Here is a 72,089-nt window from a genome sequence, read left to right as displayed (position 1 = left end):
TTATATGCATGGCTGCCGGAAGTAAACCTGGATGCAAGCGTGGCAGGTGGCGAGCGCCCCCCCGTGAGAAACTCGCCGGTTGCTAGGATACTGTCGCATTGGAATGCGGCTAGGCTGTTGAAGGGGAGAGATCCACTACACTCTCTCCAATATAAAGAAAATAAGATGTTTTTTCTTTTCCTTTACTTCCTCGGTTCTTCAATTCAATTCAATTTCAATTTCAATATTTATTCCTTGATAGAGGAAGTGGGATCCTAGTGCTGTTTTACTGTATGTGGCCAGTTGTCAAGTTATCTTTGTTTGTCTATTTCTCTTTGTATGGGCTCACATACGTACGCACATGTAAAATATCTCACACTCAGGATGGAGGTAAGAATAGAAACTCACAATGCGTTTTCTGAATGTATAAATATTGTATGTACAGTGCAGTGCTGAGGAGTTGCTGTGTGGTGAGAAGCTTGCTCAGAGGTCCCGTTGGGTGAAGAGCTTGCTGAGGGAGCTGGTTGGTGAGGAGATTGTTGGGAGGTCTTGCTGGTTCTGGAGAGTAGAGTAGAATGAGCTCCACATGACATGACATGAAATGCTAGTGACAGGGGGGAAGGAGGTTCAGGGGAAGAATAAAGGGAGGATTGAAGTGAATTTTAGGAGGAGAGAATAGGTGCAGTGGCTAAACACCGCTTGCGTGAGGGAGTATAAGTTGGAGGCAGCAGCAATTCACCCGGACGCGGCCAGGAGGCGACAGGACAGAGTCAGGCTAGCGTCAGGTCAAGCGTCAGGTGCGTGTTGGGTTGGGCCATGGATTCTCGGTGCTTGGTCGGCTTGATTGTGTGTGTTGTTTTCTTGTGTGGAGGAAATGTCTTGGTCTTCTTCTTAGCTTGATGTAGATTTTCTTCTAACTCTCCTCCTCTTCTTGCTCTCTTGAAGTGTCCATTCATTCGTGTTTGGGTCTTGTTGTTTGTCTTCCTCGTGTCTTAAGTCCTCATAGGTGTGGAAGAAGTCGGAGACGGTGAGGTTGACCACGTGGGCTTCAGCTCCACGGGCCACGTGGTGTTCTTGATTCTGTGTGGCAGGTGTCTTTTCTTGAGTTTTCTTTTCTTGGGTTTTCTTTTCTTGGTTTTTCTTTTCTGCAGGTTTTTTCTTGTCTTGGGAGCGTACAGCAAGGAGGGCCTCTTTGTAGCTCAGTTTCTTGTCGAGACGAGCCTTGGCTATCCTGCATTCCTCCTTCCATTTCGGGCAGGTCCGATCGGCGGAGTGTGGGTCACCACAGGCAGCGCATTTTTTTACAGTGTTGGGGCAGACCGTGTAGCGGTGTCCGGGGCTGCTGCACAGGGAGCAGGTGTCCTCCTGCGCCTCACACTTGTTTACAGTGTGTCCGTAGTGCTGGCATTTGTAACACCGTTTCGGTCTGCAGTAGGGCTTGACTGGCACAGTTACCCACGCCAGTTGAGCCTCCTTGGGTAAAGTTGTGTGGTGTCCGATGAGGGCAGTGGTGTCGGACAGCTTCTTCACAACTTTGAGTTGCCCCTTGAGGAGCTCACTCAGCTCTGCTTGGTCCACGTGGGCAATTTCGGCGTGAGAGATTACTCCCAGCTTCAGGTTGTCCCACTTGTAGGCAATCATTTTAAATGGAATCCCGTGGATGTCTGGGATCTCCGCGAGCTGTACGGGCATACCCTTCTCAGCGAAGGTGATTTTGATGTCACCATGGAACTTCAATCGTTCCACCTTGGTGACCCTCACGATCCCATTAGTTTCAAAGAACTTCTTGATAACTAGGTTTAATTTCTTGGGGCAGGTCGGCGTATCCGGACGTATCCGCGCCACGTTATCAAACTCGTAACCGTTCATGGTGAGAGAGGGTTAGAGAGTGTGCTGCTGCTGAGCTCCACAGCTTGTTGTTGTTGTTGTAGAGATTGTCGGACCGTAGTCCGACACGGGCCTTTGCCTGTAGGCGGCCCGTTTGGTGGTTCCGGCTGGAGCTCCAGGAGCAGCCAGACCGGATTTGGGATTGGAGGTGGTCCCACCTGCAGATTGGAGGGATACTGCAGGTTGCAAGTGTGAGCAGACCCCCGATCAGTGGACGCTTACCACCAACCCCCACTCTTGGACGTGGTCAGTTTCGGAGTGGCGCGCCCCCCGAACTGGGGTCCGCACTTGCTGGGAGAGGATGCTTTCTAAGCTATCTGGGTGGTGGGTATCGTGTGATGACCCGGAGTAGGTGGTGAATGTGGTCTGTATGGGCCTTTCGGGTTAGAGTGGCCGCTGGTGTTGTGTGTGTTTCTTGGGAGATTTGAGTTCTGTTTCGGAGGCTTTGTGTGACCTCGCAATCGAGGAGATAGTGTTCAAGTGGGTTGGCTGCTGGCTCCTGACAGTAGGTGCATTCCATGACGTCATTTCCGATCATCTGCCAGGAGCACTTGTACCCTAGTCGTAGTCGATGAAGACTGACTTGGGTTTGTCTTGGAGTTTTCTTGTCAGCGAAAGGTGGTTCCCCTTTTGTGGCCGCCAGGTACCATTTGGCTGATTGGGAACCAGCGTTGAGTGCATGAAGGAAGCTCTTTTTGATGTGGAGCTTGGTAGTCTTTCTGAGGTGATTCTTGATCTGTTGCACACTTGCTGGAACTTGGATGTGTACGCTACTGGAGCGTGTAGCTGCCTTGGCTGCTTCGTCTGCCACGTCGTTTCCTCCGATCCCTACATGACTGGGAATCCAGTGTAAGACGACTGGTCGGTTTTGGCTTTGGAATTTCTGTAGCTGTGCGAGGATCGAGGTGATGATGTGGACGTTGTCTCTTGGTTGACTGTGTTGCAGCGCCTGCATGGCCGATTTCGAGTCCGTGTGAATTATGACGGACTTGTTGTGTTGTGTTGCAGCGTGTTGTAGGGCCTTTGAGACTGCTACCAGTTCTGTTTGTAGGGTGGAGCAGTCGTTGGAAAGTCTCCATTGGAGGGTCTGACCTTGGGTGTAGAAGGCCGCTCCGGATCTATGATGTTTTGGGTCCACCGAGCCGTCTGTGAAGTATGATGCTGCATCAGCCGGTGTCTCGGTGGCTATGGCTTCGAGAGTTATTTTTTTGAGGTCCTCCTTCTGGAGGTTGGCTTTACTATCGCCTAGGTCGGTAAATTTGAGTGTGGCTGGTGGAGGGCTCCATGGTGGAGGAACAGCGTAACCATTGTCTCGTGTGTCTTGGTTGTTCTTGACGAGTGTTTCTGCTTGCAGGTGTCGGATGACCTCGCTTGCCTCGTGCGACCAGGTGGCCCCTCGCACTCTGTGGTCGAGGTGGAGGGAGGCACTGATTCGAATCTTGGCAACTGTGGGCTTGTCTGCTCTACAGATTTTGGCGAGGAGACCGGCTGTCACCTGCTTGACTCGTACTGCCAGGGATGGTAGCTCGGTTTCCATTTGCAGATTGCAAATTCTGGTCCACATGGGTGCTCCGAGCATGGTCCTGAGAGCATTGTTTTGGATGACTTCTAGCTTAGCTATTTGGTCTTCTCTCAGTCCAATGAGTGCTGGAGCACTGTAATCTACCAGCGATCTGATGGCGGCTGTGTAGTAGGCTTTGAGCACATGAAGGTTTGCTCCTGCGGATTTGCTGGTGAGCGACCTCATTATATTGTGTCTGCTCTTCGTCCTGTGCCTGAGATACTCGAGTTGCGGCTTGAAGGTGAGTTTCTGGTCAAACCAGATTCCAAGACACTGGTGGGCGTTGGTCCAGACTACCGGCGTGTTTTGTATGGAGAGCATCTTGTCTGGTGTGTCTGTGCAGATGGCCATCGCTTTCGACTTGGCTGGATTTATCTTGAGTCCAAGTCTGTTGCACTCCTCTTCTATAAGTTGGAGTGCGTGTTGCGTGTTGGCTAGTCTGTTCGATCCTCTTACTATAAGCTGTAAGTCGTCTGCATAGCATAGGAGCTTGGCTGTTTGTCTGAAGGGAAGTTTGACTAGATTTTCCATCAGGACATTGAACAGCATTGGACTGAGGATGCCTCCTTGTGGGGTTCCGTTTTCGTGGACCCTGTAGCTTGAGGTTGCTCCCTGAAAGCGTACTCGTGCTTCTCTCTGTGTGAGGTAGTTCTGGATCCACCCCAGCAACCTTCCTTTGACGCCTTTTTTAGCGAGCGTAGTTGTAATGGCCAATGGATTTGCTAGTTCGAAGGCTTTCTCCAGGTCGAGGAAGACCACCAGAGCTGGTTTGTTGTCCACTGTGCTGAGTATCTCGGCGATGTTGTTGCCTGTGCCGGTGTTCTCGGTGTAAGCAAAGATGTGAGGGTGTGGGCTGCCTACTTTCCACTTGAGTCGGTTGAGAGCCATTCTTTCTCCCGTCTTCGCTATGCAGCTGAGAAGGGAGATGGGCCTCGGTTTGTCTGGTTCTCTGGGCTTCGGAATGGGCTGTATATCTGCCTTCTTCCATTCCGGTGGGAGTCTTTGTGCTGTCCACGAAGCATTGATGGCTTGCAGCAGAGCCTCGTGTCCGGCTGTACCGGCATGAGAAAGCATGGAGTAGGTTATCCTGTCGGCCCCTGGAGCTGTATCCTTGCTTCGTTTTAGCGACTTCTGGAGTTCTTGCTGGTTGAATGGTCTGTCAGTGTCATCTTCACTGTTGCAAGCCTCTTCGATCATCTGGAGTCTGACCTGTCGCAGACGCCGTTGTGTCTCCTCCGCCTGTCTCGGGAGGTTCTTCGTTGCTGCTCGGTCAGAGAACAGTTTTGCAAGTCTCTCGGCTTCCTCTTCTGGGTTGGGATGAGTTGGTGGTGGTGGTGTTGCCTTCCCAGATGCCCTTCGGATCTGGGCCCACATCTTGCCAAGGGAGGTGTGCTCGTTCAGTTCGGAGCACCACTTGAGCCAGCTTACGTTTTTAATTTCTTCCTTCTCTTCCCTGGTATCCTTAACTATGACTTGCAGGAGATGTCTGTTTGTTGCCGTGGGATGTCTCCTGTAGTTTCTTCGGGCCATGTTCACTCTGTGGTTGAGTTCTTTCACCCTGGGACAGTAGTACCAGTAATCATTGTACTGTCTTGATGTGGGTTTTGTTTTTGGGATAGCCTCTTCTGCCGCTAGGTGAAACGCCTCGACCAATTGGTGGTGGAGGGTTGTCTCATCCGCGGGTGCTGCGCCGGCCGGCTGTGATTTTTCGCGCCACTTAGCCAGGTGTTTCTTGAAGAGTCCCCAGTCTGCCTTTTGAGTGTTGTATCTCCATCTCGGGGGGGGTGGAGTGGGGAGTTTGTTCACCTTCAGCGTTGTTAGGGTGGCGAAGTGGTCACTGGTCAGCGTGGGGTGTATCATCCAGGAGGCCGAAGGCTGTAGTGCACTGGAGACGAAGGTTAGATCTCGCCTTCCTCCCCTAGTGTGGGTGGGCTCTCCGGTGTTCAGGAGGCAGATCTCGGGTGTATCTTGAAAGGTGGTGTATAGGTGTAGGCCGTCTTCATTTGTGGGGCTTGCCGAGCTTAGGAAGGGATGATGTGCGTTGAAATCCCCTCCTATGAGTGTGGCGTGGTCAGCGGCCGAAGCAAATAATTGAGTAACCTCCAGTGAGCCCCTTGGGTTCTTGTAGATGTTGTGAACAGTTAATTCCCGTTCTTGGAGGGTTACTTTGACGGCCTGTGTCTCGATGTTTTCCCCACATGGAAATTGCTGCGTGACATCGGCGGAGGGTATGCTTGACTTGACCAAGATCATACATCCTCTTGTTGACGCCTGCGTGAAATGCCTCCTGTATGTCTTGTAACCGCTGAATTTGAAACAGTGGTGTTCTTGTAGAAGTGTTTCTTGTAGGAGTATGATGTCAAGCTTGTCCTTGGCTGCTGCTTCTTGTAGGAGGTGTTTCTTGTTTTTGATGCCCTGAGCATTCCATGTAAGGATGTTCAGGGTGCTGATGTTTTCCACCACTGTTTCATCGGGGACTTCTGGTGGTTCTCGATGGAGATGTCCAAGCTCGATTCTAACTGGATCAGGTTCATATCTTCGTGTTCTGTGGTTTTTGCCTTCTGGGCCGTGGTTCGGTTCAGGGGAGTTGAAACGTCCAGTTTCTTTCTGGGAGCTGTCGGTATCTTGGGTTCTCTGGTGGCCTTCTTCGGTGTAGAGTGTACCTCGGCTGTCACTCGTGTGCGGACCGGCGTGGCTTCCTGCACTGAGGTGGCTGGAGCTGTGGCGACTTGCCCGAGGACGCTCCCCATGAGTATTTGGAGCTGTGTGGGTTGGATCTTGTGGCCCAGTAGTCCGGCTAGGCCCTCCGCGAAGGTTGTCAGTACCTTGGCTAGGTCTGATACGTGTATCATTCCTTCTGGTGCCTTGGTGTGTGCTTCTTTTGTCTTGCTCGTGGTTGTCGTTGTCTGCTGCTTGGGTGGCTGAGGTGTGGCTGTAGTGAGGCCAGGAAACTGGGCTGCACTTTGGGTGTTGACTGGCTGAGGAGGTTGTCTTTGTTGTTTTGGCCTTTGGGTTCCCCACACGAAGGTACTTGGTGGGGCTGGTGTGTAGGCGGTGGGGGCCGGTCTTGCTGCTGGTCGGTTTGCCTGGACCCTCTTTGTTCTCTCGGAGCATCCAGGATTCCAGGCGTGGTGTTTGCCCCCGCAGTTGGCACACTTGGGGGCAATTTTTTCCCCATTTTTCAGCTTGGTGAGGCAGGAGTGTGTGCCGTGCTTCTGTGCGCAGACTGCGCAGATTTCCTTGTACGTGCACCTTGTCTGATGGTGCCCGTATTTCTGGCATCTGAAGCACCGCAGGGGCTCTGGGACGAAGGGCCTCACTTCGTAGATCCCCCAGGTTTTGAGGTCTATGGTGCTGGGGGGTGAGCCGTAGTGCGTTATGAGCACTTGTTTCGTGGTGGCCGTCTTGTCGGACAGGGGAGAGCATCTCTCGGCTTTTAGGATCTTCGGGTGGTTCTCCAGGGGTTCGAGAGGTAGTTCCTTTGGGTACCGGAGGACTACCGACTTCATCAGTTTCTGGGCGGGGTCTAGCTTGGTTGAAGTAATGGTGGTGGTGTTTTGCAGGTAAGTGTCGAGGGTGGTGGCGGAGTTCTTGTCTTTGGGGTGAACGATCATCTCCCCTGTACAATAACACCAGAAGCATCTGGCAAGTGACACAAGTTTATATAAATATTATAAAGGGGCTTACTAAAGCCTAAGGAAGGAAGGATATTTCTTCAACACATCATCAATATTATTTACATAATATCTGGCCAGTATGGGGAGGATCATCGTGTCTCCGTCAGGGGGTCGTGGAGTGGTGGTCCAGCAGGTGTCACGGAAGCGTTGTGTGTGGGAACATCTTAGGAGGTAGTGGCCAATGGTGCGGCTGTCGGGTCTTCTGCATAATGCACAAGAGCGTTGCTTAGGGGATGCGGGGATACCAATCTCCCAAGCAAAGTCATACCCAATGATGATACGGGCAGCAATCACGTCCCTTTTTCGCGACCCTTTCCCATAGACATAGGAGAGGTCAGGAAGTTTACGGAGGACATTGTACCAGATGGGCGGGGATTCCAGGGGATGGCTGCTTCCCGAGCTTCTCTCTGTTTGCGGCGAATTTGGGTCCTAAGCTGTAAAAGTATTCGAGGAACAACGTAGTCAGGTGTGGCCTTGATACAGCCAGTCTTGGCAAGGCCATCAGCTGCCTCATTCCCCAAGATACTGACATGACTGGGTATCCATAGGAATTTCACAGGAAGGGGGAAGGGCTGTAGTGAGCGGGAGGGTTGTCCGCTGCTCGTTTACTTGTTCGCGGCCCCACTGCGGGGGCGGGGGTAGAAAGAGGTGAGAAGGTTGCTGCTGCCTCATTGCACTCCAGACACGATCCAGCCTTCACCACAGCTGCTACTTCACCGAGTTGTTCGATTCCAACTCTGGTTGTGTACTCATCTGAGGTTCCTGGGGCTCGTGGGCTGATCCCCCAGTCCTTCACTATCCGGCTGTCAACTCTGGTCACCTACTCCAGCGACTGCCGTGGCTGCCACGTGATCACCACATCCTCCACGCCTTATCCACCGTCCGTGCCCTGGCGTCTCTCATGTGTGGCAAGACATTGCTCACCAATGCCAAGTGAGGAAGCTGCCCTGGACATTCCCCCTGAGTGCGGATCACCGCGTTACCAGAACATTCCACTGTGCTGGTAAGGAGAAAGATTCATCTGCAGCCGTAGGAAATACCTGTACTCTGTTGTATTGATTGTTTTGTTTCAAGTAATTGTTTGATTCCAGTGCTGTTTATTTAATATTTGTGTGAGTGGTGTCACAGTTAAATTATTGTGATTATTTTCGTAATACAGTAAAAGTCCAAAAATCCGGATGCCAGGAATCCGGACTTTTCGAAAACTCAAACTTTTTAAATTTACCGGGCTTTTGGGGGTTACATGAATGAATGGAGTTGCTTTAAAAAATTAATTTCCATAATTCCAATAATAAAAGTAATTGTAAATTATATGTAGCTAATTTTGTTAGTTTTGTAATTAGCTTGAACTGAAATGTAAAATTTGAGGCACTATAAATCTTTTGTGTGTATGTGCATGCGTGAATGCCACAGCTGCACAGCGACAACAAGCGACCACACGATCGCCACTTTAAAACAAGCAATCAAACTGTGACAACGTATGTAATTTTAAGTCCTACTCTTTCCATGTACAGAGTACAAGCCCATAATAATGGCCCCTAAAGTAGATAAACTTCGTTGTTTGAAGAGAAAGAAGAACACTTTGAAATTGAGTGACAAACTTGAAATAATTAAGAAACTAGAACGTGGTGTGAGCAATGCTGTTCTAATGGAAACATACGACATTGGAAAGTCTACAATTTATGATATAAAAAAGGCAAAGAATAAAATTATAGAATTCACAGCTTTTTTGAGCCTTACATTAAAATTGCTGAAAGAAAAAGTTTACATCCGCCCAAATTAGAATATCTTGATAAAGTGTTGCATGAATGGTTTTTGTTAAAACGATCAGAAGGTATGGCAATTTCTGGGCCGATGCTTATTGCCAAAGCAAAGTCTTTTAAGGAGCAAATGAACATTGAATCAGAGTGTGCATTTAGTGTTGGATGGCTTAGGAATTTCATGACTCATCATGGTATTAGACAGTTTGTTTACATTTTTGTCTAGTGTTGACTTTATTTTTCTTTAAAACTGCTCATTTTGATAAATGAAGCATGCTATATTTGCTAATGAATAAACTATCAAAATGTACCTTTTCATCTCTTCTTTATTCCTCCTTAAATTTTAATTTTAAACGTACTGCCTGAGAATCCCGAAAATCCGAAAATCCGGACCGACCCAATCCCCAAGCAGTCCGGATTTTTGGACTTCTACTGTAAAGAGATGTCATTCTCTAACGGTTGTTTGTTACCCCTTGGAAACCCATAGTTCTTGACTTTCCTTTTTATAAGATCCTGATTTGGCTGGCAAGGGATTTATATCCCAAAGGCCAGGCCTTTTACAGACGGCCTGCCTCCTGAAGTGTTGATGTTAACCCTCGTATTCGGAGGGTGAAGTCCTTATTTTCCAGATCCAAATGCGATCCGGTCGAGAGCAGACCAGGATATCGCAGCAGACAAGCAAGGGGCAAAAACCACTTGCTTCTTCCTCAGGCAAAAGGGCTATCAGTTCAGACTGAGTGGAGAATGCCCCGTCAGAAACACTGGGAGAGAGTTTGATAGGCTCAGGGGCATCAGGACAGGAGATGTAGACACCAGCCCCGGCCCTACCTGTAGCGGGGTCAACAGAGCCATCAGTGTAAGGGACGACCCTACCTGGGGACCAGTGGGCGGGCGATCCTGGAGAGGTGGTATGTGCGGAGAATAACAGGGTTCACGTGGGATTTTGGGAGCGGTCCACCGAGGGCAGTCACTTCAGGTTGAAAATCCAGCCAGGGAGAAGGAGACGAACCAACAGCAGGGGTGACAACAATATCAGGCAGGAGGTCGTGTTCCTGAAGGGCTCGGATGAGTGACCCTCGCCACTGTCTTCTAGATGGAGGTCGGCCTCGGACAGCAGGAGTCAAGGTGGCTTGGATATAGTTGCCCCGAGGATCCCGTAGAATGGAAACGGTAGTTTTTAGGTAAAACTCCTGGACACGATCCTGTAAAGGGGAAAGACCAAAATCAGTATATAGAGAAGTAGAGCGTGTCCACTGAGGAACCCCAAGGAAGATAGGAGCAGCTTTCCTGTGGATAACTTCGAGATGGTTGACAGCAGCCCGATTAATGTTGACGATGGCACGGGCGGCGTAGTCGACACAGGAGCGGACAAAGGACTTACACATGGTGAGAAGTACAGGGATGATGGCACCAAGGGAACCCCTGCACATGGTAGAGAGGGGAGCAAGACCCCGAAAGCATATGTCTCAAAGATAGCGGACTTCAGGGATCTGACAACGTGTGCGAGTTACATACACACTCGGGTATTTTGTCTCAGTAACCCAGTCCAAGGATGTTCCTGATAAGAGAAGGGGGAAAGGTACAACACGACCTTGACACATGGCTTTTGTTTTTGTAGTTGAAAGAAGGAAACCAAGTGAATCACACTCCCTGGAGACCAGATTAAGGGTTTCCTGCATGCTGAGGTAGTCAGAGGCTTGGAGGAGGACATCGTCGGCATATACTGAGTGGACATCTTCTGTCGGCCACGGGCGAGATGCAATGGAGTGCATGAGAGTGTTAAACAAGGTGGGATTCACGACTCCACCTTGAGGGGTGCCGAGGTTCATTTCTTGAACAGGAGATATAGAGCCTTCAATGCGAACCCGGTCCTGACGTCCAGTGAGGTAAGAGGCGATCCATCGAAGAAGTCTCCCTTTAACCCCTAACCGCGCAAGTTCAGCTAAAATGAGGGCAGGCTGAGCCGTATCAAAGGCTCCCTTGATATCAAGGAAAACGGAGATGCGGGCAATAAAAGGAAGTGATGGAGTGTGCTGTGCTGCGATGTTGTATGAAACCATTGAGGGAGTTGTGGAAGCCGCCTATGGTGTGAAGAAGGCGACAAAGGAGTATCTTCTCCATCATCTTGCAAACACAGGAGGTAAGACTAATGGGTCGATATTTCCCAGGGTCTCTCGGCTTAGGGATGGGGATAATAGTGGCATTTTTCCAGTTAGATGGGAGAACCCCATGTTCATAAGACATATTGTAGAGAGTGAGCAAGGGGCCGTTGGGAATATTAGTACAGGCGTTGAAGATGGAGTAGGTTATCTGATCATACCAGGAGATGTGACTTTTCCAGAGCGACGAGCACTGTCAAGCTCGAACTGTGTGATGGGATGATCAGTGAGGGCAGGGGAGGTAAGAGCAGCACGAACAACAGGCTCAGACACATCGATGAAAGCCTGCACTGCCTCCTGCATTGGATCTGTAGGTGCCTCAGGGGAGGAAGCTCGTGTCCAGTCCTCCATTAAAGAGCAGGCAAGGGAGGCGGGGTCAGGGTGGGTAGGAGGCCACCGTCCAGCACCTGTATAGCATTAATCCGATTCCATACATAAGAGGGTGACGACTGGAACAATAGAGACCCCATGAAGGATAGCCAGTCCGCCTCACGAATCCGATGACGCTCCTTAGTTGCAAAGGAGCACCAGTCTTTGAAATCTTCCCAGTCCTCTGGAGAGTTAGACCTCCGTATGACAGAGTGGAGATCACGGGTTACCTGCCGGAGATGTCTCATGCCAGCGATACGATACCAGTAGTTGGTGGTACTTCTGGGGTGATGGGGAGGGCGTGGAGGGGTAGCGCGATTGACAGAGTCATACACGGCATGAACAAAATCAGCGCTGTAAGAGTCAAGGAACTGAGGGACGACATAGGAATCTGCCCAGGTAGAAAGGTATTGAAGGAAGGAAGGAACAGCATCTTATGTGAGACGAAGGCGAGAGGATCGATAAGGAGCTGATGTAGGGGCAGAGAAGGAGAGCCTGAGATGGGTAGTAACGGCAAGATGGTCACTATACAGAGCAGGCTCAGTGCAGACGGTAGGATGAAAGTAGGTATGACCATTCAATAGTAAGCCAACATCAAGGAAACTATGGGGGAGGCGAGTAGGATCATCAGCGCAGAAAAAGCGAACATCATCATCCCCATTAAGAAACTGTGAGAGATGTGATCTGTTAAGGGTACATGGAGTGGGATGATCCGGAGTAAGAGTGGGATGGCGGGCATTAAAGTCGCCAAGAACAAGAGTGGGAACCCCATCATGGAGGTTGTGAAGAACCTGGGGGTCCAGAGAATCACTCTTGAAATGAACATTGACTACACGAAGGGTCCGGTCACCATGAGTAAGGGAGACAGAAAGTAATTCAGACGGGGGGGGGGGGTCCATGTGAGTCAGGTGAAGGGAGACGAACAGATGGAATGGTGTTACGCACAAGGGTGAGGAGGCCACGAGACTGCCCACGGTACCGAGGCAGGGTGTAAACAGTATAGCCAGAGAGGCGGAGTGGAGTAACATCGTCTGTGATGGTTTCCTGAAGTAGAGAGACATGTAATTGATGGGAGAGCACAATCTGGGTGAGTTCTGTCAGGCGAGGTCTAAGTCCCTGGATGTTCCATTGTAAGAAGAGGAGGTTGCGGCCTCCGGTGCGAGATGAAGAGTCGGTGGGGATAGACGGGGCTCCGGGTATTGGGAGGAGTGGGAGAGCGAGGGATGGATCCTCCATCTCGGGAGAAGGAAGGAGGCGGGTCACCAGGGCTTGCAAAGTGCGCCCCTGTTGGGTCAGGGTGTCCAGAATGAGTTGTTGTTGTTGTTGTTGCCTCTGTACAGTCACAATTGACTCCACAAACGGGGTGAGTTGGGCAGAGAAAAGGTTGATTTGCTTGGAGTGGCGGTCCAGACGGAGTGATTGTTTCCACAGAACCAACTTGGTGTACCTGTGCAGGAGCTGGAGGTGGCGGCGAGGATGGCGAGGGCCCTAATGGGCAGGTGGTGGTGGTAGATACGGGGAAGAAAGGTGAGGGCTCAGGTGAGCAAGAGGTGGTGGTGACTGTGGCAGGGCCAGCAACGACCTTGTTCCAAGAACGGTAGGGAGAGGGAAGGAAGGAGGGGAGAAAGGATGGGTGGTAGGGGTGATAGGGGAGATGGTAAAGAAGAGGAGATCAATGGGAAATCCTTGGAGGATGGAAGAGGCAGTGGTGGATAGGAGTGAGGTTTGGTTGATAGGGGCTTCGTCAGAGACGAGGGCGGTGGTACAAGGTAAGTTTTCCCTGGGCGAGTGCCAGGACGCTGTGGGTAGTTGGCATTCCAGGCGTGGTGACTGTCATGGCAGTTGGCAGACTGTGGAACAACTGGGATTTTGTTCTGAATTTTTTATTTGTATTCCACTGTGTCGTGAGGACCTGCACAGAAACCGCAGGCGACCATCCTCGTGCACTCCCAGGTGCGGTGTTTCCACGATTGGCAACGACCACAGATTTTCGGGGCTCCGATAAATCGTTTGAGAGGACAGTAGTGAATAGGTCCTACATTCACCTCCGGGGGAAGGGGGCCCACCCACCAGCCGATGAGTTCGTTGGATGGACGTTTGGAGACCGGGCGCTCCATGTCGAGTAGTTGTGGGAGAAGAGGGCGAAGATCGTCGATAGGGATCTCCCAGGGTACGTGGCGAACCATTACCTTGGTACGACGAGTTTCTGGGGTGATAGTGGTGAATTTCAGCATCACCTCCCCCTGGGGAGCAGGAAAGCCCACTTCAGTGAGCAGGCGTACCGTCTCGTCCATTTGTGTGGTGACTATTACGGCTGTAGGACCTCGGCTGAGGTGGAGAGCAGTGACGGAAGAACCAGGTCGTCCGTGTGCTCAGAGGCAAGTCCCGAGGAAAGGCGAGACGACGAAGGCGTGACAGGGCAGGAGGACGAAGGGAATCCCCAATGTCCATCGTCGGCAGAGGGTCGGTCATTGAGTCACATGTAAGCTCACTTGGGGACCTCGATGACAGAAGGTCACCCTCTACAGCCCCAGACGGGGTGCGAGGGGGAGCCGTAGCCCCTGCTGCAGACCCTGACTTCTGAGGTTTCTGCCTCATTGACTTGTCTTCAAATTGAAAGTCGTCAACATCACTGTCACCTACTGCCGCCGTCTCCAACGAACGGGAGCGTTTAACGGCGGGCATAGGGCATGTTGGCAACACTGCAGTCAGGTAGATAGTTTGGCTTGTTTGAGGTGGAGTGGTAAAGACGTCACTGCTACGTCACACTTAACATGGCGCGTGCGCAAACTTGAAAATCTTGACCAGAGGGACCAGGTGGTAGGACCAGATGTTTTTAACATAACAAAATTGACAAAGTACAAAACTGAAAAAAAAAGATGCCACTGTGTTGATAACTGGGTCTTACTATAGTTCTCTGCACAGACTGGGGTTAGTAGACTCGTTGAATTCTTCAGAAATACAACTTTTAAGGAGCAGTCTCTTACAGCCTTTGTTGACACCCACGGCACGCATGTGCGTTCTTGTTCTTCAATTATCTGATTCATATATCTGGTACAGTACAGCACAGTACTACCTACCTTGATTCCTGAAATTTTCTGAAAAAATCATCAACCACTTTTTCATATACAGTACGACTCTTCAATACTCTACATGTACTATGGACATCAGTCCCTAAGTTCTCTTGAGATTCCAATTTTAAAAGAGTAAAAAAATGGAATATAAATATTCAGTATGTATGTCAAAATTAAATGCTATAATAACAACTAAAAATACAAAGGTAAAATAATGTGCACTTCTGTATGACATTTTATTTTCAAACTGTTAAAAACAGTCATACCAGCAACATACATGTCAGGATATACACACCTTTGCTAACAATTACTATTAAGTTAATGTATGTGGGTATGAAATGACTAGAAACAATTAGCATTTACAACATACAGCTTAATCCCTTTGGAGGAAATACTGTTAAAATAGATGAAATACAATGAAAAAATGGTGTCAATGAATTGAGATGTTAATAAAATGCAGTGTCCATGTACAGGTACTAATATAAATAGTGTCCCAAAAATTGGTATACATTTGGGTGTATTGTTGTACAGTACATGTGTTTGAGTGTGCTTGTATGTTGAAATATGGCTTCTTCAGTTACTTAATGACAAGTTTATATAAATCTTAGCAACAAAAACTCTGTAACAAACATGAAACTATACAAACATCATTTTTGATCGTCAAATTTGGAAAATATTACCGAGGACATTTTATGGTGTACAGTATATGAATGTTCCAAAAGCATGAGACAAACCAAAATTGTAATCTTACGATTACATAACATCCAAAATATGACACTGTTGTAAAATTATTTGTATGGGGTCATAATACAACACATTGAACAAACTGTGGTAACTATAAAAATTAACCTCTTGGTTACATATACAGTAAGCCTGCCCTTATTATTTCCATTAATTCTCATAATTTCTCTCTTCTCTTTCCTTCTTATCCACACATCTTTCCCTCCTTTACTTACCAAATGACTGCACCTCCTCAATCAAACATGCTGCTCTATCTTTTTCACTCATTTTGTTCCTAAATCCCTCCTTTTTCTCACTAATTTTCTTAATTCATTCGTTCACTGTGCCTCTTCTTGCATTCAGCTCTCACTCTGCTTTCTTTCCCCAAATTTTTCTCACTATAACTTTCCCTCCTTTCCAAACTTGTTCACTATAACCAAAATGGCTTTTCCACCTTTCTTATCATACCATTCTTTCCTCCTTCAATTTCCTATTCTCCTTCCTTGCCACCAAATCCTTTCATGCTGTAGGACGACAGTAAGGCAGTTAAAATATAAGCAACCGATCTCCCTCTTTCTCGTTTCTTCATTCTCACTCTATCTCACTTACATCAACTATATAGTACATACACACATACAACTTTTACACCAAACAGTTATTCTTAAATGTAACAACTATTGCGTGACACTGCTGCTGTTGTACAGTAATACACTTACATAAAGACTAGTTGCTGTTTAATGATTCTCAGAGCTAAGAGGTTAACAGCTCACATACAGTTACATATTTATCTATATGGGGTAAACAGGCACTTGTTCCACAATGCTATGTGAGACAGTACAGTATACTGTACTGTACTGGTCAGAAACGGGACAAAATTTAACATCGACTTAGGTTATCCGAATTTATTACTTTTGTCAGTCTTTGTTCTCTCTTGGATTAACTTGCAATGTTTTCATATCTAACTTGTCATTAATTTTGGTTTAATTTTTTTTTTTTTTTTACATCCACATATGTCTGTACAGTATATATTGTATTCAGGGTGTCTCAGAAAATTGCATACATAATGCCTAACAGATATTTGTGGAGGTCAAATAAAAGCTTTATTGTGTCACAACAGCAACACTGCCAAGTCTCCCACAATTGAGGACAATGTTACTGTTGTAATATAAGTATTCATGCGATCTCCAAGAAAATATAATATGAAATGTAAATTTTTTCTTAGATACTCTGTACATTTATGTATGTATGTATGTATGTACAGTACTGTATGTACAATTTGTAAGTACAGTACAGTATGTATATGTATATGTATGTATGGTTGCAGTAGCATGTACAGTATGTATAATTGTTACAACTGTATAATTATATGTTTATACAGTATTCAAATTGCTTGGCCCTAAATATTATTTCACATTATAACTCCATAGTTACAAAGTTTTTATGCAACATATACCCAATAATGATATCATAACGCCCACCGACGCTACAAACAACAGCCATTAAAAATGGTTAGGTTACAGTGACTTGATTACAAATTGTTTGGACATGAGGCACACAGGCAGGTTATAATAGTATTCCTTAAACTATGGTACAGTGTACAGTATGTATATACAGTATATATAATTCTTGTAGATCTACAGTGGTAACGTGAAGATAAATCTTGATAAAAACTTACAGGAATAGGGAAACACTGGAGCACCTTAGCTTGAATAAAGATGAAAACTAAGCAGATCCAGTGTTTCTGTTTTCCTGTGAGTTTTATCAAGATACAATATACAGTACAGTCACTCCTCGACTTATGACCACCCCAGTCGTACCAAAATTTTTTCAAATTACTTATTTTCTTCTCAGCACCACGAGAACTCTCACTTTTACGCTTGCCAGCCATTTTAAAGGAAATTACAAATGAAAATTTTGTCAGTACAGAGCGCGATCACTAACGTTGGGACTCGAAAATACTTAATGTGAAAAATATTTTATAAAACCATAGTCGTCGTATGTCCGGGTTGTCGTAAGTCAAGGAGAGACTGTGTATATATATATATTTGTTTTGGGTAATTTTTGTTGACATATGGAAGAGGAGATCCATATAAAAAATGAACTTTGCTGAGTGATAAACTTTAAACAGTCAAGCATAGTAAATTATTTTTTAATGCATTTGTGCATGTTTATCTGTAACTGCCACACTGTATACTCCTGCATATTACTCCAGAATAGATTCCAATAATAAAACTGCCTCTAAAAAGCATGAAAATATCACCTGTATCTGGTGAAATTATCAGATGATAAATATATATTATGCCAGACTGTGACTACAGTACTGTAGCTATTTTATGACATGAATAAATCTCCACAATAGACCTTGATCATGATTACCATTCATAGATACTATTAACATGACTAATTACTTCTGTTGATCACTGTCAGTGACAATAATATTGATTTCAATCATTCATGAATAATGAAATGCATCAGAGTATATCCAATTAAATGATATTACTGGAATGTTAACTCTCAGCATAAAGTGGCATATTTAGGGAAATATTATAGACTAACTTCTAGCACTTCTCTAACTTCATAATAAACAAGTTTATTTTCATCAAGATCTCACAGAACTTCAACGTTCACCTACAGTATGATATGAGCTGTTTTTCTTGATAATTTTTTATAAAAAATATGAGGCACATGTTTTTTCTCCCTTTCATCAGTATAATCTGTCTTGAAAAAACATGATTTTTCTTTCCTAAATCTATGCATCCACGGCTAACTGTTAGTGTTTTGCACATCCGTTTTTCCATGCTGTACTGTACAGTATTTGGATCAAGTCTCTAAATTCACATTCTCTTGACATTAATTATATGAACCACTTTTGACTATAGAAAATGGAGATTATGCCAATTTACAACTGCAGTTTATCTCAAACTTCTATATGTCTGAGTATAGTATTCTGAAAATATTGTTTTTATATTTCCAGAACAGTTTTCATTTCTAGACTAGACAGCACTTTACTGACAAATGAAAAATTAATATAGAATGTATTTCCAGCTTGTAAGTTTGCAATATAGTACAGTACTTGTAAAACATCTATGTTGCATTACATCAATACTCATGGGGTTCCTACAAGATTGTTATATAAAATATTTGTAACACAGTAAGCTCAATATTCTGTAGTATTTACTTTCTGACTCCTCTCAAATTACTGTAATCGCCTACAAATGTTTTTCACATTAGCTACTTGGTCGTGAACTTAAGAAGTACTCGGTTCTACAAACAATACCTCCAGAGTAGAGCTTTCTTTATGTATAGACTATACTCTGGCTCTATTGTCCACACAATATGTGACCATGATATCCAACTAAAGCTGATGAGACCTCCTACAGACAAGGACAGGTCACCTTCTGAAAAAGCCTCTGTATGATGAATGACCAGCTATTCAAATACCATGGTGACAACACTATGCTATATTCACTTCGCACCCATGATCCAATTTTGCTACCCCATCATCCAATCTGGGGAAACGCCATGAATGCAGCATGCTACGAGTACCTCTTACACCAAGGCAACTATTTTATACAAAGCAATTCTCCTTGTGTCAATATAACACTGGTTCTACTACCGTATCTACTGGCAGAGGCAAAACTTGTATGCCAGTCGGAGTACACATTCTTCTTCTATCTATTACTGCTACATTTTAATCCATTTATCTAATTGAAAATTCTACAAATGTATCAAAATCTTCATGGTGTGGCCTACTGTAATATATACAGCTTTTCAAGGCTTTAAATATAAGCAAATCTCCAAGAAAGTCATATCACAGAGAATGGGACACTTTGCAAATTTGAAAATCACCAAAATAAAAGGAAAAGCAAACTACCATTACTGAGGCACAGAGGTAATTCTAAATAAAATGAAACCAATTATAAATCTGAAAATAAAATTTACCGGTATTACTATCAACTACATACTGTAATAATGAAGACTCTCTACACCAGCCTACCTATTCAAAGCAACTATACTGTATAGTTAGATGTGTCAATTATAAAATAGATACTATAATTTCACAGATTTACAAAACCTGCCTAAGGCAAGTAGTGGATTATGAAATGAGTTTACAAACACTACAAACTAGCAAAGTTTACAAAAGGCATTACCATCCATTTGGTCTGCAAAGCTCTGTTCCATCTTGCACAATGTCCTATTCCCAGAGAAGTACCTTGACACAAGTTTTTCAAACAATTCAGCTGAGGCTGATGTGGTAATAAACACAACTTCTAGTAAGTGATACCAAAGATAAGCCCGATCCAAACTGGACGATTATTCTCAAAACTACCACATACATACCCTGAACATAATGTATGAGGTTCATGCCTTAATGTGACCTAGCATAACAACTATATTACCCAAATATTAGATCTAAGCATTTAGATAACCAAATTATATATTACATTTCCCATTTGTTAGATCTATGATCATAGTCACTAAATCGAACAAACCATAACAACAATTTAAACAAAAATATGTATCAATGTAAGACTTTTCACCAGGAAAACATATTACAGTACAGTATAGTATGGTACTTAGTGAATGAATTATGGTTCATCAATAATTTAACTCAAGAATATCATTAACAGATTTTCATGTCTTATCTTAAAACACCTGCTAGATGGTTTACCTTGGTTATACAATACAGTATACACATAGAGATCTTAATTACATTGGACCCGGCTACTCATACACTGTCCAAGATCCTGCATTTTGATACTCAATGCTCAGTGATAAATCATGAGGATAAAAATGTGATAAAAAAATAGCAACTAAGAATTTATCTGAGCAGTAATAATGCTGGACAATGCAATTAGTGATCAAACATTTATTCAAGTAGTAAAAGGGGTAAAGGTTGAGTGGTTATCAATGAGTTTTACAAAAATGTTTAATATAAATGATATGCTGCAAGTACCCAAGTGATTCTTCAAGTCAAAGTTATTTCCACATGGTAACTGAAAGCCAAAATAGTCAATGTAATGACTCTACTTTTTTGTAACGTACCTTGACATTACTCGACAGGACACATTGAGACAGTAGTCAGATTTTGTTACATGCAATCATCTTCCAAAACATAGCTGGGTCCTGAAGATTGTTCACGGACATCACAGTTGTCATAAGGACCAAGGAATATATGGTATCAGTCAATGGAGATTCCAGCTATTCAACTTCTTTGGCAGTTCTGTACCACCAACAACTGTTAGCAATTCAATTCTGCCTAAACTAGATTTTGACCGACTGATTTTTGAGATGCTATGTGTGATTATTGTGTATGATTTATATAAAGATTATTTTTATTCTGGTAGCAGCCACACTATCTGTGTTTCTCTACAAAGGTCAGGTTATCAAACTATAGTTCAGACATTGTCATGGAGCATAGAATACCTCATATTTGTGGCTATCCCAAATGAAAGTCCTTTAGCTGTCAGGTACACTACAGTATATGGATCAGTGCCTACACCTTGAATCAAGCTTATATAAGCTAAGATGGTGACATCACGGAAAACTAACAGACACTCAGGGCAAAGTCTTGCATATAAAATATATACTTTTGGAAGGTTATGTGTTCTTTTTTGTTTTAATTTAAGAAACTTCAAAAAAAATTTGAGGAGTGAGTTTGTTTATAGATTATAATCTGATGGAAGCTAAGAGAAGATTTACAACCTAAAGTTTGCTTACCAAGTCAAATTCTTTAATGATCACAACAAACTTGTAACTGTTGAATATAGTGACCCAATATGGTCAATACCGAATAATTCATGCTAAGATTAATCTGGGAACACTCCTGTCTGATCATGGTTAATCAAATTGTAGGACAGCTAAAGAGACAATCAGTGCTCTTGGGTATGAGCTGGGTGGTATCTCCTACACCGGCAACAGAGTAGGAGTCACAATGTTGAACAACTTATATGGGAGCATCAGCACAGAAAAATCTAGGAATGACATTTCAGACTAAGAATAAGTCCCAAGTGCGAGCATCCTGCGGCAACAAGTGTCCACGCGACTAAATGCACCACCTTGGTGTAGCGGACAAACTTATGTTTTCTTTGATGTGTCCCACATAAATGCATGAAGCACTCGCGAGCGACCAGGAAGAGGGAACTAGACACGCGACCTGGAAGCAGCAATCAAATATTTTTATTGTTGCTTCCTCAGTTGCACGAATCCTCACGTCAGGAGCAAACAGCCATCCACCCACGGTCATGGATTTCCTTTTATCTTTGATTGCTGAAGTCTTTCAGAGGCCTGTTTTATGGGACCCCTGGAAAAAGGAATACCAAAATCGATAAACCTTTGACAAAACAATGGGAGAATGTTGCCACTGCTTTGAAAATTAACAGTAAGTAAAAAAATTTCATACACCAATTCTTTCACAAAAATATGTACAGTACAGTAAGTCTTCATATAACGTCGGCCCGCTTAACGTTGTTTCGGTACTACGTTGCTAATCTTTAGATACCAAAATTTCGTTTAACGTCCCGGTGACTCAGTACAACGACGTTTTGCGTCGTCACAGACTACTTTTTACGGCGCATCACCCTCTCTCGTCTGGCCGTGCTACGCCCTCCTCCTCCTCTCCCGCCATACTCCTCCCCTCTCGCCATCCGCCTCACTACCCACCACACACTCGCTCTACCACCTCTGCCCATCGGTGAGTACCAATACAAACTTTGTAGTTGTGTATGTATGCACTATTTTCTATAGAAATGGCAATGATTTTCCGTATATGTAATGTATTTTATGGGACAAAGGGAGGCTCAGGAACGTAACTCCCATATTTTATCTATTTCTTTTGGGGAAAATTGATCCGCTTAACGCTGTTTCGTATAACATCGCGATTTTAGGAACGTAACCCCGACATTAAACGAGGACTTACTATACTGTATTAGGTCAGGGTCAAGTTATAAGATAATATCCCACTATAATCTTAGGCCTGTTACCAAAAATATCAAGGTGCTCATAACTATTGAATAAAATTAGGCAGAGAAATGTTTAGTACCCCTGGTGTGTATGTACACAAATAATATTCAATATTCCCGATTTTTTGCCCTTGACTAAAATTCAAGTTACTGTACTGTGAAAACCAAGAGGATGTATGGTACTACAGGTATTTTAAAATTAGGTAGTGTCACAATAGAGTACCTTACTATAAATAATATTAGGCTTTTTACACATTCCAAAGCAAAATTTAGGTAGGTTTCAAACCTTTATTGTATATAAAAAAAATAATAATAATAAAAATTTCCTATAATAGTTTTGGTATTAAACTATTTTACACATTCCACAAGAAAATTAAAGAAGGCAATATAACTTTACTGTCTAAGGTATATTGTCAAATGTAGTAGGATACATTCTAGTGTGCTCGTGAAACTTCTTTGGATCTTGGCTAAGTTCCTTGTAGAGATGGTGAAATTTGCCTACTTCCATTGTCCTTTGATACAGTACTATATATGGGATGTTTTTTCCTGGGTACTTCTGCAGTTACCACTTGTTGAAAAGCATTACTATATTTTCTAAAAGTACCAGAAAACGTCTGCGCTGCATAGACGCCAAGTTTACGTTGGTAAGACGCTGGCATGTGGGACACAGGTTGTTTTGGAAAGTAGGTCGCGCATCCACGTCCTGGTCGCTCGATGCCGCAGGATGCTCGCAGCCTTACATATCTCCCATTTTCACATCCCACACCCCCTAAAAAGTATAATTGGGACATATCTTTTCAGAGAATTTTAATTGAATACATAAGCTACAATGGATTCAATAAAATAAACATTTTATTCGTGAATTAAGTAATTTTCTTGTCCTATCCAAAAAGTAGGGTATCCTCCAACATTCTGCTTGGGATTAGTCCCAATCACTGGGTTATACAGTACATCAGAAGACCTTAACCTAATAATTCTAAGTCACTCTGCACAGACTTATAAAGTTCAAGTTATACAGTTTTTTGTATCGAAAGTTTTCTGTGTAATTTATGTAAATATTTAGTTTTCAATTAATGTTTTTGGCATCCCATAAAGCGTCAATTTTCTAACTCAAAATGACTGTAATAAAAATCATTTGACTGCTACCTCAAGGTGTCAAAGCTAAGCTTTATCATAAAGAATGTGTACTTTTAGATCACATTCACTTAATTTCAGTCGACTTCAAATGGGATTTTGGAATTCAACCTCCCATTTATTGACCAAGTACATCAATTATCATAATCAATACTCATTATAATTCATGTACAGTAGTTGTCTTCTTTACTTTTTCAGCATGAATTTAAAAGGGAGAGAGGTAGACTGGATAAGATATGGTATAGAATTAGGTGTATGGAGCACACCATTAATGTGTTGCTCCTGTATCCATTACATCATGTTAGACTAACCCAATTATGTTCTGTATAATATACAGTACCCTGTATAATGATTATTTTGAATATTAATTCAAAATCTGATTAGTCAAAATGATGTATTCTTCAATTATTCCTAAATATATTAGTGGTTCTACACAACTTTATGAATGATCCTGAATGTTGATTTTATATATATATATATATATATACAGTGACCCCTCCGTTAACGAACTCAATCCGTTCCAGAAGGTCGTTCGTTAACCGAAAAGTTCGTAAACCGAAACCATTGTTTCAATGGGTTTTTGGGTAATTGGTTCCAGCTCACCGAAAATTTCCTAAATTCAACAAAAATGGTAGAAAAGTTCACTTACTTTGAGGTGTGTATGTAGAAGGCTCCTGGATGATGATGATGATGATGATGATGGGATTTAGAATGGGGGTGGAGGAGAAGGAAAAAGAGAAGGCATTGGGGTGGAAGAGAAGTCACCCCATGGCGCCATTTCACCCATAAAATTTTAGCTCTCTTGGTGTAATTCAAGATTATTTTCTTTAAATCAACACTGCACTGCATTATATATTGTCAATATGTAAAATATATTTCAAAATGACCAATAATTTGCTTGGAAACACAGAAAAAAAGCGTTTAGTTGAAGAGAGTCTCAAGCAAGATGTTACCTCCAGTGAAAACAGAGAGAGACTAACTCCTGTTTGCTGTGTTAAGAGGCTGGATGCCGCGCATTAAACTAGTCACTTTACCTTCAGTTATGTTCAATAATTGTTAAAATGACTAAAAAATTGAATATTAAACTTTTAAAATTATTGAATAGTATAAACTTCTTGATATTTACTAAAATAGTAAGGAATTTAAGCCCTAGAACCGATTAATGTATTGGCAGACTGATACTAAAGCTGGTTGCCCGGTCAGTGCAAGCGAAAACATGTTGAGGTCGGTTCGTAAGAACTTCGTTAACCGAATTTTTTTTCGTTAACCGAATAGAAGATCCTTATGGAAGGCAGTTCGTTAATCGAAATTACGTTAACCGAGGTGTTCGTTAAACGAGGGGTCACTGTATATATATATATATATATATATATATATATATATATATATATATATATATATATATATATATATATATATATATATATATATATATATATATATATATATATATATATATATATATATATATATATATATATATATATATATATATATATGTGTGTGTGTGTGTGTGTGTGTGTGTGTGTGTGTGTGTACTATAGGCAGTTTAGCCAGGTAAGCTCGTCATCTTAAATTCATAAAAGTCATTTCAAAAAAAATTAACAAAAAATAATTTCTTACACTAGTATTTTCACTGTCTTCTTCTACTAATTAACCCACAACTGCACCCAAATTCCTGTTTATCAATTTTATTCCTTATTTTTTTGTGCAATTATCAATTAATTTGTACTATAGCTTAAGTATCAACCAATCAACCAAAGAGTTTTTCATTTTAGAAAACATAAAAAAAAAATTAATGTACTGTACTGTATCAAAAAATCAGATCTAAACATACTCTTACAATTACTTGTCACTCTTCCGGGAGGACTTGAAAAAACTGACTATTTGGTCATGGAAATGCACTACTGTCCACTATCATATACAACCTGGACTCATTTACAATTTCCCAGTCTTTCTGCACATTATTAATAAATAATAATGTCATTGTATCACACTCATAATGCACTTCATGATATATATGCACTCAAGATTCTTGGACAATCTTCTAATGCCCATGACTTATAAATTAGTGGCAGACATTTATAATTAGTGCTAATCTATGTGTTTTACTGATAATTATTTACCCAGTTTATCTAACTTCTTCAAGCTCGTGTATTGGGAGGAGATCCTTCGGGGGTCTCTTCCTCACAACCTTCTGCTAAATCTTGATAATTGGAAAGCATGGATGGGTCGTGAAGTCAAACTGGGGTCGAGTGGGGTCATCAGCCTTGTGTCCACCCTCCAGGAGTTTCATAACAACAAAGTTGGTTTTAACAACTTTTAACAGCTGCTGAACCTGTTTCAAAGATATCAATAGTTTTTATATGATATAATATTTCAGTGTCATCCGACAAATTTAAAGAACTACAACTTTGAAGCACTCAATATATTTTATGTTGAAATAATTGAAAAAAAAAAATATGACTCCAGTACAGTATTATTAGTCAAGAAGAGTGAGAAATTAGCAATGTAACTCCACAATGTAATTTTATTTTACTCTCAAAAGCCTCTTTCTGCTTCAGCAACTGGTGGCCAAAGTCAAGAACAACAGTCTTCCTCAGTCACAGTCATTTATTCTTTCAAACAATGAGGAACTTGGGCCCAAGAGATCAGATTGATAAGCTGTCAACACACCTGGGGGACCCTTTGAGCTGGTCACTTTCTACACAGAAAAATGGAAAATTGATCCTGAAATCCTATTTTATAACAAAGTCAGGATCGCACAACCCTGTATAGCCAGCAAGACTACAGTCAAAACCCGTGGCCCCAAGACCTTGACTTGTGTGACTGGGATGTAAAATTGAATAAATTATAAAATTAGATTATCATATACAGTACAGTTATACCCCGCTTAACGCGGTTTCACTTAACGCGATTTCTCATATACGCGGTGCCTCGCCAGAACTGAACTTTCACTTAACGCGGTTCATCTACTCATATACGCGGGAAGCGGCACGGGCACGATGCGCACAAGGTCGCCCAGTCATCAAAACATTACCGAGTTCTTCACCCGCCACAGCCGGCCCAAGTCAGTGATAGTGATAATTATAGTGAGGATATGGACTTATATGGACTTTGAGGGGTTTGACAAAGAGGCCCTGCAAGCCTCTGTGGTGGATAGTGATACAATTGATACAAGTGATACAGGTGAGGGCCAATAATACAATCTGCCCTCTGCCTCGGAACCAACCCCCCATCCCCGTGTGCCCAGCCATCTTTTCTACTAATGTAAGTGTTAAAAAACCTAATATTATTGATATTTCTCTTAATTATTAATTGTGTGCATACCATCATAAAGTTTAAGATAATATTTTTACTACAACATACCGGTAGTTGTGTGTCGTCAAAAAGTGGAGTTTGGGGGTCTGGCCAGTCTCTATTGGAATTAATCCCATATGTTCTGTTGTTCACTTAACGCGGTTTTCACTTAACGCGGTACCCTGTGGGTTCTATTGACCGCGTTAAGTGGGGTACAACTGTACTGTATTTTGAAATCAAGCTCCAAAAGACCACCACTTGATAAAAAGGAGCCATATAAAGGGAGAAGGCTTGAGAGTTTTGTTGATCAACATAAACACAAACAGTACTGTATGCTTTGATCCATATGCTATATCCTTGACCCTAGAAGTTTGCTTTCTCAAAACCACAAAAACTAGGTTCTTTCCATTAATCATTAATTTTATAATTTTTAACATTCTCCTTACATCAACACACAGTAAAACAAGTTTCTGTGTTCTTGTTTCCTTTTGTGAAGGGTGGGGACTACAGTCCTCATGCTCGCCATAGCTAATTGTGCCAGGGGCAGGTGGTGGGGTTGTTACATCCCATGACTATAAGATTACACGTACACAAGAAGAGAAAATGCAGCAGGCTCCACTACAGTGTATGATACTTATCAAATTGTTGATAAGTTATGCTAGTCACAATAAACTATGGAAATTTTGTCTGACAGAGACAGGGTGATTACACAGAGTTCCTGTAAGCAGTCAATATCAAACCAACAATTACACATATACTGTAATAGTCATGTCAATGAGGGAAAGGTATCACGGAATAATATACAAAAATAATTGTAATTTTAACACAAATCAGCTGTACATTTGTTGGCATGTACAAACTGCCTGCACAAAAGATAGAGAAAATTTAATATTCTAACTTGTAATTAATTTGTTCATATTAATGAAAAAGAATAAAACTATATACCTCAGTATTGTGAGCATGTATAGTTTCCAGGAGAGAGCGAGCTTTGAAGAAGTGATTTCTCGCATCATGGTAGAGTGTAGCTGGTGACACCGGCTGGAGAGAAAAATTGCTAGTTACTCAAAAAATATTATCCTTGTATCTTAAATACAATCAAATTTCCTTTCCTCTCTCTTTCTCACTGGGGTTATGTTCTTTGAAGAGAGAGCTAATTGAATCAGCACTAAAATGGGTCATTATACCATTACTGTATATATATGGAGATATGTTCCTTCACTTATTGCACTTATGTAAAAACAGGATACAGTTATATGGGGTTGATTTGGGTACTGTATGAGTAAACACATTATTACACTACAGTATATATTCAACCAGTTGAAGAAATAATATGGTATTAATTTATCAAATATTAAAAAAATTATTTAATGAAAACTACTTGATACACTCCCATACTGTACAGCCTGTAGCTACGTTAGACAAATGACCAGCAAGGAATAGAATAAAGTAAACTATTCTAAGATACCACTTTTTCTCACCTCAACACTAATTCCATAATTATAAAACACTTTTTAACAAATTATATGTTTACTCTACACAATGCATTGTGTATTACTCTCAAACACTTATACTTACTTGAGGGAAGTTGGACAGGTCAGTCATGGAGAGGAACTGATCATAGTGCACAGGAGGAGGAGTCATCACTACACTGAATGGCAGGAAGCGATGTTCATAACGAACTTGTTCACTGTCAAATTCTTGAAGAGGCAGCTTTACTTTCCCAGCCTCTCTCAAACCTAACATCGCCTGTGAACGGAAAAAAAATCAACCTTATATTGCACCCTTTATATGACAGTAAAATAGTAACATGACAGTAGTACAGTAATGTAAATTAAACAACACTCTTCCATATTTAATGAACCTTACTTGAAGAAGACATTGTTACTATCAAATATTTAAAATATCTGTACAGCTCCTTCCCGACTTATGACCTACTCGATTTACGTCCACCCACAACCACGACCTGCCTCAGTCGTACCAAAATTTGGTCAAATTACGTATTTTCGAGTCCCAAAGTCAGTACACAGACAAAATTTTAATCTGTAAATCACTTTAAAATGGCTGGCAAGCAAGCTTAAAAGGAGAGTTTTGTGGTGCTGAGAAGAAAAAGAGACACCCATTTTTTATTTTCTATGTGTTATTTAAGCATTTCCAACTTAAGACCTGGATGTCGGTCCCTAACCCTGTCGTAAATCGGGGAGCAGCTGTACTGTGTACAGGTTGTACCTCTCTAGTCCGGCATTCTGTGGTCCAAAACGATTTTAGTTTGTTCAATAGGTAGATAGGCAGCTTTTTTTCTTTTTTTTTTCTTTTTTTTTATAAACTTATCTGAATTATTATTATTATTATTACAGGAGTATTAAGTTTTTGCCCCTCAGGCCCCAATGTGGGTCAGTGACCTAAGCCCAGGTGGGCTAATCCCCGTAAAATAAAAACAACAACAATGCCGCGGGAAATTAAGGTTTGTTTACATCCGGCAGTTCGGCTGCTCTCTCTCTGCTTGTCTATACAGAGTACAACATTTAACCCTTCAATATATATGAGCAGTAAATAAGTGTTGCTTTCATATTCTTATGTAGAGTAATGACGATATGTTTTCACATGTGCGCACTTACATACGCGCAGTCTCACTTTTTTTTTACCATTAATGGTTAGCTACTTATATTGTTCCATTTATTAACATTAAATAACATTACTTCAAACAACCATATTATTTTTTTTACATTAATTTTACTACAGCTACAATCAGGGTCTTATTTTCTTCAGTTTTATATGTAGAACCAATCAGTCACTGGTTTTTAATCAACGAAAACAATGCTGTCTCATTTCCTCGTGTTTTAATATTCTACGTATTATTAATGAATTGTATTGCTCATTTTGCACATATAAACATTAATTCAATCTTAAAGACTTTCAGTGATAAAAAATAATGAATCCTTTGTATATAAGAGAAATGACGCTGTTTACACGATTGTGCACGTCGTCTGAACGTTGGTGGGCCGTTCAAACCCGTCGAAATTTGAGTTTCCGCCGTCAAAATTTTTAATTGTGTTCAAATAGAAAACGTCGAATTAAAAACTCGTGAAATTTGAGAAGCTACTGTACGACATTTAACGCTTCAATATGTCTTCAAAGAGACCATGAAGCAGAGAAAGTGGAGCTAGTGCTTCCAAGCGTAAGCACAAGTTACTATCTATCCAGGAAAAGGGTGAATTTCCATGGTCCGGCACCGGTCAGTTTCCGAGGTTGACGGACTAGAGAGGTACAACCTATACTACAATACACAAATGACAAATGCTAAAACCTGAACTCTCAATACTTCAAAACAGTAATTCCTTAAGTGTTTTATTTTTCCTGCAGTCTTGTAAGCCTAAAATATTCGTTTATCTGGCTAAAAAAAAAAAAAAAAAAAATCTTCAAATTTTCCTAAAAAAATTAAATAAATTGTATGAGCGTTCCTAGAAAAAATACAGGGCGGTGTTGCTAAATGCTGGTTAAGGCATAAGGGGTTCACTAATGGTTTATTCTGAAACTAAATTATCAATGACCTTATTACTTACCTTGTAATATCCTCCACATAAATGTTGAAGAGCCTGATTGTAAGTTATCTCCTTTCCATATGGACGATGTTTCTTTTTGTTTCTGTTTTTGTTTTTTGATGATCGTCCACTTTTGCCCCCCTTGTTAGTGTCATAGCCATCTTGTTCTAGAAGCATTGCATCTGCCCTGGAAAGTGCACTCACCAGCCACACGTATACAAATTCATAAAGATACCTGAAAAGGGGAAAATCTTTTCTTAAACACAAGCAAGCTGTTTGTAGCACAGTACTGTACCACAAAGTTACTAGGGGAAAATAACTTTACAAGCAACTGCAGTACTTGGAGGTTATTTCCACTAAAAACAGTCAATCCTCTAATTATGTCATTCCTAATCATATCATTTTGCTTGACTACTGCATACATATTAAGGATTAAATTCACAGCATTTAAATTTTCATATTTCAAATTAAAGTTTCTTGTTTGTTTTTTAATTCGTATATGTTACGTGTTTTTCTTTTACAAAATCAATATTTTGCAAAATTCCGAGCATGCATGCTGGTAATTTTGCGAAATAACTTACAAACAGACAACCTAAACTAACCTAAGCTAACCTTATGGTTAGGTGAAGTGAGAGGTTAGGTTAGGTTTGGATGGCTCGTGTAGATTGATAATGTTCTTTTTATTAACTTTGGTTAGCCTGCTTGTAAGTTATTTCGCAAAATTACCGGCATGCATGCTGGGAATTTTGCAAAATAAACCACATAAAAAAAAATACATATACTGTACTCCAGTCACTAATTAAACCAGCCTCTACAAAAAATTTCCTCTGGGATCTCTGGTAAGTGTTAAATTCTATATATTCAGTACATATCATATTTCCAAGTATGTACAAAGAGATACACGAGATACATAGTACAGTACTAACCAATAGACATAATGGTACTCATGTACTGCATACAGCTCCAATGTAAACCCTGTAAGCAGGTACTTGATCATGAGCCTCAGTGTGTGATAAAGAACCCAGGTTCCTAGGTATGCCAGATGTGGCCTTGGCTGGTCACTCTTCAGCAATACATTGTGCAGGTAGGCATCCACTTTATCTGCCTGGAGAGAAGATAAAGTAATTTGTTTGAAATAGACTGAACATACAGACAGTAACCAATAAATTGAGAAGTACTGTACACAGATTATGGTCGACTCCTGTAGGTGGTTTTTACATCCATCAGAAGCTATTACCAGGAGTGTCTCAGGTGGGTATTAAGAGGAGGATTATTAAGTGTAGCATTGAAAATTAATTTCACCAATTTTTGTGTTTTCAGTCTAATACTTGTGTTTCTGAAATTTACATAGAAACACTTCATTGGCTAGGCTCAACAATGATGGATGCCATATTTGTTTATGCTAGATGGCAGACACTACTAAACAAACAACTCTTATGTTTTGGTTAAGGTTAGGTTTAGTTAATTTATGTTATGTTCCATATTCTCTACAACTATCACTCCCAGATAGAGACCAATTTAAATTTTTTTTTACTTACTTCATCTTGCAACATAGCAAATTCTTCCAACAGATGGGCCACCTTGTCTCGTTGACGTGCTCGGTTGTGTCCACACGTCTGGATCAGCTGCTCAAATGGTCGTACACAGCGATTGAAGAAGGAATCTACATAATCTTTTGCCTGGAATAAATAATTACATGATACTTAAGTACAGGTATGAGCACATGAATAATACTCTGTAGTACTGTACTATATAACATATAATAAAGTCTATGTGTGGTAAAAATTTTATTTATAAACTGAGAAGAAAAATGAGTGCCAAGTCAATTATTGTCTGAAATTGACAGGCGACTAGGTTTGTTCAGCCATTCAAAGGTCAAGAACAGGTCAACAACCCACTAATTTAGCAATTGACACTCTGGAATTGAGTTGAATGATACCAGATCAAATTCTTGCACAACATTTCAGCCACATACTTCCTGCAAATGTCAAGAGTCTTCCCAGGTCAGCAGTGTATTCAGGAGGGCTTCTCATTTTCCATTGTAAATCTTTATACAAAACTTTGATGGCTCACTGGAGCAGAGTCTAGAATCCTTCAAAATGGAACAAATAGCTGGGATATCCATAGCCTTCTTAACTAACCCAAATGCCACTGCTCTTCCATGAGGGTAGAGTAAGTGCCAAGGCAATGCAGTGCCCACTTTGAACTTCACTTTCTTAAACCTGGCCAAACAACCAGATACTGGAGGACATGAATCCCCAAATATTCAAAGGCCTGAATAATGTTTTGGTAGAAAAAATTAACACTCAAAAGGGAACATTATCCTATAGCTATCAAAGACATACCTCTCTTAGAAACATGAACAACACAGAAGCTTTGAATGGCATTCACCACAAGATTCCAATCATAACAATCATGAACTCAAGCAACAGCTTTGGTCACCATTCCCCAACCCAACCAGAGCAAGGAATAAACCCCTTTATCAGAACCAAGCTGAAAAAAACCCACAAGAATTAAACCCAGCCATAACAAAGTGTAAACAACCTAGAGTACCAAATCCCATCTGAAATGAAGAGTGCCCATTTTAAATGATTAATAAATCAAACAAATACATTGGGGGAAATATTCCTGAACTGTACTGAAGAGTTCTGCAACATGGGTGACATGATCAGTGCTGGAGGTGGTGATCAAGCTAGCTCAGTTGTATGAGTCAGATGTGGCTGGAAGAAGTTTTTGTAATTGACAGTGAGAGAAACTTCTCTCTGCTTGAAAAAAAAAGCGAATGCAACTGGTAAAAGATGTATGATGGTGCATGGGAGTGAAACCTGGGCATTTAGAGAGGGTGACATATGTAGAATTGAACTGCATGAAATTACAATGGTGAGGTGGATGTGTAATCATCTGACACTGAGACAGGAAAACTAGTTCATAACTAATAAGGTGGTTGGGTATTGACGAAGTTTCATGAGAAGTAGGATGACATGATTTAAGCATGTGGGGAGAATGGAGGAGATTGACAAAAGAGAAGCATAAACTTAAATATAAGAGGGAGGAGAGACGGGGGAGAGATTATCAGAAATTAGCTGTGATAAAAATCTGAAGAAAGAGACTGTGCAGCTTGGGGAGCTGCCATCAGGTAATTACATGTACTGCTAGGATATGGATGTGTGGAAAATGACCATAGAATGATGAAGATGGTGATGAAATCAATAAAATATGATTTACTAGTATTTCACATCACCGTACTCAACATACCTGAACATTACTCATAACTGGAGCCTTTGGTAAAAGAGCTGGGGGACAGATGAAGCTCCTTGCAGCTTCCCGTAGTGCTTCTGCCATTCCTTGGCCACCCCACAGTTTGTCACCACCGAGATACAGGACTTGTGCTAACGATCTTGACAAGACACAAGGTCGACTTTCGGAGAAATGCTCGATGAATTCCTGTAGGAATATACAATCATATAAGTGACCAAATTAAAATTACAATAGACTTTCAATTACTTACATATTAAATGCAGCAAATGTCAGTTACCACATTTTTTTTTCGGGGGGGAGGGGGGTGTTGTAACATTATATGCACTTTTCTCACCTGCTGATAACACATAAATAACTATCCACAATACACACCTAATGAATGTCTAGAAATTGAGCAAAGTTGACCATGTTCAGTCAGCAGGCATCAGAGGCTAACAAACTCTCCAATGTTTACACAAAACAGTAAGTTCTCGCTTACCGAGTGTTATGTGTTTTTGAAAAGTGCTCATAGGGTGAATTTTCATTCAATGGAACCCATTTTCCCATAGGCTCCCATGTTAAAAGTTGAGATATGTTCCAGCCTGTTTTTGTTTTTTTACCTAAAATCTGATGGTGTAAAGTTAGATGCACTCCAGTTAAAGGAATTTTGACCCCAAACATTAACTAACAAGAATAAACAATGGTTTTGTCCACTTAGAGAATGAGGAATCTGAAATACTTGATACCAAGAGGATTTCCCATCACTTATTAACATTACTACAGTAATTGTGCACCACGAATCTGCCTATATAGTATATACTGTTCTAAATTGAATTAAAAAAGAAAAGAAAAGGAAACAAACCAATGCAGTGTGAAAGGTTGTGCAGTGTGTGATTTTTGTGATGTGGCGCAGGCGTCCCACCATCTCCTCGAGGTAATTCATCGCTTCCTTACGAGTTCGAAGTCTGGTGTAACGTGGGAATGTTGGAGGTAGGAGTCGCTGGTTGACTAGAGGTTCAAAGCCCATAATCACTGGATAGTCCACTGTATCATAAAAGGTTTAAATTACTATCAAGCTTCTGCTAAACACTATAATCATATCAAGTGATACAAGATGTACAGCATAGTACAGTACAGTAAAATATGTCAACAGAAAAATTCAGCATTAAGAGGATTCCTTAAAGTGGATAATTGTGTAAAGTCAATACTATCATGAACATCTGTCTGAGGAAAGCATATAATAAACCAGACTATTTGTATCAGCTTGGTTATAATATTGAAGAGTGAAAGTGTGGTCTCATAGACATGGCTGTTAATTAGGATTGGTTTGGATACAGCACACTGTATACTAAGCCTTCATTACAAAAGGAGGTAGTATGGTTGATGCTGCTCTCGACCACCTTCACTTCCTCGAGTTGAAAACTTAGGTACCCATTTAAACCTGGGTGAACTGGAAGTGCCTGGAAACCAACCTTGGTCTATTTTTTTTTAGAATTTCCACCTCTATTTTTAAACTTAGCACTTTTGTGCTTGTTTGAGGGAACTTTTAGGACATAATATAAATCCTTAAACAAAGAATGCAGAGGATATCAAGCTGGACCCAAGACTCCTTGAAGAGTGATTCCCTGACCCAGTGTTGGTCACGGGTCAAGCGTTAGTGACATAGCAGCAGGGGTTTAGGATGTCACACTGGTCCATTTGAGCTCAAGTGTTAATGATGACAGAATGGTAATTTATAATGCTCAAATGAAATAGATTAGTACAACAAGTAGACTTTTTATCGACAGATATTTTACTAGTATATGGTACTGTACTTCCATGTAAGATACTTTACTGTACCTCTATTAAGATACTTTACTGTACTTCTATGTAAAGTTTGGTCATTATAATAAATAATTCATCATGTATGAATATTTTTACAACAACAGCGATGATCAATGGCAAGTAAAATAGAACAGTACTTACAGCAGATATGAAACACAACATGATAATAACTGAACTGTACCTTTGTTTCCTTCTTCATCCTTAGGTTGCTTGGGTCTTAACCCCCGACCTATAGTGTTCTGCATGATGCACACCAACTCATTGCAAGAAACAAGACACCTCTCTGCCTCTGGAATAGACACCTGTTCTCTTCTCATGATGGCTGCCAATGCAGCATAAAAAAGGCGCATGAAACGAATTCTTGAGAAGAGAGCGACTGCATCTTCATGCTGAGAAAGAACAGAATATTGATTATAAAGTAACCTTTTGTTATAGTCGAGCATATGACCCACAACACAAGCTCACTGTATTTAGACACAGCTACTTGTTATGCTGCTCCATGAGCTAAAATAAAGATCCTTTTCACAGAAATTATTTCAAATGAATTCTATGAGAACTCCTTACAACTCTTATGTATTATGTTGCAATTTTGAGTCCATCATAATCTCATCCAATTAGAACTAACTCATATTTGTGTCACATAAGGAGAAAAAAAATCCAAGTAATTCCAATTGTCGCCTATAATTTTGGCGTGTCATTCCTGTAGGCCTCCTCCCTAAGGGTGGCCATTAGATAAATTACACATAGGTTAAAAAATTAAGAAAATACAGTAAGTGCTCGTTTAACGTTGCCGCCGACAACGTTGTTTCATTATAAGGTCGCTACCCTTTAGATACCCATGATTCGGACAACGTCCCACCGATTCGGTATAACGTCGTCACGGACTACTTTGTACGGCACATCACCCTCTCTCACCCAGTCAGAGCGGGAGGAGGGGCCACCCTCTGGGTCTCAGTGACTCGCCACCCTCCTCCTCTCCACTACCCACCATACACTTACTCCACCTCCGCCCATCAGTGAGTACATTACAAAATGATTTAATTTAATTATATATACAGTAAAGCCTCGGATAACAACGATTCGTCCATCAACTTTTCATATTTGAAACCCTAGATAATTTAGGACCCAATTCAGTTTACATCCATATTTCATTCGTATTTACGACCAAAATAATTATATATATAAATATATATATATATATATATATATATATATATATATATATATATATATATATATATATATATATATATATATATATATATATATATATATATATATATATATATATATATATATATATATATATATATATATATATATATATATATATATATGTATATGTATATATATATATATATATATATATATATAGTGACCCCTCGTTTAACGAACGCCTCGGTTAACGAAATTTCGGTTAACGAACTGCCTTCCATAAGGATCTTCAATTCGGTTAATGAACAAAAATTCGGTTAACGAATTTCTTACGAACCGACCTCAACATGTTTTTGCTTGCACTGACAGGGCAACCAGCTTTAGTATCAGTCCGCCAATACATTAATCGGTTCTAGGGCTTAAATTCCTTACTATTTTAGTAAATATCAAGAAGTTTATACTATTCAATAATTTAAAAGTTTAATATTCAATTTTTTAGTCATTTTAACAATTATTGAACATAATTGAAGGTAAAGTGATTAGTTTAATGCGCGGCATCCAGCCTCTTAACACAGCAAACAGGCGTTAGTCTCTCTGTGTTTTCATTGGAGGTAACATCTTGCTTGAGACTCTCTTCAACTAAACGCTTTTTTCTGTGTTTCCAAGCAAATTATTGGTCATTTTGAAATATATTTTACATATTGACAATATATAATGCAGTGCAGTGTTGATTTAAAGAAAATAATCTTGAATTACACCAAGAGAGCAAAAATTTTATGGGTGAAATGGCGCCATGGGGTGACTTCTCTTCCACCCCAATGCCTTCTCTTCTTCCTTCTCCTCCACCCCCATTCTAAATCCCCCCATCATCATCATCATCACCCAGGAGCCTTCTACATACACACCTCAAAGTAAGTGAACTTTTCTACCATTTTTGTTGAATTTAGAAATTTTCGGTGAGCTGGAACCAATTACCCAAAAACCTATTGAAACAATGGTTTCGATTAACAAACTTGCTGATGAGTGGTAAACAACAGTCAGCGCTTGGCGGGCCTTTTGTTTCACGCATCTGAGCAGGAACAGGGAGAAAAACTTTCTCAGGTTTCTTACGACATTTTTGCGTCCCTATTCAACATGAGCAAGAGAGCAAGTGATGGTAGTGCTGGTTCAAAAGCTAATAGAAAGTGTCTGAGCTTAGCCGAGAAACAAGATGTGTTAAAACGATATGAAAAAGGCGAGAGGTCTGTGGATATTATATGGAGCAAGCAATGAACATATTTTCTGAAGTGGATCCATTAACGGAATGAAGCATTAAAATTAACAGGGACATAAAATACACAAATAACCTCTACATAAAGATGTGTAATGAGAAAAGAAAGCGGCTGTGCAAGGTTCTTTTGACAGCTTTATTATTCAGAGGCCTAAACCATCAACTTCAGCTACACCATCAAATTCAGCACCATAAGCAGCTTCGACATCAACTTCAGGTTCAGTAACAGTTTTAGCAACAGCTTTATGGAAAGCTACAGCTTCAGCCAGAGTTGAACCTGATGACTTCGTCATCTGAGTAAACACTCACACAATACTTGTATTCATTGGCTGTCCTTATGTTTTAGACTTTACCACCATTGGTGAATAAAATTTTAGTTTTACATTCGTAAATATTATTTAAAACATATATGAACAGTAAATAAAAGTTGCTTTCATATTCATATGTTGAGAAATGACAATATGTTTTCACATGTACGTACTTACTGTTCATACATTGACGCCTATTTCTTTACCATTAGCGGTTAGCTACTCCTAGTGTTCCATCTATTAACATTAAATAACATTACTTAAAACATACATACAGGTACAGCTACAACCAGGGTCTTGTTTTCTTCAGTTTCTTATGTAGAACGATCGTCACTCACGAAAACAATGCCGTCTTGTCTCCTCGTGTGTGTTTTAATATTCTACGTATTATTAATGAATTGCATTGTTCATTTCACATATACAGTATAAACATTAATTCAATCAAATACATATTCAGTAATAAACAATAATGAATCTTTGTACATATTCTTAAGATAAATGACTGTTTCCTTGAGTGCACACGTAAACACTGACAACACTGTCGTCTCTTATCCTCTTGTGTGTTTTAATATTCTACGTATTTATGAATTGTATTGTTCATTTTGCATATATATCCATTAATTCGATCAAATACATAATCAGTAATAAACAATAATGAATCTTTTGATGCAGTATCTTTAAATGCGCACGTGTTTGTTGGCATTCCCAACCCATCTCTTTTTTTTCTTTACCATTAGTGGTTAGCTACTTCGATTGTTCCATTTATTAACATTAAATAACGTTACTTATAACATATAGATTAATTTTTTTACATTAAATTTACTACAGCTACAACCAGGGTCTTATTTTCTTCATTTTCTCATGTAGAACTACCGTCCCGGACTCCCGGCTGTAAACACAAACGAAAACAATGGCATCCCATCTCCTCTAGTGTGACCATATTATTATTCATTTATATTGTATAAGGTGCATTCAGAAACATTGTTTAAAGAATATAGTTTGCACTTTTCATTAATTGTATTTTTTGGGGGGAAAAGAGGGTAAAAAGCCACACAAGATATGGAAAGGTCACACTTGGGAACGCATCTCATTATTATTGCTTTATTTTAATGGTAATTAATGATTCGGGATAAGACGATTGACCTTACACTGCAATATTGGACGACACATTAACGTCGTCATTCAAGGCTTTACTGTATACTATTCTCTATAAAAATTCCATTGAATTTATGTATATATGTAATGTATTTTATGGGACAAAGGGAGGCTGGGAAACGTAACTCCCGGTATTTTATCTATTTCTTATGGGGAAAATTGATTCCGTTAACGTCGCGGTTTTCAGGAACGGAACCACTACGTTAAGCGAGGACTTAATGTACTGTATTCTAATACACAAAACACTAAACTATAGTACTACGGTACTGTATAATCTGAAGTGCATTTTTTACTGCTAAAAATTTGGAAATTACTTGTAATGGGCAGGCCAATCTTATCACATTGTCACACTAACCTGCTTCTGCATCTTAGGGTCCCATGGTTCACCTTGCCGATTCCTGGTAGCTTTTACTGCCCGCTGCAGTTCCTCTTCTACTTCCCTCATCATTCCTCCTGCCCGCACTTCAGAGACTTCAGAACACACCCCATAACCATAGAGTGCAGGTTGGAAGTCTTCCTCCTCAAACACACCAGCACTTTAAGGTAATTTCATTAGTACAGTAACGATAAGGAAGCACATGAACATGGGAAATTTTAATTTTGCTTCAGGGAAAAACATTAAATAAATTAAAAACTATACAGTGAACCCTCGAAGATCCGGACTAAAAGGGAGGATCACATGGCCAGAAAAGCCGATTGTCCGAATTTTCCTGCGTATAATAAATGATATAAGAAACACCAAAAATACAGTACTAATGTAGTGATAAAAAAATTACCATTTATAAACCATGCATTTACCTATGATAACATAAAAAGAAACATTGTATCATTACAAGAGTGAATGAAATAATATTCCCACAAACAACAATTGTCAACTCTGTGTTTCCCACCTCCTTGGCCACCTGTGTCCAAGCGACTGACGGGTCAAGCAGCGCCCACAGGCCTAAATTGTTCTTTGCTCAGGTTTGGGAATGTTTCTTAGGGAAACTTCTAGGAGGCTTCTTAGCCCAGAACCCCCCAATTTTTTGTCAGGATCTTCAGAAATCCAGATTTTCCCGGTCCGGATCTTCGAGGGTTTACTGTACCATATACAGTATGTTGTAGAGGAGAGCTTCAAAGTTTGGGTGAACACTTTGCTTGAAATCTTCCACAAAGGCAAAGACTCTGATGAACGGGCATCTCTGTGATTTATGAAAAGATTCCATTCCTGAAAACTCATTCATTTATTGATACTGTACAGTATTTCTTAAAATTTATTGTGATTTTTTTCATTAAATTTCATTATAAGAATATAAAATGCCCTTAAAAAATTTAGTTTTTCATGATCATTGAGCACACAGTGGTAAGCTATTTTTTTCTTCAAAAGCTACTTCTTAAGGTGGCTCCAATATTCTTTCAATACTTAAGCATATCTACAAAATAAATTGTTCGTATGAGATTTAGATTTCTCTGATCAACACAATCAGCTTGAAGCAAAATTAAGATATACTGTTCCAGCCTATCTTTACAGGTCATTATAAAAGATAACTACAGTACTACATACCTATGAACAATGTTATTTATAATTGCAATGAGCTTCAAAGTTTGTATGGAAAATGCTCTGAGTGCTCGATCTTCAATGCTCAGAGGCTTGTGAAGGTAGAGGCAGGTGAGGATGGTTTGTGCAGCAGAGTGGCCCTCTAGCCAGGTCACCAAGCAGGCCAGCATGGAGTCCATTATACCAACCAATTCTTCCATCGTCAGATTATTCAGTTTTAGAGCTCCAGCCTATCAACATGCAAGCAATTAAAATCCTAAAGTAAAGCAACTTTTAGGGTACAAACACATTTTAGATATGGATCTGAGGTTTGTAGTCTCAACCAATTCTCTCTGATTTTCTTTCACCCTCTAAATTTTGTTCATCTATTCCAGTTTCTACCTTCCTCTGGCCCTTCTATCCTCAATTTTGCCCCTTAATATCTCTATAATTACCCTCATCATCTCTAATTATAGGCTCTGAGTAGAGTATACTGTATATCACTTTCCTTATTCTATAAAATTTCAACATTTATCTCTTGTCCAACAAATATTAGTACAGTATTGTACTCTACTTCAATTGTTTTCTCTCTCACCATTAGTGTCTTACAGCCATTTTCCATGCTGCAGGGTCTCTTGCAGCCTCTTTTGTCAGGTTCTTAACTCTGATGTCATTTCCTAACACCCACAGCACTCCTGACATTCTCCCAGCTCTCCTTCCTTCCCTATTTAAGACTCATGCACCTCTTGACCCAATGTGTCTCCTTCATTTTCTCCACATGCCCAAACCATCTCAGTTTATCTCAACACAAAAATTTGTCAATTATCTCAAAAACAGCTGCCTCTTTGTATTCCTCAACCCTTAAATTCTCATTGGCTACTTGTGTGGAACCCAATTATATGCCATCTCAATGTCTATAAATACTATGTACAGCTTTCTCTCCTTCCCTACTTATTTCTTTTGCAGTTGCCTATCCATTAATAATGGCTCAGCAATTTAAATTCGATAAAAAACCAAAAAGGGGATCATTTACACACTACTACTGCTAAACAATGAACTGCATCTGTTTGTAATACCAACCTTAACAGCTTGGTCAAAATTTAACACCTTCTTGCCTCTGTTACACATCATTCCTGCATCCATCTTAGGATCCATCATCTCTATGGCAGACATGGCTTCAAAGAGTCCAAAAATATCATCATGCAACAGCTCACCCAACTGCAAATCTGGATGAGAAAGAAATTTTTATTTATTTCACAAATTAATACAGTAATCTAAAACAATGCTGATTCCTTAAAAATATTTCAAACAGTGACAGTCATAATAATTTTCAAATGTTATCTGATGAAAAAGACAATGAATTGAACCTAAAATAATTACAGTAAACCCTTGCTATTTGCGGGTTTGCGAATTGCGATTTCGACTATTTGCTGTAAGCAGATAGTGGCTAGCTTATGAGCTCCTCCCGCAGCGCAACGAGTCACCCCCATGTGCCCGGAGTGTCTCCTCTTCCTTTGTTTGTGCTCAACCATTGCTTGCGATGCAGCATCTCTTGTGTCGTACTAAAAACTAAAAGACTACCCTGTGCTAGTGATGCTAGTGGAGAGAAACATTTAGAGACCTCAAAACCAAGAGGAAACAACTACCAATCATGATGTTTTTAAGAAAGAACCAGCTGCTTGCCCAGCTGATTCAACTCCCTGACCTACTCGGGCAGCTGCTGCCGCTGCTCCCCCCCGCCATCTGCCTCTCCACCAACCACCACTGCATCACCCTTTTCCAACAGTGATCCTGATGATCTTATGCTTCAGTAACCAGTTTTCACCCTACTGTACAGTACACTTCATCAAGCTCCAGACTTTCACAACTATCTGTGCGGGTTGGGGTCGATATGCTCCGAAATTTTACGTATGACTAGTGACAGCCTCATACACCAAAATTTATTGTCCATGGTCTCATATATACACACATACACCCACTCCTTGACTTACGACGGGGTTAGGGACCCAGATCCAGGTCGTAAGTCGAAAATGCGAAGATAATACATAGAAAATCTAAAATGGTTGTCTCTTTTTCTTCTCAGCACCACAAAACTCTCACTTTTAAGCTTGCCAGCCATTTTAAAGGGAATTACCAACGAAAATTTTGTCAGTACACAGCGCAATCACTAACGGCAGGACTCGAAAATACGTACATAATTTGAAAATTTTTTGGTACGACTGGGTCGGTCGTATGTCCGGGTGGTCGTAAGTCGAGGAGTGGCTGTATATATATATATATATATATACAGTACTGTATACAGTAAAGCAGTGATTCTCAAACTGGGGTCCGTGAAAAGTTTTTGAGAAATAGTGTGTTTAACGTTTTGTGAGAGATTTGGCGATTCCAATTCGCAGGATATTTTGTATTTGGGTTGAATTGAACAAATGCTTTGGACTAAGATTCATTCTTTGATTATTGACAATATTTGTATGTGTCATGGTATATAAGGGGTCCTTGGTTGAAAAAAAGTTTAAGAACCCCTGCAGTAAAGCCTTGAATAACGACGGTAACGTGTCCTCCATTATTGCAGTGTAAGGTAAATCATAGTATTGTGAATCATTAATTATCATTAAAATAAAGCAATAATAATGAGATGTGCTCCCAAGTGTGACCTTCTCATAACTTTTGTGTGGCTTTTTACCCTCTTTTCCCCCTAAACAATACAATTAATGAAAATGCAAACTATAGTCTTTAAAAAATGTTTATGAATGCTCCTTATACAATATAGATGAATAATAATAATAATATCACACAAGAGATGGGACGCTATTATTGTTGTCAGTGTTTACACCCATAATGTCAGTTATCCATCTGAAACAAGAAAATAAGACCCTGGTTGTTGTTGCAGTAAAATTAATGTAAAAAATATGTATGTTTTAATTAATGTTATTTAATGTACTTTTACAGTAAAGGTAACTACTAATGTTAAAGAAAAAAAGAGAGTGATAGTGGAACGGCAATGTATACTCGTGCCCTCAAGGAAACCACGTCATTTACCTTAAGAATATGTACAGTAGTAAAAACCACTATCAGTGCATACTTTGTGGGAAACAATATGAGACCATGGACAATAAATTCTGGTGTATGAGGCTGTCACTAGTCACAAGTAAAATTTCGGAGCATATCGACCCCAACCAGCACAGACAGTTGTGTTAGCTACTGTACAAAAGATTCATTATTGTTCATTACTGAATATGTATTTGATTGAATTAATGTTCATATATGTGAAACGAACAATGCAATTCATTAATAATACGTAGAATATTAAAACACACAAGAGGAGACGAGACGGCATTGTTTTCGTTCATGTTTACAACACCCGTGTCGAATGACGATGGTTCTACTTCTACAAAAGAAACTGAAGAAATAAGACCCTGGTTGCTGTTGTAGTAAAATTAATGTAAAAAAAATTAATATGTATGTACTAAGTAATGTTATTTAATGTTAATAAATGGAACAATAGAAGTAGATAACCATTAATGGTAAAGAAAAAAATAGTTTGGGAACGCCATCATATGTAAGTGCGTAAAGTACTGTATACAGTGGTCCCTCAGTTATTGAACAATTCATTCCAGAGGGTCGTTCATTAACCGAATCCATTGTTTCAATGGGATATTGGGTAATTGGTTCCAGCTCACTGAAAAGTACATACAAAGTAAAAATAAAATGTAGTAAAGTACACTTACTTTGAGGTGTGCATGTAGAAGGTTCCTGGTTGATGATGATGGGAATTAGAAGTGGGGATGGAGGAGAAGAGAAGGAAGTGGAGATGGAGGAGAAATCACCATTCAGGGGACCCGTGCTTGATGCACTGCGCTATATATTATCAATATGTTAACCAAATTTCGGAATAACCAATAATTTTATTGTAAAAATGCAAAAATATTCAAGACACCAACAAAATAGATGTTCACTCCACTGTCAACAAAGCCCAACTGACTCCTGTTGGCTGAGTCAGGCATCTGATGGGTGCACAAAAAACTAGTTCCCTGTAGTACTGCATATACGTATTATCAATATGCTAAATAAATGTTAAAACGACTAATAATTTTAATATAAAAAATGCAAAAATATTAAAGAGCACAACTTTCTTGATATTTACTCCACTGGCAATGAATGTAAACATAGAACAGATTACTGAATTGGCAGACTAGCCCATCAGATGGTGCTCAAAACAAAACGTGATGTTCATAAGGATTTCGTTAATAAAAGTTTTGTTCGTTAACAGAATTGAAGATCCTTTTGGGAGGTAATTCGTTAACCGAAATTTAGTTAATCGAACCGTTCGTTAACCAAGGGACAACTGTATGTGAAAACATCGTCATTTCTCTACATATAAAAGTAACACTTATTACTGTCCATATACAGCATGTTTTAAATAATACTTACGAATGAAAAACAAAAATTCTACTCACAAATGGTGGTAAAGTCTAAAACATAAGGACAGCCAATGAATTATTGTGCGAGTGTTTACTCAGATGATTTTCTCAATCAGGTTCAACTCTGGCTGAAGCTAAAGCTTTCCATAAAGATATCATAGCTGTTGCTGAAACTGTTACTGAACCTGAAGTTGTTGATTTAGCTGCTTATGATGCTGAATTTGATGGTGTAGCTGAAGTTGATGGTTTAGGCCTCTGAATGATAAAGCTGTCAAAAGAACCTTGCACAGCCACTTTCTTTTCTCATTATACATCTTTATGTAGAGGTCATTTGTGTATTTTATGTCCCTGTTAATTTTAATTCTTCGTTCTGTTAATGGAGCCACTTCAGAAAATATGTTCATTGCTTGCTCCATATAATATCCACAGACCTCTCACCTTTTTCATATTGTTTTAACACATCTTGTTTCTCGGCTAAGCTCAGACACTTTCTTTTAGCTTTTGAACCAGCACTACCATCACTTGCTCATGTTGAATAGATGCAAGAATGTCATAAGAAACCTGAGAAAGTTTTTCTCCTGTTCCTGCTCAAAGGCATAAAACAAAAGACCCGCCAGCTGTGACTGTTTATACTAGTGATGCTGGCATCACCCTCACAAGCCCGGCAGCCTCTATGCGCAAGGTGTGTTTTTCTTTTATTTGCATCATACATATTGGGATTTAGTTATTATTTATATGAAAATGTAATTTTACTTTATTTTTTTATAATAATTTCGTCGTAAATACGAAGAAAATAACGGTGTAAATTGAAATGGGTCCTAAATTAACCAGGGTCTTAAATATGAATCGTCGTTAGTAGAACGGTCGTTATGAGAGGCTTTCCTGTAAACAGTGTATGTATATACAGGGAACTAGTTTTTTGTGCGCCTATCAACCGCTTGACTGACCCGCCAAAGTGTCAGTTTAACTTTGTTTACAGTGGAGGAAACATCGTGTTTGTCGCTCTCTTGAATACAGAGTATTTTTATGTTTTTACATTAAAATTATTGGTCATTCTGAAATTTAGTTAACATATTGATAATATATAGCGCAATGCAGTGTTGATTTAAATAAAATAATCTTAAATTACAGCTAGTGTACTTTATTGGTGAAATTACTGCAGGAAATTTTAAAATGACAAATAACTTTAATACAGTATAATAAAAATGCAAAAATATTAATGAGCACAACTTTCTTGATATTTACTCCACCGGAAACAAATGTAAGCATAAAACCCATTACTGTATTGGCGGACTAGCCGATTAGCTGATGCGCACAACAAAATGTGTTTGTTGTAAGGATTTCGTTAATCAAAGTTTTGTTCGTTAACCGAATTGAAGATCCTGATGGGAGCTAATTCGTAAACCAAAAATTCGCTAATCGAACCGTTCGTTAACCGAGGGACCACTGTATATTGTGCATTCCAACATTACGTTTGCTACTGGTCTCCTATAGTGATGTGTAATACCCGAGTAAGACTGAATAGTGCAGTAGCAATAGGCTAAACAGGAGGTGAAATGTAAGTAAACAAAACGTTCGAGTCTGTGGGAGTCGGTTACCGCCCAGTTACTGGTAAGGTGTCCATCTCAGGAACATAATTAAGTTTTTTCTGCTATGTTTTTGAGATGTTTGCGAATTTGTGACGCTGAATTTATTGATGAAGAATTGAAACACATTCGTTCCATTGCACAAAAACTTGGGTACCCTTCATTGTTTGTTGATCATTGTTTTAAAAGGGCTAAAAAATCCTTTCATTCTACTCAAACCAGGTGGCAAATTCCTACACTTAGGAATATTTTGACTACCTTATCGCAATGAATTTGTCCCGTTAGTTCAGTCCCTTAAATTATGTTGTTTTTAAGTATGACTCAACCATTACCAATTTATTAATCAAGAGTAGCCCAACTTTGAATGTAAATGGAAGTGTTTATTGTATTCCATGTAGCAAATGTAATGGAAATTATGTAGGACAGACTGGGAAAGCATTGCAACTCGGAATCAAACAGCACAAGTACATTATCAGAACAGCATCTGAAAGCAGTGCACTGTTCGTTCATGTTAGGAACAATAATCATCCCAGTGATTGGGAAAACAGCTTAGAAGTGTACAAATCATCATGTGTCACAGAAAGACTTCTGGTTGAAGCTAGTTTGATTAGGGAATTAAATTTCATAAACCTTAGTGATGGTCAGTACAAAACTGATATGTTACATAAATTTATTTGTCAGTGGCCCAAGGTAAAAAATGCTTTGAAAGCATTGGAGTTAGAGTGCGGGGAGATATGATAGAAGTATTCAAGTGGGTGAAAGGAATCAATAAAGGTGATATAGATAAAGTTCTTATAATATCCGAGCAGGATAGGACTCGGAGCAACGGATTCAAGTTGGATAAGTTTAGGTTTAGGAGGGAGATAGGAAGGAACTGGTTCACAAATAGGGTGGTGGACGAGTGGAACAAGCTTAGCAACTTTGTAGTAAGTGCTGGAACGCTGGAAAGTTTCAAAGGGAGGCTGGATAGATTCATGGATGATAAGAGTGATAGTAACTCTCGACAGGAGCTGCCATGCACAGGCCAACCGGCCTATTGCAGACTCCTTATGTTCTTATGTAGGATAGATGATTAGTGGGTCCCATATTTTTGACCTGACTTAACTTGAATAGTCACGTTGCCCTTTCTCTTAAGCTCCTCTGCGTGTGTGTTGGTGTGCGGATTAGTGGATGGCATGATTATGACCTGACCTCATGTTTAATAAGGTCACCCTGTGTATTTAAGCCTCTCTCTGTCCATGTAATTCAGTTGCCTCTGAAGATGTCTTGAATAAAGACGAAAGTTAAGGTGTTCCATTGTTTCCCTTTTCCCTGTGTGATTTTATCAAGATTTATCTTCTCCACATTTTCATTGTGGATTTACATATATATATATATATATATATATATATATATATATATATATATATATATATATATATATATATATATATATATATATATATATATATATATATATATATATATATATCATATGTAGTTGCGCGTGATCCAGGTATATGCTGATAACCACAAGGAAAGAAGAAAACACGAAGTTCCCAAGCGCTTTCGTGTAATTCACATCTTCAGGGGTGAGTACAGACTAAGGAGAAGTACAAAACAAGGTGTATATATAAAGAGGAGGGTGAGATCAGGTCCACAATGGTCAGGTATTAGGTAATGACCCTACTAATCTTTAAAAGCACCGCAACGGTCGGTAGTCAGGTCAGAGGGTAAGGTGACCCAACCTTCTCACCTGGTTACAAATCTTCTTAATTACAAAATTGTCCAGTTTGTACATGCCATTACTCAAATTCATGTTGACTGCTTCGGTATGTTTAATGAGACTAGATTCTATGATGTTCCTACTATCAATTGAATTACAAGGTAATATTGAGGAGGCATTACCCCAGTCAATGCAATGCTTGTTATCCCTCAAATGAACAAACAGAGCATTGGATTCCTGGCCTGTCCTAACACTATATTTATGTTGTTTAAGTCTAGTTACAAGATCTTTACCTGTCTGGCCTAAGTAAAACATATTACATTCCTTGCAAGGAACCTAATAAATGTAGCCACCTATATTGTTGGGGGAGCTCTTGATTAACATTTGTTTAACAGTGCACGAGTCTATATATATGTACCTTGTTATGTACTTCTCCTTAGTCTGTACTCACCCCTGAAGATGTGAATTACACGAAACCGCTTGTGGTTATCAGCATATATATGTGTATATATATATATATATATATATATATATATATATATATATATATATATATATATATATATATATATATATATATATATATATATATATATATATATATATAATGAAAAAAAATCCTTACCCTTTGTAGCATGGAAGAATTCAGATGTTATATTGATCCAATTATATGTCACCTCTGGTCTGGGGGGCATGGTGCTGGAGCAGAAACAAGACACTAATTAATGTTATTAATTCTGAAAATATTGAATTATTATTAATGATCATATTCTGTTACCTGTACAGTATATCAGACTTGAATTTTTTAGGTAAAATAAATTTTTTAACCTAATAACCATCCTAGGGAACCATTGTTATTACACCAGCTTAGTCTAAGGGTTTAGCACCCAGTCAAATGCCTAAAATTAGTGGCTGAAGACAACTCAATAGATTATCCATACTGTACCTTCTCCGTACTGTACTGTACTACTGTATTACCAGAACACTTAAATAAAGGTTCTCTGAAAAACAAGGGCCACCACTGATGGCACTGTGGAAGGTTGTGAGGTGAGAGGTTCACCTGGGGGTGGGGAGGGGGGGTTGATTTTATGACGGCCTTATGTACATACTGTATGAACTAATCAATAAATACCGTATGAATTATGAAGCTTCTTAAAGTTATACAGTGGGGTATGCTATAACGAACGGATTCTACTACGAATATTCCTATAAAGAACGGTTTTACTGATAAAATTGAGAATGCTATAACGAACGCGGATGAATACGGGACTATTTCGTCTGGCGCATGAATATTGTTGTGCCGCGGCTCACAGCTAGAGCGTCAGGCGCCATATTGGTTCATTGTGTAGTCAGTGCACCACTGAACTTGTTGAAATTTAGTCTTTTGATGTGGAAATTCGTGTTTTTTTTATAACTATTTTGTTATACAAGTGTACAATTGTAACAATGAATCGTCAAAAGCGTGAGAAAGCTAATAACCCTTGAAACTAAGAAAGAAATCATAAAGAAACAGACAAAGTGCCTGTAAGACAGTCACCAAAGAGGGCTAGGAAGGATGACTCCTCTCCTTCCAACTCTTCTTCATAATTCTCTCCTCCCCCCTCCTCCTCTGCCTCCTGTCCTGCATACTAACAACACTAAGGTAAGATAAAGTACCGTATTTTTTTACAATTTCCACAGAAATTTTTCAGTGTTAAGTGGTTGTATTTGGGGGCCTGGAACGGATTAATCCTATAACGAACGAGGTTCTAGAACCAATTAGATTCGTTATAGCATACCCCACTGTAAATGCCGTAGCTATATTTCAGGGAGCCAGATACAGTACCATGGTATATGATGAATCAAGAATTTTTCCCTCCTTGATTTTAATACAGCATTACTACCTCTTAAGATCATTTAATACATAGCTATAGTAACCAGCTTAGATAAATTTGACAACTAAGATGTGTATTATGACTTGTTTCACATGTTACTTCCACTCAAGCGATAGTAGTTGCTTCGACATATAAGTACAAGGCTAATGATATGTCTTAAATAATAATTACCCAGCCAGGTTGTGGTCTTGTACACTAGGAAGAAGCAGGTGATGAGTTTAAGGACAAATAAGTCATCAAGGATGTGAAATATTTGAATGTACTACAAACATAAAGCCTATAAAGATGAGTTATAATTTCAATGTTTTTAATTTCAAGTGTTTGAGATAGCAGAAACTGAGACCAACTGGGGGACTGGGTCTTTAATTGTTACTGTGTATACAACCTTGGCTTGTATACACAGCAGAAAAGCAGGCAATGACTGGACTGTCTTTTCCCACTGTTTATGATAATACAGTACAGTACAGTAATGAATAGTGCCCCCCACCTGCCAAGTGATACTGCACTTGCCATGCCCTCTTTATTAAAATGTATCCCAACAATAAAGTGATGTTCAACCATACAATTACATTCCCCAAATTCATTATTTTTCTTGGTCACATATAATAGGCCACAGCTACTGTAGTCCTTCTATATGTGACAACTGAGATGTGTTCCAGCCCAAAAAAGTTCGACCCAGAAATCCAAATTATATACTGGGATGCACTCCAGTCCAAAGAATTTTGATCCTAAAATCTAACCTAGCAATAATAAACATGAATATTATACTAATGTGATAATGGAAACTGTATACAGACTGTAGTCACCTGAGCTGAAAATTTATGCCGCTTGTAGTTGGCCTAGCACCGCTGCAAAAGAAAACAAGTATACAAACACACTAAACAGGCTCCCACTACAGTACATGACCACTGCCAGCACCACTGATTGCTGCCTTATGTATTGAAGATATTTTTACAACAAACATAATTCTGCATAGGTTTTCTGAGTTACTTTAGCTTTGGTAGCGTTTGATTTAATCTCTGTCATAGTAAAGTGGATAAAACAGTGAGTAACTTTTGGCAATGACCTTAACCACATCTCACCACACATATACCTGTTGCTGGTTTAGTTGTGTTTACATACTGTACTTTTTGATATTTTTACAGTACAGTAATTTTTCTTGTATTCTTTAATATTGCAGCTAAAAATCTATAAACGATTCATGTTAACGTAGAAGTATATATGGGTTACAGGTATTATACGTGTGTACAGTCTCAAGCCCTAATTTCTGATCCCCCACCCACCCTGATTGGAGGGGAGTTAAAGCCAGGGATCGTTTCCGGGCGAAGGCTCACTGTGTTGGTCATGCACAACTCACACATGAACATAAGGTGTTACACGTGAGGCCATAGTTCGACAATTGTTCAGTAGGTCAAGCTCGACATTAAGGACAGAGCTGGGGAAGCCAGTACACAGTACAATATCTCAATAGTACTGTACAGTAAATACAGTACAGTACTGTATTAGAGGTTATTATTGATCATGATGTTGAAATGATACCGAGAATTTCGTAAATAACACAAATGTCTAAATAAACGGTATCCTAAAGTTGTACTAATGGAAGCTACGTTAATGTACAGTACAGTACAATATCAACAATATAATAATGACAACACATGTCCAATAAAAGTGGTGGACGATCTGTTTCAATCTATCTGATAGTGTAATGGTGGCAGTTATTTCCGGAATGTTGTATTCAGTTGTTAAAGAAGCTTTTGTAATGTCGAGGTGCCATTTCATGAAAGTCTCTTATCATATCCTTGTTGGTCTTATAATACTGTACAGTACTGATAAACCATTGCTCTATTTCAGAGGATTATCATACCTACATGCTAAAAGCATCAAGCGATATTGGTACACATGTCAATGATGACCGAATTAACTAATACAATAATGATGGAATATACTGTTCCAGAAGACTGGAGGAAGAGTGTGATTGTGAATACAGTACTTGCAAGGGTAAAAGTGATGCACCTGAATGTGGGAACTACAGGGGCCTGAACCTGCTAAATCAGGTTATGAAAGTTGTAGAAAGAGTGTTTGAGAAATTGATAAGGGAGAGAGTAGATATAAATGAAATACAGTTTGGGTTTATGCCAGGTATGGGGACTACAGAAGCAATATTTATGGCCAGGGAGCTACACGAGAAATGTCTACGGAAGGAGAAAATTATTTAATAAAGTGGGGAATGAGAAACCTAGGAGTTGAGTACATAGTTCAACTGGTTATGGCATTATATGAGAGTTCAAAGAACCTCTGTAAGAGTAATCGGTAAGTAAAGTGAGGAATTTGAAGTGAAAATATGGGTTCATCAGGGGGTCAGTTTTGAGACTTCTTCTGTTTATCATGGTGCTGGGGGCAATATCATGGGACTTTAGGACTGGTCTGCAATTACTGGAAGCATTCATGTGTACAAAATGGTTACTGGAAGCATTTATGTAAACAATCAAAATTATATTAGCGTGATATCTGATTGGATATACCTCAGTACCAGGTATTCAAAACAAAAAGATCAGAAAAAAAAAGCTGCAATTCCTAGTACAGTACTTATTTCCGACTTTTTTATGTAAAAAAAAAATGTTGTCTTCAGTGGTACGATACTTAACAAAGTGGTCTAGCCTGAGCACCAACTTGAGGAACTTTCTCCACATAAGATAAAATCTTTCTTACCTCACTTAAATGACAAAAAGTAGACGAGGAATGTCTTTTGTGTAATAACACTTTTTATAGCCAAAATTGGTAGAGGAAGATGGCAGACAGGAACTTTCCATGCATGCCATGATTAGACTGTAAAAAATTATTATTTTTATAAAAATAAATTTTTCTCTATTTTAAGAGAATTAAATAGAAATTAATTGTAGTATGTGAGGTTTGGTCAGGTTTAGTAGCTTAGTTTTCTTCATTTCATGAATGATAAATTATAGAATGTAGCTGTATTTAAAATGAAGTAAAATAATAATAAATCGGTATTATTGCATTTTCACACCCCACATTGCTACCCCTAATCTATTATCATATTCGAATAAGACGTCTAATTATAAGATAATTTTCTTCTATTACATTACCGTTGCAAATGTATAATAACGGAGATAGCATATCCAAAATTTTCTCTATTTTCTTCCATTAATCTTCCGCCATTATCGCCTACCTCACCTCCCACACTGCATGTCTCGTTCATAAATCATCACGCGCATGCGTTCCCGTACACGTCACATAGCCAATCAGAAGCGTTTTTTTGGCAACCAATTAAAATAATTTGTGGTTGAATTTGCGGTATTTTTGGCCCAATCAAATTTTATTTTCATTTTGGGTGTCATATTTCCAAATTCAAATTTATTTCCGACCATGAAAGTCTGCAATGGGTGTCACTTCAATTATATGGAGTTGATTGCGAGTTTTGGGGGAAAAAAACTAAGAAACTATAGCACTTTTTCGATCTCATGGTGTTCTCCCGACCTCAGTAAAGTGTCCTATGTGCAAGAACGAATGTAAATATCACGACCAACATATGTAGCATTGTGGTAACTCGTCCCTTATCTCAAAGACAAAGAAGAGACGGCCAATAAGGTGAGAAATAAGGGATTCCATCATATGGTGAGAGTCGGTTAGGTTAGGTTTGGTTTATGTTTTTCTGGTGTATTTTGTATTCGCTTCGCCATTATTTTTTTTCGGAAAACGCCCCATGAAAAATAAATCGATAAAAAAACCCCGGCCAATTTCCGACAGAAATGAAGGTCATTATCGGTCTAAATACACTAGAAAAATATATTTTTGACTTTCTAACAGAGTTGGGTGCGCTTATGAAAATTTACCTAACAATCTACGAACAAACCAATCCTCAAATTCAGAAAATAAACAAGGCAGCAGTGACAGAGACTGAAAATTGTAAACAATTCTTAAAGTGAAATTATTCCTCTTGCATTTAATGTCAGTTTCCCAAGGTTATTTTTCTTTACCTTCTATAGATAAATTTCCTTAAGTTGTAGTCCTAATTAAGTGGCATAGGTATGCAAGCATACCTTTGTTCACATAAATTATACAAATGAAACCTACACTCTGTTGACCAAAATAAAATTATAACTGCATGAATATTTAACAGTAAGTGTTTGGCTGATGGATGGTGCATCATCTGATAACAAATAAAATATCCAACAGATAAAGTCACTAAAAACCCGATGATAACACATAAAATACACTCGGGTAATGGGTGTGAACTTCACCGTCAAACAGGTGGACATTTTTGGGCGAAGTTCACCGAGTACTTCACTTTTTATTGTTACTGGTGGTAATAAAATACGTTATTGGACATCTGTGGTTTACAAGACGTGAATTTACCTGATACTGGGGGTGAAATCATTTCTTTCGAGCGAGGTGTCTGTGCTGCTCGCTGCCATCTTCAATGTTTACATCGGCACTCGCCTCCACAGCCGTCAACGTCCGAATTCTTGCATTTGGCTACGCATTACTACCAAGGAATGTATATCACAAGGAACAATTAATTTCACCAGAGTCAGGCAATATCTATTAGTTGGATGCTTGTCCTGGAGATGACGCTGAATCGTCTGCGTGTTCATAAGCTGGCGAGCGTGGCGGTAGATATGAACATGGCTCCGACCCAGCGCCCTGGCCACCGCTGTGTTCTTTGTGGGAAAAATAAGGAAATAATAGAGTTAAGGTTTCATTTCTTCTCAGATAGAAAAGGTAGAGTACTTTTTAATTGGTGCACACAACTTTCCAACCCCAAATCTATTGTGGGGTTCAGGATGTTTGGTTCACACTCAGGATGGGATGGAGAAAGGAAACTCACAATGTGCTCTCTATATACATGTTGTATTGGATGTACAATGCAGCTTGGTGCTGGGAAGGCAGCATGGTTACAAGCGTGATGTAGAGAGAGCTGGTTGGTGAGGACGCTCAGAGGAGGACCAGCCTGTGGGTCGCCATGCTCGCCGGCGGGAGCGAGGACCACCAGCCAGGCGGAGGAGGAGAAGGTGTTACTGGCTGGTGGCACTGGGTAGAAAAGAGAGGGTGGTCACAGATTGGTTAGGTTTATATGTTTAGTGTTTTTTGGTGTATTTTGTATTTCCTTGGCCATGATTTTTGTCGGAAAACGCCCCACGCAAAACCTCCGATAACTAAAAAAACAGACAATTTCCGACGAAAATCAAGGTCAAAACCAATCAAAATACACATAAATACACTAGAAAAACAGAATTTTGACTTTCTAACAGAGTTGTTTGCACCAATACAAATTTACCAAGGTAAGTTCTTAGTTATATGTTTGATTCATAAACAGTGACGGTTAAATTGCAGTTAAATTTTTAATTTCACACTTATCGTACCAGACATCCGGGAGGCAGGTCTCTTGTTTGTTACTTTGTGTTGTGAACTTGATTGTCCAGTATCACCCGTCGAGAACCCCCCCCCCCTCCTTTTATAGTTATTTATAGTGTAATTTTATCTTTTAAAATTTACAATTAGAAATGCAGGAAACCGTTAGAAAAGTAAGAGCATGGTTTGTTTACATTTCCCCGTGAATGTACAGTATATATCACCCAGGGGCCTAAAAGTGAGCTCAAGTTCTCAACTGGCTCAGCCATGTTAATATTATTATTATTATCCACTCTGTATCTGTGTTTTTCTGGCTAAATAAACTGTTTCAATTCAATTCAATTCATCGTGCGATTCACTGGTATGAGTGTCACATACCACCTGTCTATATGACTAGCTTGAGACTCAAGTGGAAAGCAAAGTTAAATTGGCTATAACTTTTTTCCTATTAATTTCCGATAATTTTGTGCTACATAAAAAGGGGGGTTACTCAGTGAGTCTTAAACTGCAGTTTCGCCAACCATTTGAAAACCACGCGAGCAATATCTCTTTAACCCCTGTATTTTCCTTCCATATAACATAGAAATAATCGATATCTTGCTTGAGCAGTTGCTTTATATTTGTAATAAACATTTTCAACTGCAATTGTAACAGAATTTAAAGATAACCTTGGGTAAAAAAAAAGGCTCAGTAATTTAGTAGAACTTTCCAGATCATTTACATTAAGCTACCTTTAACTTTCATTTCCTTTGATAGTTGATGTCCTTAATTATCATTACATATTTATGGACTGGCTAAGTAAGCTGAACATTTACTTTTATCAAAATTTTCTTCCGTGTACTCGTTTCCTCCTGCATTAACACTGGACAAAGTAGTTCATGATAAAACTAACAAAGGCCAGACAAACCTTCCGAACGGCTAATAAGTTGATAAGTGGTGAAATGATTAAAAGATAATAATTAAATGAATGCTGATAGTAGAGAAAGTAAAATCAGCAGGAAATACTAGAGTTTCCGTTAAGTAAATAAAATTTTTCTCTAGATGACAATGACCATTTTCTATGATTTTAGCTTGTCCAACAGATGACGCTCGTGTTGGGAGCCAAAATAAAATGTAAGGGAATTTTAGTTCCTTATGATATTCCTTGGTTATACTTAAATTAACTTATTTCATAAATTTAATTCTTAAGGGTAGTAAAGAATCAATAATTTATTTATATAACTTTTAACTGAACATATTCTAATATAAGTACATACCAAAATGATAATGACATTTGACAATTTTGTGTGACTATTTCGGACACTGCAAACGTGGACTGAGTCAGGAGCATTTCTTCGTCGAGTTTGTTGACATTTAAATCCACATCAAAAAGTGTCATTTGACTTATCGAAAATCATTACTGGATGAATGTAAATTTAGTCCAATGATAAACAATACTGCACTATCTGGGAAGTTATACAGTGTATATTAATTTCAAAGCATAAGTTTACTTTGCAATAAAAATACTGTAACGTAATGATGCAGCATTAGTCATTGCAGATTACAACTTTCATCTCAATTCTAATTTGTTATACCTATACACCCGCAAAGAGGAGAGCTAATACAGTAAAGGACGAGTTGTCAGTCGGAATTTTTTCGTAAGATAGCAGGACAATGGGTAAAGAAAACGCTTAAATTCACCATGGTAATTATATTTTTAAGTAATTTGGGCCAAAAAGTGTTAAAAAATAAGGGTTAAAGTAGCTAAAAAAGTCACGTGACTGCGAAAAACTCTGAGATTGGTTGTGATGTCACAGACTAGCGCGAGCAGCATTGTGGGAGCCTGGACTGGAGACAGCCAGCTGTGAGGTGTTTTTTAACGGGGATTAGCCCACCCGGGCACTTATTTTTTACTTTTATCCTCTTCACCACTGATCGGCTCGTTAGCCGCTTGGGCGATCGGTCACGTCTCTGTTACGCACTGTTGGCAAATACTGGGCATGCACCGGCTCCTGAATGTACCTGAACTCGCTGCAGTGTTTGTCAAGTCTGGTCTTGAAAGAGCTCACACTCGGTGCCGTTACAACACTCTCTGGTAGATTGTTCCCTCACTCCGAAAAAGTTTGCTCTCACAGTTTTCTGGACTTGCGGCTTCTTCAATCTTGAGCTGTGACCCCTTGTGGGGTGAGCGTCCGCCAGCTCCAAGTAAGGACACTCGACTGAGTAGTGCCCCTTGAGATGCTTATACACCTCAATTAGGTCACCCCTTGCCCGTCTGTAGTATAAGCTAGGCAAGTTCAGGCGCTCCAATCTCTCAGGGTAGCTGAGGTGCCGAAGTGCAGGCACCAGTCTGGTGGCCCTCCTTTGAACATTTTCAACCAACTGACAGTCCCTAGCATATCTCGGGGACCAGATGGGGTGACAGTACTCCAGATGGGGAAGCACTTCACTCTTGAAGATCGTTACGAGAGACGGACCGTCTAGATATCTGAACGACCTTCTTATAAGACCCAATAATTTATTTGCCTGATTTACCTTCTTCTCGCAATGACCCGAGAACTTCAGCTCATTGTCAACATACAGTACACACCTAGGTTCTTCTCACATTCAGTCTCAAATAGTGCAGTTTCTTCATCCCGTTGGGACATATGATACGCCTTCTTACCGTTGGTACGCCCCAGGTGCATCCTCTTACACTTCGTGACATAGAATCTCAGCAACCATTTCTTCGACCATTCTTGGAGCCCACAGAGGTCCTTCTGCAGCTCTTCACAGTTCGCTTGGTTCTTGATTTCCCGAAATAAATTGGCGTCATCGGCAAACATTTGTATGGAGGAATGTACAACGTCAGGCATGTCATTTATGAAACAAACAAACAACAGCGGGCCCAACACACTGCCCTGTGGTATGAGGGCTTGAGCTGCCACCATTTATGAGGGCTGCTACTGCCACCCTTCATGAGGGCCTGTGTGCCAGTAACAATTCCTTTTACTCTTATATATCACCATTGGTAGCGTGACGATAGGAGGCTCGTGGGTAGGTGTAATGATAGTATCAAGCAATAGGGAAGAAATAACGGTAAATACTGTAGGTAAATAATATACACAATTATACAAATACAAAGTTTATTTAAACATGAATATGAAATTAGAAGAAAGAATTGGTTTGTACTAACAGACGAAATCTATTACTAGGCCCTCAGCTCAACATACTCACACCATTACTGGGTGGACATATTCAATAACACAACTATGATAGTCACTTAGCACCATAAATACTAGGCAACTGCCACTACAACACTCAGTCGTCAGGAGTGATACTCAAGCAACAGCCATGGGGTCCAGCCACCATGGAGTACTATCCGACGAACTATGGAGATCCCAGTGGGTTAATTCCACCACACAAATATAGCCCTACTGAGGTAGACATTCATCCACCAATGATGGGGGCTGGTAGTGGTGTGTGGCTTGGTGGTCCAGGGTCACCTCGTGGACCGAGCGTTAGGGCCAGACGAGCCAGCTATGGGGGCTATAGGTGGTCTGAAGTGTCTGACGGCCGGGTCTCACGAAGGTAACTGATCCTACTGGACCTCGGACATGTCCCCAGACATAGTGGATACAACATCCACCCTACAGACACGGCCTAGGCTGCGTTAGGGACCTGTATGGATGAAGGGACGGGCACTTACTAACCGGTGACAACAACAACACGTTTCAGGGGACGTTAAAGACGTAAATATGACTTTACTCAGAGCATATCAACTACGTTACTGTAACACTTGCACAATCAACTATCAATTGGGTCAAATCACTTAAAGAAGGGCAAATTACAACACAGCGTGGAATGGCATACCTGTATGGATGAAGGGACGGGCACTTACTAACGGTTAAAATGCCCGCGGCGCCCTCACTCAAACTAGGCCAGGGAGTCCAGCTACTCCTATTCCAATGAATTAATTTACGGTACCCTCTGACGTTGAAATTGAGACTATGAACTCATTTTCATTCTCTACTATTATCTTCACTAACAATGCTCTGACTCAGCTATCGAAAGCAGAATTAAATTGATTACAAAGGAATGGATGGCAACAGGTCCCAGCATACAGCGTCTGCTCCCATAGACAAAGGCGGGGGAAACAGAGAAAACGGGGGACGTTTCCACTGGGGGACTCGGAAGGTTTTGTGGACGTTTGAGCGTAATATGAATCCTTAAGGTTTTCAGGTTAGCTCTTATCATGACCATTACAGTGGTACCCCGCTTGTGATAGGTACAGATGACGATTTCGTGCCATTAATCAGCACACACTGCTTGTGGTCATGTAGAAAGTCTTCTATCCACGCTAGGGCATTTCCCCGAATTCCGTACTCTTCCAGTTTGATTTTCAGCCTTTCTTGGGGTACACTGTCGAAAGCCTTGGCAAAATCTAGGTAAATATTGTCGATATTACCACCCCCGTTCCAGAATATGGGTCCAAATATCCAATACCTTGAGCAATTGTGTTAAGCAGGAGCGCCCCGGCATAAAACCGTGTTGGCAATCTTTTTCAAGGTTGTTTCGTAGTCGATGTTCCATCGCGGCATCTCTGATAATACTCTCAAGTACTTTACATATTATGCTGGTCAGGCTCACCGGTCTATAGTTGTTCGTGGAGTGACGATCGCCCTTCTTGAAGATAGGACTCACATAAGCCACTTTCCATTCACTGGGGACCTTTTGTTCATCCAGGCATTTACAAAACAGGATCTTCAGGGGCTCGACAAGCTCGTTGCACAACTCTCTTAGCACTCTAGGATGCACCATGTCAGGGCCGGGACTCTTATGGACCTTTAGCCTGGACAGTTTATTTCTAATACCCTCTTCTGTGAACACAATGTGGGTCAGTGCTGTGTCGAACCGTCTGTCCTCAAACGCAGGAAGGCTAATTGCATCCTCTCTTGTGAACACCGAGGAAAAGAAGCTGTTCAAAGCCTCAGCTTTATCCTGGTCAGAATCTGTGTAACTACCATCTTCAAGCCTCAGGTCTGATACTCCTACTCGCGTTTTTAATTTCGACTTTGCATAGCGGTAAAACGCCTTTGGGTTTGACTTGACCTCGCTTGCAACCAGCCTCTGGAACTTCTTTTCAGCCCTTCTACACTCTATCTTTGCTTGGTTTCTGGCTCTTGCATAAATCCTCCTGTCCTGCTCATCTTTTGACCCAACCCACGTCTTGAATTTCTTGGTTTTCTTCTTAACTTTGTCGACCGCAGCGTGGTTCATATGTAGGGATCCCCTCGTATTCCTAGAAGCACTGGGTTTGGTCTTGGGTATATATTTATCGACCAAATGGGTCACTTTACTAGTTTTGATATTCAGCGTAGTGTCTGCGTTCTTGTGCCTTAATGAGTCAGGCCAGTTGATACCCCTCATCTCTTCCCTCATCCCGTTATAATTTCCCTTGTAATATTTGCACCTTGGCCTGGCCTTCTCCTGAACTAGGTAACAGTTAAATCTGAATGACAACCCTGTATGGTGACTGGTGCAAGGTGTTCCAGTTTGGCCACCATACCCTCCTCGTTTGTTATGATGAGGTCAAGTGGCTTGGGTGTTTGCTCCCCTCTGTAATGTGTCGGGTCTCTAATATGTTTGGAACAGAAAATTATCTCTCAGAGTTTCTACAAAAAGAGTAGCAGGGTTATTCAAGTCATTTGGGGTGAACTCGTTTCTCCAGTCGATGTCGCCATAATTAAAGTCCCCCATGATAAGGAGGTGGCTAGTGTTGAGCATCGCCGCGTTGTCTATTAAGGCTCTTAAGTTCCTTTGATTTAGTGGGCCACAGTTTGGGGATCTGTAGATACACCTGACGATAAGTAAGTCCCCTCCTTTTAATTTAAATTTACACCACTTGGACTCTTCCAAAAACATCCATTCCCTGTTCCCTCGCCTGGCTGGTTCTAAGGTCTTGCCTGGCATAGATAACCACACCCCTCTTGCAAGCTTCTTGAGAAAGGATCGTAAATGAGTCATATCCAGCAATACTGAACTCACATTCCTCTGGGTCGATTTTCCTGTTCTTGTACAACAGTTCTACTGTAGCGTACTGTATGTAAATATGACTTCACTCAGAGCATATCAACTACGTTACTGTAACACTTGCACAATCAACGATTAATTGGGTCAAATCACTTAAAGAAGGGCGAATTACAACACAGTGGAATGGCATACCTGTATGGGTGAAGGGGCGAGCACTTACTAACAGTTGAAATGCCCGCGGCACCCTCACTCAGAATCGGCCAGGGAGTCCACCTACTTCTATTTCGATGAATTAATTTACTGTACACTCTGACGTTGAAACTGAGACTATGAACTCCGTTTCATTCCCTACTATTATCTTCACTAACAATGCTCTGACTCAGCTATCAAAAGCAAAATTAAATTGATTACAAAGGGTTGGATGGCAACAGGTCCCAACATACAGCGTCTTGCTACGAAATCCGCAGATTATATTCAAAGTTCCCTTTAGACAAAGACGGCCTATCGATGACGTCATCAAGGAAACAGAGAAAACGGGGAACGTTTCCACTGGGGGATTCGGAAGGTTTTGTGGACGTTTGAGCGTAATATGAATCCTTAAGGTTTTCAGGTTAGCCGTTATCACGATCATGACAAGAGTGTTGTGACGGCACCGAGTGTGAGCTCTTTCAAGATAAGACTTGACCAACACTGGAGCCGGTGCTTGCCAGTATTTGCCAACAGTGCGTAACAAAGACGTGACAGATCGCCCAAGCGGCTAACGAGCCGATTAGTAGTGAATAGGATAAAAGTAAAGTTAAGCTTTTATTACAAATTATATATACCGTATCACTACTAACGTGGCAGAGTGCACTGTATTTCTTGTGTTTACCCAGAACCGACAAATCGTCCGCTGGGGACTGAGAGGAGAGTTGTCCTACGATGTTTGGTCTTGGGATGGTGGTGTAGTTATTTTGTTCACAGCCCCCCCCCCTCCCCTTCTCCATTTAATGTCTAGGTGGCGCACCTTTTCTAGGGATGTTTGATAGGGTTTCCATGCCTGTATACAGTAATCCAGACTAAAACTGGCAGTACGTAACATTTATACAGTTGAAGGAGCATTTCCTATCTTTGTATTCAAAGTTATGCTTTATGATTCCCAAATTTTGATTTGCTGTTCTCACTTCTGTCCCCGCCTGTTGCGCCACCTTCAGTGATATATATATATATATATATATATATATATATATATATATATATATATATATATATATATATATATATATATATATATATATATATATATATATATACAGTATAACGTAGTTCTCCATAAAATATCACATTTTCCTTCATGTTATTTTAGAGTATTTAACAAGGGAAACATATGTAATATTATTCATTGCTTCTTACAGTTAGTTCGCTCAGTAGTATTCTGGACGAATACTTTTATTAGCATCTCGGTAACCAGCTCTTCATCTGCTTCACTGACATTACTCGACGCTATTGCGGGCAGGCTTGTGGCTTTCCTTTATCCTCTTCGCCCCTGATCGGCCTGTTAGCCGCGTGGCCGATACAAATATTAATAAACACTCTGAGAACATTAGAGGACAACAATTCTCCATCCAAAATGTGGGTATTTTCTCAAACTCGTACTGAGACAGTATGAAAAAGGCCACTACCTGCTGTTAAGATGACCCACACTAACGCACAACCTAATCTAACATACCTAATCTAGTTTAAAGTATCCAACTTAAATCTAACTTACCTAACTTTACCTAACCTAATATACTAAAGTTATCTTATATTTAAATATTCAAAAAAATATTTTCAATGTGAAACTAATATCACACGCAGGGAGCTTGTCGGCGTCGCCTCCCAGCGTAAAAAAATGTAAAAGTGGTATTACGTAAAACTATTCCTCGTGCCCTTCTCGTCATTTGCAAGAGGCAAGAAAGCTTTTATTATTTATAAAGAAATTTCCTGTAGTTGGCGCCAAGAGAGTGCCACGGTAGTCAAGTATTACCTATAATCTTGAAAAGCATTTGGACTTGATAAAAACGATAGACCGGACAGCTTTCACGAAGTAAACAGGAGAGGACTCTTTACTCGGTCGAATGTGGCTTAGCTATGCAATGAGTTGCCTTGCCAAGACGGTATCTTCCTTACCGGGTAACCTGGTTCACCATATATTTGTACCTCAAGGTAATATTGATGGTGTTTAATGTCCATGTTTGGAGTTTTGCAGTTATAATGATTGTGATCCCATTTTATTACCGGGGGTAGAAATTCACCATTTTTTCATAGTCGCCAGCAGGACTAGTAGATTTGAAAATTTACTAGTCTTATAAATTTTTACTAGCCCTTAAACAATTTGTCGAGAACATTAAACATTGGCACTTACCGGGTTTATACAAAGTTCCATTTACTGTGTGACATTTATTTACTTGTAGAAACCATGTTAAATCATAAACCAACACTGGAATAATCACTTATTAACTATATTAATTGCATGGATTTGTCATTGCATTTGAACAAGCATTTCCTGTACATGCTCCTCGTTCAACTCATTGTTGTCGTCCAGATCTTCCACTGTGCTGCAGCCAGCAGTGTGAGTGTAGCCATCCACACGGTGGGCCCCAGTTGTTAGGAATCTGGCAATGGCTTTGTCCGGATTGAAGTTGCCAACACTCTCTGTTTGCAACTGAACCACCATGAGATCCGTCAGGTGGTCATCAGTGAGACGACTGCGCCAGTCTGTCTTAAGGAGTTTGACCTGGCTAAAACCACGTTCAGCATCAGCCGAACTAGCTGGAATGGAAAGCTGTAGGTCAACCAGATGGAAAAATGAGGCACACCTTTCTCCGTATGATAGGTTGATTTGTTGCCATGACAGTCTTGGAACAAGTGATGTCTTACTCTTGTAAATGTAACCTTTGAGCACAGTCCATTCATCCTCTACCAAAGTAGGATTCACCTCTGCCTCTATCAGTGTTTTCTCAAGAGCCTGGGCCAGCGCTTGCACAGCGCTATCCCCGAAATCTTCATTCCTACTGCAGGCCACAATTTGAAATTCAGAATCCATGCGTTCTGGAGAATCGCACTGGCCATGTCAATAAATATTTTGTTTAGACTTGAAATCAGTGATGTCAGCATATCACGCCTTGCAGTCTTGAAAGTGTTGCTTCTACCACTCAGCTTCTCTCCTTGGAACATGATCGTGTCATCTTCCATAATCCTTCTCAGGCTGTGTGAATTGGTTGTCAAATTTCGTACGCGTTATTATTTGTCGATATCTTGTTTGTATCGGTGATAATCTGAATATGTACTTGAAATTGTTGTTTGATGATAAATGGTGTGATTATTGATGAAAAAGCAATTTTCATCACTTATCAATTGTTTTTATTCTTGCCTATTATACATTCAGGTATTAAATTTCGCTGTCATTGATTTTATATATTATGTATAGAATTGAATTCCTCAATAATAATTGTATATCTACATAATTAGCCTGCGTATATTCATTACAATGCACGGTTTCCATACACTGACATGAATAGTTGGTGGTATCTGTGTATGACGTCATACAATCCCTGAACCGGCCTGGTGTTCTAAGTGTCAATAAACGAACTCATTTGTCCACTTTTATCACACTACATTATATCATTGAGTGTATATATTTTCGTTTTCATATAAAGTGTTATATACAGAAAATGGGTATCCCTTCCGCTTGCAATACCGGTGATACAATTAAGATAACTAGCATTAATAGTGTATTCTCTATTTGAAGCTCTTATACACATTGAGAGTGTCTTACCACTATCATCGGCCCAGTCGCCCATCGGACGATCCCAGACCAGCAAAATAGTAAAATCTTGTCGCCCTTATATTTTGTCCTGGCGTATGTACAAAGCATTTTAGGTTAAACTGAGGTGATCACTTCGTTAATCAGAGAAAAAGATAGTTATTTTTGTGAATTCCTTAAGATAGTGTAGAATTTCGTGGTATAATGTTGTCTAGCACTTAGGATGGATGGAAACTCTAAGGTGGTTTTCTTGTATAATATAAGTTATATGACAGACAGTCTGGTGCTGGAGGTGCCGTGTGGTGAGGAGCTGCTCAGTAGAGACGTTCGGTGAGTAGCGTGTTGAAGGAGGTAGATGTGCAGGAGCTTCGTTAGAGAAGATGTTGCCTGTTGCTGGCCTCCTGGTTGAATGAAAGCTGGGCAGCGAGGAGCTTGCTGGAGGAGGTGTTGCGTGTTCAGGAAGATGGGCCAGAATGAAAGAGCTGGTTGGTGAGGAAGCTCAGAGAAGGACAGCTGGTGGGTCGCCATGCTCGCTGGCGGGAGCGAGGGCCGCCAGGCAGCGGCGGAGGAGGTGTTGTTTGTTCAAGAAGAATGGCCAGAATGAATCTCAATGGAGAGACAGAGCTTATATACCCAGCAGCCGTGAGTCATCTATGAGTCATGTTGGGAAAACCCGAGAAAGTCGCCGGTCTTTGGTTTGGTTGCTAGGATACGGTGGCATCTGGTGACACCGCTCGCTTGCCGCTAGTTTGGTTGCTAGGGAAGATGGTAGCAGCTGGTGGCTGCGGCTACGCAGTTGTAGGCAGTTGTAGGGGAGACGTCCACTACAATAGTATTTATCTTTTTTACTATGGAAACTAGCTTGTTCATTAAATTTCCTTTGACAGTTCATTTGAGATGTATTAGCACTATCTACAGTTTGTAAACTGCACTTGCTGATTAAATGTCTGCACTCTTTAAGAACTGTCGGCATTTCACAAAATAACATTGCATAAATTCCCGTATAATCCTAGGTGAATTCGCTGGATCATGATACAATGCTAATTAAATACCGATTGGGACACGCTGCCATTATTCGTGAAATTTAGGCTGAGTTTTGCTCCAGGTCATAGACGGAGTATTGTCAACCAGAAATACCACAACTTGTGCCGTGCATCAGTAACAGGAGGCACGGCTGTGTAAGTATTACCTTATGTCTACCATTAGGGCCTTCACGTGCGTTGCCAATGACAAGCAAACAAAATTTTCCTTGAACTAGTTAACACTTTTTACCTAAGTGAATTTAAAAAAAGCATCTAACCCTCTCTCCTGGACCCTGGTGCGGCGGCTCCCTGTCGATCGAAAGAGGCCTCTACCCCGTCATGACTCACACACACACACACACTGTCTGCCTCACCCCATCCACGTTGCTCCTCCAAGGACACCCACCCCTTCCAGCCTCGTTAACTCAACCTGATCAGTGTTACAGTGATACGGTTCTCTCCACGCATTTTACGTCAACTGAGGTGACAAGTATAGTCGGGTATGATAGTCAGGTTGAAGGAAACTTCTTCTGTTGTAACTTTAATATTCAGGTAAACGATGTCGGATTAAGGCTGCTTGCTTCTGGAATATCTCTGATGGCTTCGTCATCGAGGAAAACGATGAGCTTCACTGTTTTGAAAATATCTGTGTAATCATTAGGTGATATGGTGTTTTATACGACGTTATCTTTGTGAATTTGAGTCAGTATTGACTTAGAATTTAACGACAACCTTACTTACACGCACACATACACTGCAAAAGAACGTTATCCAGAGAACAAAATATTCCCACTTCACCCTGGAAAAAAAAATACCATCAAGAATGTAATAAGACATAACTTGCACTCACTCTCGACGAGTAGTTAGTAAACTTGGAACCACAAGTGCTGCAGTACGCCGAGTCACCCTTCACCCACTACCCATCACCTACAAACACACGTTATGAATGCATGTTAAACTATTCTCTCTCTCTCTCTCTTTATATATATATATATATATTTATATATATATATATATATATATATATATATATATATATATATATATATATATATACACACAATATACAGTATATGCTGATAACCACAAGGAAAGAAGAAAACACGATGTTCCCACAGTGATTTATTTACTTGCATATATATATATATATATATATATATGTTTGTGTGTGTATATATGTGTCGAAACATCTATACTCGTACATACCTGTATACCTAACACACATGTACATTTACAAGGCCACGCATATTTGCCCAACACTGCATATAGGCGCATGTAGGAAGGTCATGGTAACACTGGTACCGACTGACTGTTGCTGGTCTGCGAATTCACACAAAAGGACATTTCACAAATATGATCATTAAACACCGATTATCTGAATACTCTTCCTATTTATATTTAGGTTTCTCGTGCAAACAGTTTATAGTTCACTTAGGAAGCATTTATAATTCTATGGCCATTTGTCGGCAATAAAAAGCGGTATAAGGCAGCTGTAGGGTAAATGATGCCACATGGTGAACTTACTATTTTGGCCCACAGATGTCTCCCAACTCGTGTGTCGCCGTCAGGCGTCAGCTGATTCACCAGTTTTCCGTGGACTGTGAGGGGGAGTGGCGGCGTGACGTTACCCGTGACGATTTGTTAGTTTTTCACTGAAAAGTTGCTTTGAATAGACTGAATCCTGTTTCTTGCGTGACAGGTGGCTTCAAACTTCAATAAGGTATGTTAAGACCAAGAGTTTATGATTCTGGCGATGATTATGTCGAATTTTTATGCTGTTTTTAAATGTTCATCAAGGAGTGAATGGTAAAAGAAAAATGTTTCCAGTGCAAGTATGGCCTGACCACTATTGGTACACAAGTGGCTCGTAGATACAGCTTCTGGCTGGTGTAACTCCCAAATGAAGCACAAGAGTAGGCAGTGGATTGAACCACTTCAAGGTGCCTTGTGTGGAGGTTCATTTGTATCGCCTTGGTTTACATGTTTTAAAAGTTTTTAATACACTTGAAAACTACATTTTGTTAATCTTGTTCATTGCAGCATGTCGAACTTTTTTATAATGAATATTTTCCGGAACGATACAATAATATGTTCATTAGTAATGTTAAGTCATCTCGGTTTACAGTATATACACGGGAGTAGAGCTGTGTTGTGAGAACAGTCGGGCATGATAATAAATGTGAGTACTGACATGGCATGGGTTACGGATACAGGAGGATGTCACATCTGTACTCATTCATAAAAAAAAGATAGAGGTCAGGTGAACGTTGCATTGCGCACCACTTTCATTATCCACAACTCAAGTAATTTTCCTACGGTATGATAACTTTAAAAATAGGCCTCAATTATGTTCACTTAACACAATCTTCAGACAATAAATGTACACTATGCAAGCAAATTATGTTCTATAATTTTTCACATAATATATTTGAAAAAGTTAAACTCGCAAGTTCCATTAAGGGAAAATCTGGCTGGCCGCATGTACGGGGGAAGTGTTACCATATAAGTATGTAATTCAGGTAGCCTTTTTCATAACCCGCCTCTCATACTAACTTTTAAGTCTTTAGGTATTTATTTATTAATTTAATTATTTATATACAGATGTGTTATAATTTATTAATATTTACAATAAGGTCGAAGGCTGTACGGTAATTATGACGTAATTGATCGATGAGGACGGCGCCCAATAGATGAAAGGAGACAGCAGCCGATTAGTGATTAGTCTAACTTGACTACTTGTTAGATCATTGCGGGTTTACGGCCTCACGCGGAGAGGTGCTGGTGATGTGTTGACAATGTAACTGACACCAACTGCTGAGTAAATTTGTGAAGGCAACCGGCCAACATTTTTGCCCCACACTTTCAAGACTCAAGAGCGTACATTGTTGAGCGGTGTTACTGCGTGCGCGCGCGTGTTCAGTCATTCTCTTCCATCCAACAGCAGATTAAGATAGATTCCTTGAAGTGACTTTTTGTTGACCAATGGGAGCGTGGATTTTTTTTTACGGGGATTAGCCCACCCGGGCACAGGTCACTGACCCACTTCGGGCCCTGGGGGGAGAAAATGTAATAATAATAATGATAGAAATACTAAAGAACCATAAGGAAGTACAAAAAATGAAAAATAAAATCACACACACACTACTCTGCTGTCACTCGGAACCGAGTATGGCGATCATCCAGCTATGATATACTGTAATGATGTAAGTTATTAAAGGTGTCCCCTAGGTTGGTGAGTTCTGAGGTGACTAAAGAGGTCGATACGGGACTGGCAGGGTCGATAACAAAAGTTGCATATGTGGGGGGGCTAGATCTAATGCGGGAGGGGCGGCGGCAGCGTCTTTCCGGCGTTGGCGCTTGTCTGCCTCGTTATGCAGTCGGTTTAACTTGAAAGTATTGACACCTTCTTGTATGGTGCTCCTCCAAGCATTACGGTGTGGAGTAATAGTCTCCCACGTGAGGGGGTCGATTTGGCACTTTCTCAGGTTTGTCTTAAGACTATCCTTATACCTTTTCAGTCGCCCGCCAGCAATACGTTTACTATTTGTTAGGTGACAGTAAAGTAGCTGCTTTGGCAGTCTACTGTCGCCCAAGTGGGTAACATGGCCAGTCCAGCGTAGTTGTTGATGGATAATGGTAGCCTCGATGCTTCTACAGTTGGTGTCAGCAAGAATACTGGCATTTGTTCTCTTGTCTTCCCAGCGAATTCGAAGGATGGAACGTAGACTACGTTGGTGAAAGTTTTCAAGTGCTTTGAGGTGCCTCCTGTATGTGACCCAAGTCTCACTGCCATATAGCAGGGTGGGGAGGACCACTGCTCGATATACGTGTAACTTTGTAGATAACTTCAGCTCCCTAAAGCTGAAGACACGGTTTCGGAGTCTGCCAAAGACTTGACATGCACATCTGATCCAAAGCTGAATCTCTCCATCGATGTTCGCGGTGGTGGACAGGTGGGAGCCGAGATACCAAAAGTGTGTAACATTAGTGAGGGTAATACTGTTAAGCTGGTTGGATGGTGGGGGTGTGGCTGAATCAGGGGCAGGCTGAAAGAGAATCTGAGTCTTGCGTACATTCACCTCAAGCCCGAAGTGTGTATACGCATCTGCGTAGGTATTCAGGATCAACAGTAGGTCGTGTTCAGTGTGAGCGACAAGGGTGAGGTCATCTGCATCCTGAAGTTCAGTAATGGAAGCTGCCGACACTTGTGTTCTTGCCTGGAGTCGTCTTATTTTGAAAAGACCCTTCATCTAGTACCGGATGTCCTCCCAGCCGGCTAAATTTGCGCTGGCACGAGTAAGGAAGGTAGCCAAGAAAATGGAAAAGAGAGTTGGTGCCACTACACACCCTTGTTTAACCTCTGTTTGGATGGGGAAGAACTCTGACTGGGTGCCGTTGTGCAGGACACTGCCGTTCATGCCATCGTGGATTTGCCTCCCAATGGCGATGAATTTTGGTGGGCAGCCAAAACGGCTGAGGGTCCACCAGAGGGCTTCCCTGTTGACTGAGTCAAAGGCCTTGGTTAGGTTAATGAAACCCATGTATAGGTCATGACGCTGTTCTCTGCATTTTTTCTGTATCTGACGGGCAGCAAAGATCATGTCAGTGGTGCCACGTGATGGTCTAAAACCACATTGAGATTCTGGGAGGAAGTTTACCGCCTCAGGAAGAAGTCTGTTTAGGAGGACTTGGCGATAATCATGCCAGCTATGGACAGCAGCGAGATCCTGCAGTAGTTGCCACAGTCTGACCGGTCTCCTTGTTCTTACAAATATTGACGATGGAGGCGTCTTTAAGAGCTTGGGGGATTTCCTCCTTTTCCCATATATTCTCCAGGAGAGAGTGGAGACGGCTGGTAAGCAGATGTCCTCCTGCTTTATACACCTCGGCTGGGATTCCACCAGGCCCTGAGGCTTTGTTATTTTTCATCTGTTTGATGGCAGTAGCTACCTCATCCAGGGATGGAGGATAGCTGAGGTAGGTCAGCTCTGGATGCTGATGGACCTGCTCGGTAATCAGGACATCCACACCGGTGTTTCGGTTGAGCAGTGAATGATAGTGCTCTTTCCAGGACTGAAGGAGGCCTTCATCATCTTTAATTATGGAGTTACCGTTGGATGAGTGGAGGGGGCTGCACCACGAGTGACTGGTCCATGAAATATTTTAGTGTAATTGAAAAATTCTCGCATCTTGTGCTGATGTACAATTTTTTGTGTTTCTCCTACTTTATTTCTAAACCAGTTGTTCTTTCGATTGCGAAGTTTCTGCTGGGCCACAGCTTTCTTCTTGTGGAAGGTATCAGCTTTGGTCCGAGACTGAGGGTTGTTCTGCCAGTCAGTTAAAGCAGCACGTTTATCATCTACGAGTAATTTGATTGCCGGGCCATTTTCATCAAACCAGTCTTGGTGTATTCTTTCAACCTGGCCAAGGGTCTCTTCAGGTTTTTGTCAAAAGTGTCGAGAATATCCCATTCAACACTGGGATTTGGGTTGTTTGTTGTTGGGTTGTTTATCAGCCCAGGTTGGAGCTGCTCACTGAAAGAATGTGCTACCCCTGGATCCTCCAGTGTTCTAGGACAATTGCCCTCCGTAAATTGCCCTGGACAATTGCCCCCCCCCCCCCGGGCAATTGCCTCCCATTGCCAGTGAATAACTGGCACAAAACATGGGACTAACCGAACCTAACCTAACCTTACCTAACTTTAACCTAACCTAACTTTAACTTAACACATCCTTACGTAACCTAATTTT

At 40.3% G+C, this 72,089-nt stretch overlaps 1 protein-coding gene across 2 annotated transcripts; it reads right to left on the bottom strand.

The window, feature by feature from the left end:
- Positions 1–22,536: 22,536 nt before the first annotated feature.
- Positions 22,537–54,671, bottom strand: LOC121868864 (N-alpha-acetyltransferase 35, NatC auxiliary subunit-like). 2 transcript variants are annotated; one of them, XM_042369859.1, is made up of 16 exons: positions 54,547–54,671; positions 50,979–51,020; positions 48,924–48,997; positions 41,667–41,812; positions 40,614–40,837; positions 39,426–39,606; positions 35,364–35,571; positions 34,221–34,402; positions 33,377–33,565; positions 31,660–31,800; positions 31,048–31,226; positions 30,143–30,356; positions 28,158–28,328; positions 27,528–27,620; positions 25,409–25,620; positions 22,537–22,917 (listed from the first exon to the last, which is right to left on the bottom strand). In XM_042369859.1, the coding sequence occupies exons 1-15, from the start codon at positions 54,603–54,605 to the stop codon at positions 25,483–25,485; spliced, it is 2,241 nt and encodes a 746-aa protein (XP_042225793.1). In that variant the 5' UTR covers positions 54,606–54,671; the 3' UTR covers positions 22,537–22,917; positions 25,409–25,482. The 2 variants fall into 2 exon arrangements, with proteins under 2 accessions (XP_042225793.1, XP_042225794.1); XM_042369860.1 differs by lacking the exon at positions 50,979–51,020 and having other exon boundaries at positions 54,547–54,661.
- Positions 54,672–72,089: the final 17,418 nt, after the last annotated feature.

The sequence above is a fragment of the Homarus americanus genome, unplaced genomic scaffold (genome assembly GCF_018991925.1).
Source record: "Homarus americanus isolate GMGI-L3 unplaced genomic scaffold, GMGI_Hamer_2.0 scaffold30535, whole genome shotgun sequence".
NCBI classification, from domain to species: domain Eukaryota; kingdom Metazoa; phylum Arthropoda; class Malacostraca; order Decapoda; family Nephropidae; genus Homarus; species Homarus americanus.
Note: the sequence above shows the minus strand (reverse complement) of the source record. Positions and strands in the feature narration are given on the sequence as shown.

Coding starts and splice junctions, on each gene's coding strand:
- LOC121868864 (XM_042369859.1), bottom strand. CDS start 54,605: ATGGCAGCGAGCAGCACAGACACCTCGCTCGAAAGAAATGATTTCACC. Junction 31,801..33,376: donor CAGTTATGAGTAATGTTCAG/GTATGTTGAGTA, acceptor TATTTATTCCAG/GCAAAAGATTATGTAGATTC. Junction 27,621..28,157: donor ACCTGTCCAACTTCCCTCAA/GTAAGTATAAGT, acceptor TTTTCTCTCCAG/CCGGTGTCACCAGCTACACT.